The sequence below is a fragment of the Salminus brasiliensis genome, chromosome 5 (genome assembly GCF_030463535.1).
Source record: "Salminus brasiliensis chromosome 5, fSalBra1.hap2, whole genome shotgun sequence".
Taxonomy (NCBI): domain Eukaryota; kingdom Metazoa; phylum Chordata; class Actinopteri; order Characiformes; family Bryconidae; genus Salminus; species Salminus brasiliensis.
The window spans coordinates 24697585-24749966 of record NC_132882.1 but is presented as its reverse complement, the minus strand read 5'-3'; the positions used below and the strand labels follow the sequence as shown (position 1 = coordinate 24749966).

At 42.7% G+C, this 52382-nt stretch overlaps 4 protein-coding genes across 8 annotated transcripts; 2 read left to right on the top strand and 2 right to left on the bottom strand.

The window, feature by feature from the left end:
• Positions 1-6602: 6602 nt before the first annotated feature.
• On the bottom strand, positions 6603-15604 carry cnot3a (CCR4-NOT transcription complex, subunit 3a). Of its 5 annotated transcripts, none has more exons than XM_072679899.1 (18): positions 15481-15604; positions 13821-13888; positions 13642-13702; positions 13454-13521; positions 13268-13342; positions 12932-13021; positions 12402-12725; positions 11906-12125; positions 11621-11748; positions 11358-11414; positions 10325-11252; positions 9851-9965; positions 9606-9747; positions 9324-9423; positions 8916-9114; positions 8606-8738; positions 8145-8270; positions 6603-8045 (listed from the first exon to the last, which is right to left on the bottom strand). In XM_072679899.1, the coding sequence occupies exons 3-18, from the start codon at positions 13664-13666 to the stop codon at positions 7947-7949; spliced, it is 2829 nt and encodes a 942-aa protein (XP_072536000.1). In that variant the 5' UTR covers positions 13667-13702; positions 13821-13888; positions 15481-15604; the 3' UTR covers positions 6603-7946. The 5 variants fall into 5 exon arrangements, with proteins under 5 accessions (XP_072536000.1, XP_072536003.1, XP_072535999.1 ...); XM_072679902.1 differs by lacking the exon at positions 13821-13888 and having other exon boundaries at positions 12402-12497; positions 12597-12725; XM_072679898.1 differs by lacking the exon at positions 13821-13888.
• Positions 15605-16002: 398 nt separating this feature from the next.
• Positions 16003-28664, top strand: sphk2 (sphingosine kinase 2). The gene is made up of 7 exons (XM_072679897.1): positions 16003-16050; positions 17962-19662; positions 21077-21226; positions 21428-21522; positions 22050-22165; positions 23469-25197; positions 26021-28664. The coding sequence occupies exons 2-7, from the start codon at positions 19167-19169 to the stop codon at positions 26081-26083; spliced, it is 2649 nt and encodes an 882-aa protein (XP_072535998.1). The 5' UTR covers positions 16003-16050; positions 17962-19166; the 3' UTR covers positions 26084-28664.
• Positions 28665-29858: 1194 nt separating this feature from the next.
• On the top strand, positions 29859-41658 carry cyth2 (cytohesin 2). The gene is made up of 12 exons (XM_072679896.1): positions 29859-30017; positions 31702-31852; positions 32501-32567; positions 32677-32795; positions 33160-33240; positions 33354-33466; positions 34179-34327; positions 35770-35881; positions 36642-36718; positions 37017-37088; positions 37203-37357; positions 38285-41658. Exons 1-12 carry the CDS (start codon positions 29951-29953, stop codon positions 38370-38372), a joined length of 1251 nt encoding a protein of 416 aa, XP_072535997.1. The 5' UTR covers positions 29859-29950; the 3' UTR covers positions 38373-41658.
• A 2361-nt stretch (positions 41659-44019) lies between these two features.
• On the bottom strand, positions 44020-50150 carry LOC140555594 (neuronal pentraxin-2). Its single transcript, XM_072678870.1, has 5 exons — positions 49446-50150; positions 45677-46136; positions 44697-44947; positions 44431-44610; positions 44020-44229 (listed from the first exon to the last, which is right to left on the bottom strand). The coding sequence occupies exons 1-5, from the start codon at positions 50148-50150 to the stop codon at positions 44020-44022; spliced, it is 1806 nt and encodes a 601-aa protein (XP_072534971.1).
• Positions 50151-52382: the final 2232 nt, after the last annotated feature.

Sequence of the window (52382 nt, the reverse complement as noted above, 5' to 3'; positions counted from 1 at the left end):
AGACTTTAGAGTTTTTGTTGAAACTGACAAATTGAATCACTTCAAGTGTAATTTACACTTCATGCTAGCTTCCAAACTCACTTCTACAGTGTAGGCACGTCTTCTAAAATAGCCCAATCTTGTCTGCCACACCCAAAACGGCACATATATTCACATAGAAAAGACTATCCACAACACAAATTACTTTGGAGAACATAATTTAAGAAACACACACTGATATAACTACAGATACAGTCAGGTGTAGGATCATCATGCCTACCTTGACCTCTGCCTGCAAGACTCCAGAAGGACTCCAGTTGTCAGGTCCTCTCTGCCTCGACTGCAGTGATCCTCAGAGCAGCTCTCCTTGTTCCATTACGTGCTGTGAAATGAAAAGTCCTGAATAGCTAGCGAGCAGTAGGACTGCGGGATGGCTACCAACTTTAGGGGGATGTGTCGGCCTGTTGCAGAGCTCCGACCACTGAAAAAAAAAACGAGCGGCAGACGACACCGCTGACCTCGTAAACACAACACACTCTCTCGTATTGCAGCCATTGGTGCCAATTTCCCCCATTCTCCTCTATGTGTCTGTCAGCTCTGATAGAGGCAGAACAAGCTCGGAGATCTGCCTTTATTCTCAGACACTTCATGAGACACTTCGGACTAGCAGTTTGGGTAGCTGAACATATGAGAGAGGGGCTGAGGTGGAGCAGCAGGGTTTCTCTCATACACACTACCTTTATTAGCCAGATCCCAATACACGAAACAGCGCTGACGCTGGATCCCATTATAGTTTACAATGTGATGGCAAAAACTCAAACCTCTCCCGAAACGCCTAACCAACCACACCAAAACATCCACCAGAACACCACTAAAAGTCCTTTATTATTAACTGAGCACAAAACCCAAACAAACCCGGTGCATCGTGTCTTATTGGCCTCCTTTTGCACCTAAGCCTAATGGTTACCTAAGCCATGTCATGCCGTTCTGCGCCGGTGCTGAGTCGAGTTGTCCCACCTTATCCTACCACATAAGGTGTCCTACCACAGCGCATAGGTACAGATATAGCTGTCCAATAGTCCTACCTCAGCGCACATTTAGCTACAGACAGAGAGGCAGTAAGTATAAAAGGAAATTATACAACGCGTCCTTTGTTACTTTTTCTGCTTACACCAGTGATTTAATAAAAAAAATTGGCATTAACCTTCCTCTAGTGTTAGGGTCGTGAGCGACCCGTTTGTATGTTTAAATGCATAAAAATACTACATAAATGTCTTTATTGCATCAGTTTTTTGTTACTTTGTCTAGAACTTTTATTTAAACAAAACAAATAAATATAAATATATTTTACTAAATTACAAAATGCTCTTGATAAAATTATGACCTTTCTGTTGTTAGGGTCGATTTTGACCCAGGTATAATTTTAGGTTAGAAAACAATAATAAATTCCAAAACTGAAATCATAAACACACTGTAAACCAACAACCCACAGCCAGCTCTACCTCCAAACACTTGAGGTTGAGTTAGGGGCTTCTGTATATGGATGGATATGACTTCTGGACTGCAGGGTCACAACATTACTTGTGACAATGTTTTTACCAGCTATGACCTTGGACAAGAACTTCTCAAAAGGAAACTCACCATGGTGGGCACTGTAAAAAAGAATAAACCTGAGCTGCCCCCTGAAATGTTGCAGGTGAAGGACAGGGCTCCACTTTCCTCAAAGTTTGTTTTTACAGACACCACCACTGCGGTTTCATACTGTCCAAAAAACGACGGAATGTGATTCTGATGTCCACTCTTCACAAAGATGCAGCTGTGTCATCAGGAAGTGACAAAAAGACCATAACTATCCTGGACTACCACAAAAACAAAGGAGGAGTGGACAAGCAGACATGGCGTTAATTTCCATTTCTATGCAGATGACACACAGCTCTATATTTCAGCTAAACCTGATGATAAATTTAGACTACAGAAAATGGAGGACTGTGTAAAGGATATAAAACTCTGGATGTCACATAACTTCCTTCTTCTTAACAGTGACAAAACCGAGGTTCTCCTTTTAGGTCCAAAAGACACTAGAAATAAACTGTCCGACTTAATGTTAGACTTGGCCGATGCTTCCATCATTCCTAGTTTAGCAGCTAAAAATCTTGGTGTCATATTTAATTCAGATTTATCATTTGAGCAACATATAGCCAATATTAGTAGAACAGCCTTTATGCAGCTTAGGAACATCTCCAAACTAAGAAACTCCTTATCACTACAAGACGCAGAAAAGCTAGTACACGCTTTTATTACCTCAAGGCTAGATTACTGTAATGCACTACTGTCAGGTTGTTCCAGCAGGAACCTCAATAAACTTCAGCTGGTGCAAAATGCTGCAGCCAGGGACCTTACTAAAACTAGAAAATTTGACCATATCAGTCCAGTTCTATCAGCACTTCATTGGCTCCCAGTTAAATTTCGTATCGAATACAAAATTCTTCTATTAACATATAAGGCCCTACATGGCCTCGCTCCTGAGTACCTGCGGGATCTTATAGTATATTACGAACCATCAAGACTACTTAGATCTCAGGGTGCTGGCCTCTTACTCGTTCCCAAAATTCAGAAAACCTCAGCAGGGGGAAGAGCCTTTTCTTATAAAGCCCCCCAACTCTGGAATAACCTTCCAGATAATGTTCGGGACTCAGACACAGTCTCAATTTTTAAATCTAAGCTGAAAACTTATATGTTTAGTTTAGCTTTTGGTAATTAATGTTTCTTAGATAAAGGTTGAAGGTCCAGGGGTTCGCGGACCCAGGGAATTGTAGTACACTGAGATGCATACACGCGATCACTCAGGTTTGTTGGCGGTGGAGCAGATATATGCTGGTGTTTTCAGGGTGCACCCGTGTCCGTGTTACCTTCTGGCTCTCTCCTTTTAATTAGGCTGTTATAATCAGACCTGCAGGAGTCGTCAGACATACTCTGATGCTGATGCTCAACATTCTCCGCCCTCTTTCTCTTTTTACCTTCTCCGAGTAAATGGCCACTCAGCCCGACCTGCTGGAAGACTGCCCGCTGAGGTCCCCTCTACCTGCGTCAAACCAGCTGCCACCTACCAGCCCGGTCAGCGGGCCCCCCCACCCGCCACCACCCATGGCGGACCGGCGGCTCTCCCGCCTGCCGCTGCTGCGTGTTTGGTGGCCATGTTGAAACCTAGATGGACTCGTGGCTGTCTGACACTATTAATATCACCACTATTAACTTTCTGTTGTATCTGCTTTGGTAATTTTTATCATTAATGTTTAAATAGTCTGGCCAGAGGAGGATGGGTCCCCCTTGTGAGTCTTGGTTCCTCCCAAGGTTTCTTCCTCGAGCTTCCTGTCGCCGTTTGGCTTGCTCACGGGGGTCCTTCATGTTATTTCTTCTTTCTTCTCTGTCTCTGTCCTTTATTAAGTACTAATAATGTAAAGCTGCTTTGTGACGACAACAGTTGTAAAAAGCACTATACAAATAAATCTGACTTGACTTGACTTGACAACCTGGACAAGCTGACTGCCACCTACACTTGCCAGTGAATGACCAGGAGATGGCCAATGGTTGTATTTTACAACATCCTCGATGTGTCTGCATACAATGCATTCCACATGTTTTGTGGAACCAAATTCACCAAGGGTGGAACTCAAACAAAAAAAACAAGTGAAGGATGTTTCTTGAGGAGCTAGGAAGATCCCTTGTCAAGGCACACATTAGGAACACAAGGGAACGGGTGCCCCGAGACCCAGCCTTGGTCAGACAGCTGCAGAGCTCACCAAGCACTCCATCCACACCCACAACAACACGAAGAGCATCAGCACCAGCATCCTCCTCAACCAGCCCTGCCTCAACATCAACCACAACAGCCACAACCCCAGTGAGACCATCTGATTCTAAAAGAAAGAGGTGTCAGGTCTGCCCTAGTAATAAGTACAGAAAGACAAACACATTGTGCTTCACCTGCAAAAAATATCTCTGCAAAGAACACACAAAGAGTGTCACTTTTTGCCACACATGCATCTAATATTGCACAAGTATACATGCATGTTCTTGCACACAGATTATTTATAAAACTAGTACTTGGTTTTGGAGAGTTTGAATTGCTTGATTGGCTGTTGTTTGTTTGACATTGAAAATCTACTAATAATTATTATTATTATTATTATTTGATACTATTTATTTATTGTTTATTACTGGTGCTTTTCATTTTGTATTCTATTTAAATAAAATATCTCCTGTTTGTTTACTTCTTCTTGAAGTAATTATATATGGGTCAAAATTTATATATATATATATATATATATATATATATATATATATATATATATATATATATATATATATATATATATTTTTTTTTTTTTTTTTTTTTTTTTTTTTTACATTTACAAAATGTGTTCTAATACCCTTTAGTAATACTCAGTTACTATAACAACCTTTTTTATTTATATTAATCTCTTGAGGTTCATTTGACTGTTTTTATATTGAGGGTGAGGGGTATTCTCTCAAAAGAAAGGCCCACAACAAAAAATATTTAAACTAATCATTTCATGGATGAGGAAGCCTAACAAGGTAACTAAGAGGTAAGAAAGAAATTGTAGGATAAATAATTGTTTTTAGGGTATCTGAAGGGTGATTTAAGACACGGGTCAAAACCGACCCGTTAACATAAGAAAGAGTAACAGAAAGTTAACACTAGAGGAAGGTTCATGTAAATTACTCTACAGGTAGGATAATCTGATAGACACATTAACTCATCGGAAAGCGCTTCTAGCAGTAAAACTACAGGTAGGATAATCTGACAGATTACTGTGCACACGTTTGAAACATATTTTTGACGATTCTGAACAAACGTGCACAATTTAAACATGTAGATGGTATTATATCATACAGCTAAATCAACCAAGTAACATTAAAACGCGTATAATAAAGCGTTGTAAATGAATCATGATGCGCGCATGCGCAGTAAGCCTCGGTAGGACAGTTCGATGGGTAGGAGAAATTAGGGCATGCAGGTAGCATTATGCTAACGGACAGCTGTAGCTGTGGTGAGCGGTGAGCCCGCCACTGCACCAGAAGAGCCCCAGTACACTCAGACCTGTCTCCTCAACGGTGACCCCCTCCGACAGATCTTCTCACAGCATGTTTGTTGGATAAAAGCAGTTTTAAGCCACTGAACCTATAATTACTATATACTAATCAACTCAAACATCTGGGAAACGATCACAAATACGGTTGGGTAATATGTGGGACATATTGTCTGGTATATTTACGTACGGTAAGACTCAACTGACTGAGGTAAGAACAACCTGTGGGATTAGAGTGAGCAGTCGGAGATAATTTGATCTTTTGGAGACGTTTAATAAACAACACGAGACGAAACCAAGAAACTCATCATTGCAGCCCCAAACTAACAGTTGACGTTAGCTAGCTAGCTACATCATGTTGGTGACTTCTCAAACCTCCCCAAAACCCATTTTAGAACACGAGAAACACAAAATGAAATTGTCTAATAAAACTACACACATTATTTTTCCTACTTTACTAAATACAAATCCCAAACAAACCCCAGAAGCATCATCGGAGCTCGTCAGCCACCATATCCCCATCTCACAGCGTGTTCCCCAGCTCCAGTCAAACCCGCCACGCTGATCTGCAGCCAGTAACAGCTTCCTCCTGCCATTTGAAAAGCACGCCTGCCACAGCCTATACTGTCTATGAGGGTCTGAGAAGTAAGAGACTGGGAGGAGGACAGGGGTAGGTTGACCTCACCTCTAACTGTGATTAGGGGCGGGGGGGCGACGGAACAGACAGAATGGAGAGAGCCGGGCAGGACGAGCAGTGGCCCACCTAACGAGCCCTAACGATCTCCGTGCCACCCCGACGACCACCACTATTCATCCTGGAGCGCAAACGCACCAGACAGTTCTGGGAGAGCAGTGCAGGGGCATTTTTTGGATTTGTTTCAAACCAACATTTAAAACGATATGTCATGATCGGACCATCCGTGGGGTCAAGCGTTTCTCCAGTCATCGGCTGTCCGCGCCAATTGATGAGAGTCACGTGACTCGCGGCTTCATACGTCATCACGACAGGGGTGACTAACTGTCAGACTAATGAAAGTAGTAGAATCAGTCACATGACCTAACGCTGCCAATTCATTTATAATACAGACACGCTGTTGCAGTTTCAACCAGAGGCAGCTGCCAGTCAGTCAGGGGCATCCATGGCTTTTTCATGAGCACTCCAATTGATCAAGAGTTCTGTCCTCCCAACTCCTCAACTCCTCTTCTCTCTCACACCCCCACATCAGATCTTTTACCTGGATCTAGTTGGTCAAAAGTAGTGCTTGAGAGGTGGCAGTGGCTGAGCTGCCACTCACAGTTCCCACTGGCCAACTGAAAGCTGATTACTGCTATATGCCAGTGATTAAACCTGTCCCTGTTAACTAGACCAGTGGAAGATTTAGGTACTGCTTATAAAACTCTGGTATTCTACTAATGATGTCTTCACTTGCTGGCTAGTTGGTTAAGATCTGTAAATCATGTATCATCAATCAACACACCACAATTTATTTTCGCTAAAACAGGAGACAGAAATCTGGTTCACAAAAGTATTTTATTGAAATTTTACAATCTTTCCCCCCCTCTCAGCCTTACTAAAGGGCATGTGCCATGCTGTCCTGACAATGTCCAAAAGGCAAGGATGAGAAATTAATTTATACATCTTTTTTTTTCCTGGAGAAAAAAAAATTCACAGATCAGCTGCACGCATTCAGAACTTGTGCTGATTTTTTTCTTTTCCAAATTCTGGTCGTAGTTACTTGTAGCTTTACTCGTTTGAACACACTCTTCCCCCTCTTAAAAAAAAAAAAAAAGAAATTAAAAGAATGGAAAATGATCTAATTTAGGATGTTTTTTTTCCCCAGGAGGGATTAAGAAGCAAAACATGGAGGAACTGGGAACAATGATTCTTCAGTGAAACCTGACAAAACTGGGAGCAGGAATCTGTAAAAGGAGGCTTTGAGATGGAAAACAGAGGGTTGGGAAAGGATTTGTTGGAATTCTAGTACTTCCACATGACGAAAATAAAAAATAAAAATCACAAACGACCTAAAAGAAACAAAATATAAAGCTTTGAACTTTACATATTTTTAATATTTCTCTTTTATTAGATATTTTTAAGTGAGTTCTTTCATGCCATATTATTAAACAGACACAAATCACACGCAAATCTCCTGGCCAACAGCTTCGTGCCCTTCTGCTTGCGGATTACACTCGAGATAGATGCTACAAAAACAATACTTTAATATCAACGCCATCTGTTACGGTCTAATAAAACCACATTCAGGCGGTGGTACAAGGAGGGAGGCCGAGAAGAGTTCAATTGCATAGCAATTTAATTGTCGACTCGTTATCTCGCAAGGCAAAAATCACAATGCCTACTCTCCCCGAGGGGCCTAGATCAACTACTAATGGTAAATGCATTAGATAAGAGCTCGAGTAGTGCCTGTTTATCCATCCGAGTCAGGACCTAAAAGATTGAGGCTTTCTAATACTGGCTACTGCAGCACTCCACTGAAGAATCTACATATACGATGTGTTTGTCTGGATTTGTTTACTTCCAATCATTCCTTTCCTTTTTCCTCCTTGGTTAGGCGCTACAGGGGGGTTCAATTAAAACAGAAATAAGGGGAAGGGGGAACTCAACAGAAGATTTCAAATGTTTGCATGTAAACAGGCACTCGACCCCTTTTCTCCATCTCTCTTTCTCTCTCTCACGCTCACTTGCTTGCACTCTCTCTTGTAAAGAAAAAGGCCTACGTTACATCCAACTCTAACCACGACATGGAGTTCAACCTTGGAATGTCAACAGCAGCAGTTGTCGTAGCAATTTCTGTGTCTTTCTTTCTCCCTCTCGCCGCCTGTTCGTCTTCCTGTGCATCACTGCAGGTCTCGGTCCTCCAGGTATCTGTACTCGAACGTGAAACCCTCCTTCTTCCTCTGGCCCCACTTTTCGTAGTCAAAGTATATGTACGTGCCCTGTGGAGAAAGGGAAAATACATAGAACATGAAAATCTCTAGTTACCTATACTTATGACAATGATAAAATACATAGTTATGGGCTTGCTGGGTTTTCACCTGCTCAAACTCATCAGTGATGGTCTTCGGTTCCTCATGCCTCTGGAACCACATCATGTACTTAGTATGGAACCTCCACGACTGCTTCTTCAAGGCTTTAGCAGACAGATACTGTGCCTTTGTGCCCTATTAAACACATACAAACAAAGTATGAACTTAAATCACTGGCACTCCTATGAAGATGTTCTTCACGTTTTGTTTGAGCTTACAGATGCTCAAAGTGCACAAGCTTATCCCCTTATTAAGCTTGGGATGTTTCAGACTGAATCACAAATTAGCCAAATAAGCCAAAGAGTTGGTCAGAGAAGTTTGTACCATACGGAGAAATCTTGCTTTGTGGTCAGACTAGTTTGGATGTGTTTGTGTCATGTGGTGTAGAATTAAGAGTTATTCAGAATTTGAATTTGAGATCATTTGTCTACGTATAGCCTGACATGCAAAGCACACAAACACAAACTCACCTCCAAATAGTAGAAAATGAAGAAGAGTGTTTCAGTGGACAGTCTCTGGTAGAACTCTATGGAGTCTGAATGGTGGGGGGGCATCTGGTGGTGGAACGGCAGAGTAGGACAGGGGTTCCTCATCAAGTACTGCCTGCAGTTGCAAATACAGGAGGAACCAGATTAATAACCCACAATGGTCAGCCGTCAGTCCTAGCAACTCGCTATACTAACTCTGAAAGGCCTTTTGGTTCAAAGACATTATGAAGCACGGTGAAAGTAATACACAACAGTATGTCAAGTTAGACAGAGGGTCTGTGTGGTTACGCACCTGATCCTCTCAGAGTCAGACGGATGAGGCATGTGTGTCCAGGCTGCCTCCTGCATTGCCTGCTGGTAGAGCTGCTCTTTGGAAAGAGGGGTGGGGCCAAGAGGACACGCCCCCAAGGAAGGTGGGAGGTTAACCTCAGTCACAGCGGGTTGGGGTGCTGTTGGGGGCCCAGGAGGGACTGAGGTCCCTGAAAACAAATCTGAAATAAAGAAAGATGAATATTACAACTAGGCTGATGGCTGTTCTGTTGATATTTTGGCGGTCTTTAACATAAACCTTATTTGCGAATCAATCCCTAATGACATAATAATAAACCCATTTATTATGGGCAAAGCCATTTCCTAAAACCTGAGTAGAGTAATTGCAGGGAGCTCATAAAAATGAAGGATGTTTTACTGTTCACTGTACCTCGGTCAGTCAGATGAAGTGATGGGATTTCTCCATCCAGGCCTGATCCTAGAGCTGCCCTCTCGGCCATTGCTTTCAGAGAGCTCAGAGGCTCTGGAGCCTGCAAAAAACGTACAGGGACCAAACAGGAGGACAAGAGTTAGTCATTTGCATACAGCAGAACCTGCTCTTTTTTAAGGATAGTACATGGCCAGTGCAGATACCCACTATGCTGCACTTATTATAGCAGAGGTCATAAGGTTACCCAGTGACAGCTTTATGGTTTAAAAACCAAACCCTAACCTTTATGGCCTCAGTGCTGGGTGTGTAGGAGTGTGGCCCATTAAGCAAACTCCCGCCACCTGGGGTGCTGTCTGAAAAAGGTGGTGACTGGGAAGAGGGGGGCATAGAGATGGAGCTCAGTAGACTAGGGCCGTTATCCAGACTACATGAGAAGACAAGTGGGAAAGAAGGAGAATTATAACACAGTTTTACATAAGCACACCAAATCTGACAGTTTATTTAAGAATGAAGTAAAGCAAGCTCACGCTTGATTTGCTGATGAGCTGGTCGAAGAGGGCTGACTGTTTTGGGATTGGCTGGCACTGCTGAGGGAGGAGTCTGAGTTGCTGTCTGCCACCACTGCGCTGTAAGCTAGATGGTCTTTACGGGAAAAACAACAACAATGGGACAAAAATAAGTTAATAACTTATATTACAGAAACACTTCTGTCATTTCTTAGCTTTTTTTTTAGTATTGCTTTGAGATATTTAAAACAGGTCAATGAAACTAGCAGAAAACTGTGGCTCAAACTTTTAAACAAGATTTCAGAGAGCAATACATATTTATTACAATCTCAAAAAAAACAACAAAAAAAAAAACAAAAACAACCCAAAACAACAACAAAAAAAAACAACTGTAGTTACTTATCTATACATTCTTCTTTTAAGGCAAAACAAATGATGCTGTATATTTTTGACAAGAAAGAGAGAACGAATAAGTCTGGCTCATTAAGCACTTACTTGTTCCTCCATTTTGTTTGACGACACTGGGCGGTCTAGCAGGAGCCATGCTTCCCCCAACACCTCCTCCTGGAGCCACGCTGCCTCCATTTCCTCCTGACACTCCGACCCCTGCTGATCCTCCTGGTACTGTGCCCACAGGGCTCATGGGTACCTGCACAGGCCCCTGAAGAGATGTCTGCCCAGGAACCAGACTTAGAATGCCCCCACTCAGCCCCCCATGCCCAGGACTGGAACCCAGCAGCCCCAACCCCACTCCTGCACCTGTGCCATTGGTGGGTGCGCCAGCGCTTGTCCCAGTCCCTCCTGCTTGTGCTGTTGCACTCCCACTGCTGCTGCCATTGCCCACGGGTCCACCGGGGGCGCTGCTTGTGGTGCCACCTGCTGCCGCCTGGGCATACGGAGCCGGGGTCGAGCCAGATAAAAGGCCTGCCATGGTGTTGTGTGAGCTGGGTATCCCTGCCAAACCAAGCCCAGGGATCTGAGCCACAGTGCTGCTGCTGGTTACAGTCACACCTCCTTTCGTCAGGCCCAGTCCCAAGGCCAAACCCAGGCCTGTCCCACCTGGGGTAGGCACTGTGGAGGCCTGTGACTGGGGACTGGAAGTGGTCAGACCCGGTGTACTGGAGCTAGGCAAAGATGGGGCAGTGGAAGCGGGCAGACTCGGGTGACTAGGCGGGCTGGGGGCGTTGTTGGAAGGCCCAGAAGAGGAAGAGAGCTTGGCCTGTGCCTGCTGCTGCTGAGACTGTGGAGGGTGCTGCTGCACAGCACTGCTGAAGCTCCCCAGGAGGCCGCTGCCCCCAGAGACTGCTGTCGTTCCACCACCGACAACAGTAGCCATGGATATAAGGGAGGAGGAGGACGAAAACCCTGAGGAGGTGGATGACGAGAAAGAGGAGAGAGAGGGATTGCCGTTCTTCACAGGAGACTGGGGGCAGGACATGCGAGAGACAAGGGAAAGGAGGGTAAGTGCATGGTGAAACACTGCATATTGTTTACATGAATCGGTTGGCAAACACTGTCTTGGTCCCACCTGACTCACTTCACTGTCTGTGGATCGCCCCCTCTTCTTCTCTTCCTCAGAGTTCTCCTGACCGAAACACCCAGAGAAAGAGAGAGAGAGAAAAAACAAAATGCATTTCCAAGGTTATATATTAAATGAATACAATGTGACATATCTTTTGCTTCAAATAGCCACACATGCAAATGAGATTATAAAAATTATTTAGACATTTCTGTTAAATAAATTCTGGAAATAGAGCTGGAAGAAAAAAGTAAAGAGGCAAAGAGGCTTACGGTGGTGCCCGTAGCTGGAGAAGGAGGGATAGGCGAAGACGAAGTGGTGGAGGTGGGAGTGCTGCTGGACTGAAGAAACATCTCCTCATCGTTGTGTCCCTGCGGAGAGGTGGCCATCAGAGACGGCGCTAAAGAGAGAAGGGGAAGGTGTAGATGTTTAGTTGAACGCAGCTCTGAAAGTCATTTCCAAATACATGTGAAATCACACAAATACAGCTGTACCTCAGACGCTGAGCTTTCAGCCCAGGTTAAGATACACATTCATACCACTTCTCAAAGACTTACGTATGTCCTCCAAGTCCAGATCATCATAGATGAATTCATTTTCCTCAAAATCTGGGTCCTGCGAAGAGTCGATGTAGTACTCCACATCATCTTTTATTTTATGGATGGCCTCCACTTGCACCGAGTCATTGTCTAGCATCCTCAGAATGGTCTCCAACATGCGAATGTGGTAGCGGTGTCTCTCAATCAACCTCTTAAGCTCCTCAATACGATCCTGCTTCTAAATAACACACAAAGACACACCATATTCTTCAATGTCAAGCCTGAGCCAAGCTCTCTCAAAGCCATATTTAGGTAATAACACAAACTATGCTTAGGTCACAAGCTTTAAACAGTATTACAATGTAGCAACATATTACTAATACAGTTTAACACCACTCGAGCAACTGCCTGATAACAGGGAAAAAGTACAAGTGAAGCGGTGCAGATAAAACCAAAAAAATAAAGCTGAGGAAGTGACATGGTGGGAGAGAGACAGAATGAAAAGGTGACCGACCTCCTTGTCTCCCTTTTTCTTTCTTGTTTGAACAGAAAGTGACTCGACTTCACTCTCAAACTGGTCCACTTGCATGTTTAGTGTGTCTATTGTGTTCTGCAAATAGAACAAAGAGACCAAAAACAACGTATATTTCTCTACCTCACATATATGTCCGTTTTTGGTGGGAGGGGTAAACGGATTGAAGCAAGTTACCGTCAGCCACTGTTCTGTCTCCTCCTTCTCCTTTTGCGCTGGGTCCACTTTCTGAGCCAAGCCGAGCCCTTCTTTAGAGTATGCCTTCGTTTTGGTTTCCCTCTCGACCACCTTGAATCGCTCCATTTGCTGAGAAAAGATAAGACACATAAGACAATGCCTGTGAGAAACACAGCTGTATACCAGCAGGTCATGATGCCTCAATGTTTAATCACATTGCTGATGATGTGCACATCTGCTCACTGGGTTGATGCTTTTGTCACTGACAGATTACAGATAGCTGAGGTTTAAAGTCATGTGGTACCTGTATGCGCTTTATGGAAATATTTTCTTACCGTCTCAATAAGTTTTCGGTTTTCCACTAGCTGCCGTTTGTCTTTGATCTCATTAGATGCCACCCATGTCTTAATCTGGTCTCGTAATCGCTAGAGGAGAAATGTTTAGAGCACTATTAGGACTTCATAGAGAATGCTAGCAGTAACAAATCACTAACAAAGGCATTTGGCCTGTACTGAAGTGTTTAGTCCACAAGAGATCAGCAAGCTTTTCATCTGTTCAGTTTTAAAGAAACTGTCCATGTGTGAAGTGCATAAAAGCATCAAACCTTAAAGTCAATAAAAGGAGCTGATCTCCCTCTCAGGGACAAAGGCCTGGGCTATTTTTATTCTTACCTGAAGCTTTTTAATTTCTTTCTTGAGATCCGCCTCATATTTCTCCTTCTGGTTGGCATTTGCTGCATTGTGAAGCTGCAAATAATGTAAGAGTTAGATCACCTGCAGGCTTTCTGACGGTCATTACGACTTGTATCGCTCTTCCTTATTTCACCTACAGACTCACTTTACATGTAGAAATCTCACCTTTTGCCAAATATCTTCAAACTGCTCCACACCCTCCGCAACTTTTTTCAAACACCGATCTATTTCACCTGTTTTGTATTTATAAAAAGATCACAAGAAAAGATACAATTACAGATGCAGACTGGCCTTAGTACAGCCCATGTATTGTACAGTATTTTGTATTTATTTATTTTATGTTTTTATTTTACCTTGGAGTTTTCTCTTGTCAGCCATGGCTTCGCTATGATACTGTCTTCATACCTTCTGTCACTAGGACAGTAAAAATAACAAGAAGTGTGTAATTTTGTTATTGCAGCTTATGACCATTGATCCCTAGGATCAATACCTAGGATTATTCCTCAATTTTCTATCCAAATGCAAAACCTACTGTCAATTATTTGGTATCTGTTTGGTTTAGCATATCTTGAGGAGACCCACAGGGATCTATTTCAGGGCCTATGAAACCGACGTTAAATATGACATCAGTGTAGTCATAAGTGTGAAGAAATGAAATGTGGGCTTACAAAGAGTCTTGAAGGTTGCAATCAACAACCAACAGTCACAATTTACAAATGCAATCCTCATGAAAGACAAACGTTAACATCCCCAAAACCACGATCCAAATAACGTGCAGTATGTATTCACATCATTAATTAAGATAAATGAATAATTATGTAGCCTACAGCTAGCTACACATTCCCTAGCATGTTCAGTAAACAGAGCTAGCATAGCTCGTCTGATTAGCTAGCTAAGTAATACTGCAAAACAGCAGAGACACCGACACTCCAAATCTTTCTTGTTCTGCACAGATTTTGGTTAAATAACCAAATCTGCGGGTCTGTGCTGTCAGATCGACCAGTTTGGCTAAGCTAACAGCGACGTTAGCTTAGCATGTTTACGTTAGCCACCTAGCTTAGCTCTCTGAATCCCTATGGGCTGAGCTAGCGGGCTAGCAGCTAAAGCAGCATCTCTGGCTTCGTTGTACTTCGATCAGACTCAACACAGGCCGGTTCTGTTCCTTCTGTGAGGGAGTTTTACTTGGTGCATCCAGTAATGTGTCATTATACACCAATAATACAGAACACCAAAGGTACAGCAGGAAAAGGTACCAACGTACAAAAGGTGGCTAATGGTTCTCTCGCTAAACATGAAGCCACGGTCGCGTTCCAATACGCGCGACTGTGTTCTAATAAGCACCTTTAGCTCGCGCGTGAAAAAGGGGGAGCGTGACTGCACATCAGAACTCTGAGCAAGACATCAATCACCAGGTTCTAGTTCTAACACAAGCAGCGCCGCTGGAATTCTAGAATTAGATGCACGAGCTAAAGGTTCTAATTAGTACACAAGTTCTATTGAGCCGGAACACTTTCAAGTTACAGCTGTCAGAATTCTATGCACCCGCTGAACGTTCAGCGTTCCAATTAAAACACGCGAATTCCACACACTACCTAGGCGCCCCGGCAATTCTATGCACGAACTAAGCATTCAAATAAAAACACAGGTCAACTGTTAGAACACTAAGCTATAGAGTTCTACACACGAGCTCAGTGTTACAGTTCATTACAGAACGATCCACAGATTACAGAACATCGAACACTAGAATTCTGCAGCTGCCAAAATTCTATGCATGAGCTAAATAGAACGACCTGATTAGAACACAGGCAGCTAGGGGTTAACGTTAGAACACTAAGGTTAGAGTTCCACACACGAGCTCAGCTTTACAGTCAACAGTTACACTATAATTCCTAAATATAGCAGATAAAAGCACTTCATTAGAGCACCGCTAGATTAAAGCTAGAACACTACGGTTCCACTCGCACACAAACACACACGAGCTCAGTGTCAAACATTCGACAAGCGAGCCCTTAAATTAATAAAGCGCCTAGCAACAACACGAGCCTGCGTATTGGAACGCGCCCCGCTAACGCTACACTGTCTACAGGGTTAGAGTAACACTAATGCTAACCGAGCTAGCCTGCTCACATCAACACACACACACATAGAGACATCAAAACTCCGCTCATATTAAACGCGCGCTTATCCTCTACCTTATTTGTGCAAATATGTGCGATATTCGTTTGAATTTAGCAAGTCGCGACCGAAATCTTCCAAAACTCAATTTGCACTATTTTTTTTTCTTCTCGTCAGTCTCTTCAGTGCTGGACATTAAAGATGGACGCGAGACTCCGCCCACCCACCGGTCCCGCCCACTTAATCCGTTTTCTGCTTCGCGATTGGACAAGATTCCCCGTCAATCTTTTGACACCTTCCATGATGTCCTTATCTCATTGGTGTAGATTTTGGGTGAAAGGTAATATTTACGGAAAGAAAATAAATCTCTCAGCAAAAATCAAGTCCGACTGAAAACTGAAGCTGTGAAAAACATACAGAGTCACCACGAACACAGATTAGTCATTATTTTCATTTTTGGGTGAAATAGTTAAAGGCTACTCCGCTAACACTGCGTCAGGTACGGAATGCTAATGAGGAGGCCTCTTTTCCATTACAATTGGCTGCGGGTTCTGTCAGTCAAAGAACTGCGGCCGCCCACCGGTAGGATACAGACTTCCTGTCTGAACTCGGCGGATAGACAGAAGACCATCGGACACAAATATGAGGTAAGTTAAGCTTTATTCACCCCAGTTTGTCCTCTTTTTAACAGTCATATAAATGTTTATAAGCTCAGCCGACAAGCCTGGAGTGTATTTTAAACATTTCCATTTTGGGTGAACTGAACTTGAGGGTTAAATGTTGAACTAAAACCCAGTAAAGTGTCAGTTTCTGGTGTAGTTGACGGCGGTTCCAACAAGAAACTCAGTTTTCGCTGAATCAGTTAACATCTCTACTGTATTTAATTTCTCCAGCAGTGCCCTCAGTGCAAACACTCCGTAGCAGATTGTTATCTGGGTCTTATCGGGGGTAAATGTTTCCTCAGATTGTGACACTTTGTCGTTTTTGGCCTAATCAGCAGAGCTAACAGGCTAGCCCGGTCACTGCTGTGGACGAGTTTGATCAAATGGTTGTCTAATATCAGATGACCTGTTTTACGGTCATTGTTTTGTCGAGGTGGGAGCGGGTGAGGGTTTCAGGACCTGGTTAATGTTGTTAATGTCGTTGTGTGGAGAGAGAGAGAGGGAGAGAGAGGGAGGGAGGGATAACCTCCTAACGACCCACTCACTGTTTCAGCTCACATGTCAAACCAAGCCAACTTAAACGACCTTAGAGTCTCACCTTCTGGTTTTGGGTGATCAGTGCTTTGATCGCCACCCAATGTTCTGCTGAACTGTCTCTAAACTGGACCTCTAACCAGCTAGTCAGACTGTACTCTTTAATGTAGTTGAGTGCAGGTGTGCTGAAGTTACCCTCTACCTTTCCCTTCCTTGTTACCGCTTTTTGAAGCCTGTTCCTCCTTGCTGTCTTTTATTATCGGCCCAAGAAAGCAACTTTGCCCCAGGACAATGTCTAATCTAGTTGCTGGGAAAACAACGTGTGCTGTCCTGTGAGGTTGTGTGAGTATGTGTGAGGATGTATGTGTGTATGTGTGTGTGTATGTATGTGTATAACAGGAGATTTTGCTGGTCTCGGTTCTGTTCCACTCCCACCTCTACAGATGTAATACGCATTTGACTGAAGGCAGTAAAAAGCATGCATGCTTTCCTGGTGGCGTGTGGGGCATTGTGAGAGAGCTGGGGTCACTTTCCCTTTCCAAGCACCGTCCACACCCTCAGTTTAGGGATACTAAAGGTGCCGCAGTGACCAGTGCTGGCCGAGTGCTGCAAGGCCCGTATATGTGTAGCAGATCTCAGCTCTGGCTGGGTTGCCATGAAAATGTTGACTTTAAGAGGATTGAATATGTCGTGTGTTCGAGCTGCTGCGAGTTTATGCTCCGAATCTGTGCTTTTTCCTCCTTTTTTTTTTTTTTTTTTTTTAATCTTTGCGAGCAGTGGACTACAGAGCACAAATTGTGAAAGAGATTATGTTGAATATCTGGCTGTTGTCCATCCAGCTCTGCCCACAGTACGGGATGTGTGTTTTAACCACAGTTGGGTGGGTAGGTGCCAGACGAGTGAGTTATGACATCAGTCAGGGTTTTTTTTTTTTTACTGCTTCTTCTTCTTCTTTTTCATGAACTTGCCACCGAGAATTGTGACTGAATGTCACGCATGGATTGTCTCACTTTTCACCACAGTCTCCCCTGCTTGCACTTCTGCTTGCATTCATTTAGCACAATGGACGTCTTATTTAGGCTGTAATCTCATCCAATCAACCCCCACCAAACTGTTGCCTCATGCTCTGTCTTGACAAACTGTCGGTTCAGCTCATGCCTGTTATTTTGCTGACCCAAAGCTTTTATGTACGTCACAATGTTTTCTGCAAACTGATAAGTGCCTGCTTTTCAGACGTTCTGAGTAGATCAAGGGTCATTTTGATAGATTCACCTGTGCTAGTCCAGGAGTAAAGACTGTTGACGAGCTTGCTTTCTTCTCAAGAAATAATACTCATATTTTTTCCTCTCTCTCTGTTTCCAGGACTTTGCATGTTTGGGGGCATACCTAAGCCTAAAACAATGAACAAGAAGGATTACAAAACAGGAACGTTGTGACATAATGCTCTCACCGCTGTAATCCCTCTGTACTCTTCTGGATCTACGTTGGTCTGTCGTTTATTGTTTTGTTTTTCTTTTATTTCGGATGACTAGTTCTGCAGAAATTGAGAAACACTGGAACTTCAATGGATTACAAATCTTGGATTTTGTGGCACGTGTCTATCGGATGATTTAAGGACAGAATGTAACCCATAAGTTACATCTAGAGACTGAGACACAACACACCGTCCATCGCTTCCCTGCCTGACGTTTTAAGAGGGCAGATATTTATTTTGAACACAAAAAAACACTTTGGGCATTACAAATAATTCAGAGTGTTTTCACCTTGCACTGGCCGTAGACTACGGTTAGAAAAAGATCCTCTCCGTCCGGCAGTTCCTGACTTGTGCCCGTGGGTTTAGGATTCATGGTTTAATTGAAACCATTAGTGGTGTTTACTTTGACTCTGAGTTTTATGTTTTCTGACCTCAAGACAGTGGGTGCTGTTGAGCAGATGCTGGCTGTCAGTGCTGTTTTAATATCTGCAAGCGACACTAACAAGACTTTGTGAAGGCGATCTAAGGAGAAGCTCTAACATTATTTATAGCTTTGACAACTGATAGTCACTTTTTTGTCACATTTGACAGCAGGTCTCAGATTTTGCTGATCCTAACAGAGCAGCCAGACTGTTTTTAGCATGTGACCTCCATTTGTATTTCTTCCTTTTTTTGGTTTGTACACTATGGTTAGCATTTTTTTTAAGCATTTGCTGTTTCAAGCAAAATGCACTCGGGAAAACATATGAGTGCCATCAGGGATCAGAACACCTGACTTTTAGTGACGTTTTTGGACAAGAAGATACAAATATCTAGATAATCTTGAATGGTTAGAGTTCATTGAAGTTCATTGGATGAACTCAACCAGTAACTCAAACTCCTCACTTCTATTCACTGTTAAGACGGCTTCAGGGAAAAGTGTTCTTTACCTGCTGTTCTGTCCAAACATTGACTTATTTGTCCTCTAGCAAAAAGACTGCTTCCGCGAAAGCCCTTCTGAAACTCTGCAAAAAAAAGCTTTCTGCATGACTCACCCAAATCCCCAGTTCTGGATGCTTTCTCCTGACTCCACGGATCATCTCCAGCTGTGAAAATGCGCTCCCCAGGGCCACGAAGTCCGTCCCCATCCCTGTCCCCCTCACCGTCCCCTGGACTGGCCCAGGAGGCCCTGCTGCATGGACAGTTTGGGGGCTGGAGCACCGGAGGTAGTGGAGGAGGTGGCGGCAGTGGTAGTAACAGTAACAGTTGCCCCAGCAGCCCCGGAGTGTCCCTGCCACCCAGTCCGGCTTCGTCCAGCTACGCCCTGACCCTCACCCCCACAAACATCCATGTCCAGCGACTCTCCCCACGCCCAGGGAAGGACTCACGGCTGCTGCTGCCCCTGGCGGAGTTGGCAGGGTGCAGCTGTCCTCGGGCGCCAGCTCCGCCACTGCTGGTGCTGTACTGGTACCCGGCAGGTCGGCGTAGGAAAGGCGTGTCCCGTCGCCGGCAGGTCCGAGTGTATCTCGCCGAGAGCCGAGCTGACGCAGAGAAATGGAACGCAGCCATACAGTGCCTGCTGAGGGGACTGGATGTCAGTGCCACTACAGGTAAGCAAAAGAGAGAAAGAGTGTCTGTTAGGAGTCTAGCCCAGTGGCTCTTATTGGTATAGTGTGATTTGCAGGTCCTGCTGGGAAACTGAACCCTAAGGAGATGGTGTTGTTACCCACTACGCTGTTATCTGGCTAAACTGAGAAACAGTGCTTTGGGTAATACCCCCTTAGGTCCACAGGTGTGTGTTTGTGTGAACATATGTGTTTACTGAGAGAGATACATATTTGGGGCAGTTGAATACACCCCTTGAGCCGGAAGTGGCCACACAGTATGTGTATTTTTGTTATTATTATTATTATTATTATTTTATTAATAATAACATTAATGTGATTTTCCATAATATTGGTAGAAAACATAAAAATCCAAACTATTATTATTATGAAAACAAAAGAGATAAGGACATTTTCTGAATGTAACACAGTACATTTTGCTTTAGTTATTAAGAGCTTGAGAGCTTTAGTTAAACATATCCACTGTACTGTTGGTCTGGATTGTTTAGCTGTTAAAACACTTTTGCATGTTTGCCTCATTTTCTCCCCCCACGCTTCTATCTTTCTTGGATCAGCAGTACTTCTCGCTCTGCAGTGTTGCAGACCTCTGGTGCCCTACAACAGCGACATTTGGTCTGACCCACCATAAAGCTTCCCTTGACTCTTAATTTGTAGAGACAGAGCTGTCAAACATGGATTTTTCTCTTGTTTTGTGGCTCTCAGCGGGAAGTTATCAGTCTGGCTGTGCATTTCCTTCATTCTGTTTTATCTGCTCTGCACACACACACTCATATACACACACATACACACTCACGTCTGTCATGCTTTCACACAGGGAGGGGTGGGTCTCTGTCTTTCTCTCTTTGTTTGTTTCATTTCTCTTTATTTTTGGGGTTTTTTTTTCCAGTTCCCTCACTGGGCCATATCACTCTGGTTCTTTCTGGTCTGGTTCTGGACCCTATTGCTCTGGGCCCACTTTTGCCTTTTTTGCTGATCCGAAAAAGGTGTGGGAAACGGTACACATCCTTGGTTTAAAATTTTGACAGTCTTCATTGTTAGTTAGCAAATGCATAAAAACCCCTCAAGCTAAATTTAAAAGCTGATAACTACGAGAGATATTTGGCAATTGAGCGATTTTTAATCCGAATAATAGATTTGTAGCTAAATAGTCATCTGTTGCAGCTGCTAGTGCTTCCGTTATCCACATCCAGTACCCGATGCATTGAAATATGGCTGGATTGTCCCTGGTCCTTAGAAGATCCTCAGTACTTATGTTGTGAAAAGCTGCATTGTGGTATCCAAGATAAAACCCAGTGTATTCCAGAGTGTGTTTGAGACGTATTTAAATGATCAGAAGTTTGGTGCCAGTTCTGCGGTCCCTGTTGGGTTTGCCTAATTGTTTCTTTCTCTCGTTTGACAGAATTTAGCAAAAGCATGTTACCCCGCCCTCGTCGTCTGCTGCTATTGGTCAATCCATACAGTGGGCGGGGTCAGGCTATGCAGTGGTGCCAAACGCACATACTGCCCATGATCAGAGAAGCCAACATCAGCTACAACCTCATACAGACAGGTATGACTGACCAGCTCTTGCCATAACATGAGACAATTTTTACTGAAATTCACCGGCATAAAAAACATTTGAAAACACAAGTTGCTCGTCATATGATGTTTTACATATTACTCTTTTTTTTGGGGTATCTCCTGGACACCCTGCTGCAACCTACATGGTTCATAAATGTGTATGTTGTATTTCTGCTGTGTTGTGCATCAGAGCGCCAGAATCATGCTCGTGAGCTGATTAGGGAGATCTCTCTGCCTGAGTGGGATGGCATCATTATCGTCTCTGGAGATGGACTACTACACGAGGTGACTGACTTCTCACCACTTAATGGCTATGACACTAACTGAGGCATTAACGTGACAACTAGTGCACTAAAGCTTCCCTGGTGGGGCTGATAAAAGATCACATTCGAGGTTTGACTTAAGCAAAGTGTCTTGGATTTGTTAGTGTAGTGTTTGCTGAGTAATGCTGGATGTTTTTAGCTGCATTACAAATTTTGTGCATAAAACTCAAGGTATATCATGGTGCATGATTTTGCTTGATCTTAAAATTACATTAATTTACTGTATTATCTGACATAATAAAATGTTGTCAGTTAGGAAAAAAAAGAACGGTGTAAATAATTAGTTCTAACCTTGGGCTGAATTTTGTGGCTGATGAGTTTGTTAGTATTAACATATATGGGACATCATGCTCCCTTATAAACCCTGTCATTAAACATGTCAGGGTGCTTTTTATTCTTTTGTCAGTAAATATGATATAATGATGTAAATTTCAGTGTAGTTAATTATGCAGTTTTACTGACTTCCATGCATGTCTTTCTTTTTAACAGGTGATCAACGGCCTCATGGACAGGCCAGACTGGGAACGAGCAATAAAGACTCCAGTGGGAATCCTACCCTGTGGCTCTGGAAATGCCCTGGCTGGCTCCATCAACCACTACGCAGGGTAGGAGACTCACTTAACCTTGCTTCTTAAATTTGTGTAGCGCTTTTTACAATTGATGTCGCAAGTCATTTTACAAAAATCTGGTGAAAAGACAATATATCAACAAAACTTAATACATAAAACCCCCAGTGAGGAAGAATTCCCTCAAAGAAGGAGGAAGAAACCTTGGAAGGAACCAATGTCAAAACCACTTATAAATTATTAATAAAAAGCCATCACCATACCCCCACATAAGACTGTTGATATGCTCCGGTATACTGATATACTAATACAATACTAGTAGTGATTGTAAGAATAATGAAAGTAATGATGATTGTCAATGGTAATAATAATGATGATAATGAAAATAAAAATAGCAGTTAGAATTTTTTTATAGTTAGAGTCCTTTGAGACAGGCAGCAATAGCTGGAGGGTGAGCAGATGGTCAGTGGCGGGTTGCAGGAGAGCCTGATGGTCTTGTTTACATCAGTGTCATGCCAGACAGGTGGGCAGTCATATTCTTGGAGAACGGTAAAGAGGTGCGATTGGTTTATTCAAATATATACCAGAAATTCTACATTGTAAAATGAAGGGAGGATAATAATAATAAATAAATAAATAAATAAATAATTCTTTGTGGTTTGCTTACTGTTAAGTTTCTTGTTACATGTTTTATTACACAGGAGACTAGATTATTCACATGCTGTCCAGTTTGAATATGTTAACCATACAGATGTCTTTTGTTTAGATTTCCTAGATCAGACTATATTCTTGTCTCATTCAGTTACGAATGAAAGGGGTATTTCCTCTCCAGTGGCAGAACTGTTAGTTTTTCCTTATTGTTTGGAGAGGTCAAATCCTGTCGATGCCACAACCAGAAAAACAGTTTATTGTCATTGTTTTATCAGCGGTACTGTCACTGATCTTGATCCTATTGCCTGGCAGATATCTTTCTTGGGCCCTTGTTCAGGAAAAACAGGTCCTGCCCTGAAAACTGCTCTTACCTTTAGAGTTTGAGCTTTGTGTCAGATTGGTGATTTCTTATCTTTAAACTTTTATCAGTTATCAGTGTTTTGTAGCATTTGTTCCGCCAATAAACATATGTATAACTGTGTGTAAGGGTAAGTGCAAACAGACATATATACATATAAGTACACACAGACACTCTTCAAAATAAAGGTGCTTTAAATGGTATCTTTAAGAAGGTTCGTCCTGTACACACATTTCTATTATATATGTATATATATAATTATAAATGTATTCCACAAATGTACTGAAACATATTTAAACATACACTCTCTCGCTCGCTCTCTCTCTCTCATAGATATGACATGTGCCTTCGGGAGCCCCTCCTCCTCAATTGCTGCTTCCTGCTTTGTCGGGGTGGAATCAGACCCATGGACCTGGTGTCCGTGACAACAAGCCCCTTGCCGCCCTCTTCTTCGTCTAATCAGAACGGCCGCCCGCCAGCTCCCAGAAGGCTGTTCTCTTTTCTGTCAGTGGCATGGGGTTTTGTGTCAGATGTGGATATCGAGAGCGAGCGCTACAGGGGGCTTGGCTCAGCTCGCTTCACTCTGGGCACGCTGGTTCGCCTGGCCTCACTGCGCTCCTATAAAGGTCGCCTGTCCTACCTGCCCCCTGCTGTGGTCAGCCCTTCCCCTGATGTGACCCCACAGCCCCCTCGCCGTCCTCTCTCCAGGAGTATCACGGAGGGCCTAGAGGGCTTTTGCCGGACTCCCATCCACCGCACATGCTCCGACATGGGCATCAGTGAACAGAGAAGCCTCCGCAAAGGGGATGGAGAGAGGGAGCTGGAGAGAGAACGGGAGCGAGAGAGAGAGCGGGAGGAGAGAGAGAGAGAGAGGGAGAGGAGGAGAGAAAGAGCGCGAGGAGTTGGGGTGGTAAGGGCCAGCAGCCTTGCGGAGGACCGGGAAAGGGAGATGGAGGCGGAGGAGAGGATGGAAGGAATGTCCGGGTCAAGCTCGGAGTCAAACGACCGTCAGGATGAGTGCGCGTCTGGAAACGGAGAGGACGAGGTGGAGGAGGATGAAGGGAGAAACAGTGGACCAGAAGGAGCGCTAGATGCGAGGGACGTGAGTGAGGGATATGGTGTGGACGAAGGTAAAGAGGCAGAAGAGTGCGAAGACGAGCCCCCAGTCCCGCGGCAGGTGCTTCGCAAAAATTCTGCCCCCTCCTCTCAGATCGTCAATGCTTTCTTTAGCCAGCCAATTGGTGGCACTGGTTCGGAGCAGGACCTGGACACGGACGAGGATCTGAACGGCACCTACTTCCAGCGAGAGCCGCGTTTCCCACCAGACACGCGTGAGCGTTCGCTGACCATTTCCTCCCCCTTCCGTCACTCTCCGTTCTCCTACAAACCCAAAGCAGTTCTTGACCAGAACCAGAACCCATCAAAACCTCGCCCACTCTCTCTCCTACACCATTCTCACTCCAACTCCCTTCCACCCAAATTCCCTTCCCTCTCTCTTTCCCTCTCTCCCACCCCTCCATCCTCTCCATCCTGCGCATCCCCTCATAGCTCCGCTTACCTTGCCCCTCGGCCCGGCACGCCCGGCTCCTCCTCCCCATCCCCCTCTCTCCGCTCCCCCTCCCAGTCCTTCACTTTTGACCTGGCCGAGCCAGCTGGCCCATTCAAGAACCGCTCCGCGGTCTCCACCCCTAGTACTCCGCCCCATGATGACCTGCTGCCGCCTTTGGACCAACCCTTGCCCACGCGGGACTGGGTGACTATCGAGGGGGACTTTGTTCTCGTGTTAGCTATCTACCAGTCCCACTTGGGCGCTGACTTGTTGGCTGCGCCGCATGCTCGTTTTGATGACGGCCTGATTCATCTGACGTTTGTGCGGGCGGGCATCTCCAGGGCTACGCTGCTACGGCTCTTCCTTGCAATGGAGAGGGGTGCCCACCTGTCCATGAGCTCGCCCTATGTCAGCCACGTTTCTGCCCGAGCATTCCGTCTGCAGCCGCTTTCATCACGTGGGACCCTAACAGTGGATGGGGAGGTGGTGCCCTACGGACCCCTTCAGGCACAGGTAACTGCCAGACAACTTGATGGCTCAAGTTCAAATATTGTGCATCATGTGACTGTAGCTACGTTTCCATCAACTATCTGTGCAAATTGCAAGCAGTTAAAAGGAAATTTTATGCAGATAATAAAAAATGCATTGCATAGTGTCATGTCCTGTCGAAGAGCACTGTCACATGAGTGTTGTCTCCTCCTCAGCCCAACTGCCCTGTGCTGGTTGGTTGTTTTCAGCATCCCAAACTGCACATTTCTACACTTTACTTGCTACACTAACAAAGGCACTTTTAATGTGTTAAATATATATGGTATATAAATATATACTGATGTATTATGTAGTGTGCTTTTGCAGTTTGGGGTGCAGCCTTAGTGTTTTTTGTGAGAAAAATCACTTCATACTATATTTATGCACAAATGCATTACTTTTCCGAAAAGGTCTTTTCAGCACTCGGCTGGCCATTTATCCACTAAAGTTAAGCAAAAAGGTTTCATTGACAGTTATTAAATATTACCTGTAACTTTCATTTCCATAGCCTGCAAGCATTAAGAAGTTTTACTGTATAATCTCTTGGAAACGTAGCTATATTGTGAGGTCACTTTCCCAATAATGCTGAATATTACTCTGTTGGTGCAGATGCTAGGACAATTGTAATTATTACTTGGTAAAGCTTTTCAACTGCAGCATCCTATGCACCAAACTCCCACTACTTACTCAGTACTGATTCACTTACCTAACACTTCTGCGTTGTTGTCATTTGTTGCCACTATAAAGAGCATCTTGGTGTCCCCTTATTACTTTATCTTATTAATTGTGTGTGTGTGTCATATTTCAGATCCATCCGTCCATGGCTCGTCTCATTGTTGGAGACTCTGGGGTGAAGATCACTAGATTCTGAGCAACTGGGATTAAAACTAGAAAGGATCATTTCTACACATTCTGTCTGGATTACGTAACACTACGGCATCCACTTCTGAGAAGAGAGAGATTGGAGAATTGAAATAGCCAGCAATTGCAATAACAGCTTTTACTGGGATTTACTAAAAAGGGATTGCCTAATCGAGCTGCGCACAACCGACCGGATTACCAGCGAGTTTACCGAAGGGATGAAAATTTGCGGCCTATTGCACGACCACAGGATTACACTTATTTAGCTTTACTTAAGGCCGAAGCGTGAAAACAGCAATGTCTGAAAATAAAAAAAGGGGGGGGGGGTGGAAGAGAAGCACTTTGAATGTGTGCATTGAGTCAATGCGTCAGGCGTCTACATTTTAGTATTCGCTTGTTTGCAGGTGCATGAGTGGTCCTGCCTTATTACAGCAAGATTTGTGGGGAGGGGAGTTAAACTGAACACTAAGGACAAATGTGTTATTTTGTTTTTTGTTTGTTTGTTTGTTTGTTTTAAACAGCTGTTGAGGTAGCCATACTCTCACGTGAATATGGCCCATCTGTGTTGCATAATCTCCGTCCTTGGAATGCCTTATCCAGCTCTGAACTTCATGTGCAGTTCCCCGTCTTAGTTAACCCCTGATCTCAATTACCAGATTAGTCCTGGGAGAAATCAAATTTACACAGTCTCGTACTTATCCCAAACATAGCAGATTAGCCAAGACTTGTTTGGTGCCTGAATTGTTTTTTTTTTTTTTGTTTTTTGTTTTTTTTTTTGGACTGGAGATATTAGCCTAATGTAGCTACCGAGTAATTTAACCACATAAACACCACCAAAACAAATGCTTAAATCATCAAACAGTTCCGTCAAACTTAAATTATTAAGTCAAACTATTAAATGATTATCTCAAACTCTGTTACTTATGGGAATTCTGCCACCATATGGCAAAACTCTTGCTTAGTTTGTGATGATTTGGGCATGCAGCTTTTTGCAAGATGCTAAGTGATGGTGTATGGTCTTGCTAGTTAGATTAGCCTGCTTGTTGCTTCAGTGCAAAACTAAAGAAGCAAACGTCAGGATGCCAAACGTTGTGGCTCATTGAGTGTACACTCTTCAACATAAAGGAGCGTCACATGGTTCTTTGAGCACATAGAAGAACCACTTTTGATGCCATAGAGGACCGTGTTTGTAACAGAGAAGTATAAGGATTATTTACACAGTTAAAGGTCTGTCACACTCACACATCCCTGTTACAAACACGGTTCTTAATGGCCCCAAAAAAGCTTCTTCTATGGCACGCTCAAAGAACCATGTAGTAGAACCATTTATTTTTTAGTGTATTTGGGCTAAATGGGAAATTGAGTAACTTTTTTTTTTCACAGAATGTTTCCTTCAACCAGAAGATCTCATTAAGTTAAGATCAGTTCACAATGGCCATAGTCTCCTCCTTTAGAAAGACGTCCTCCATGTACATTTATGAGGACCGTATTGAAGCATAATAAATTCGCTTTGTGTCTCATGTAGCCTACTATCGAGCATATTGGGATTGTAGGAGATATTTGCTAAAATCCAGAGCCGAGCCTTCATCACTATACGATGAAAATATAGAACAACGTCGGGTGGTGACGTCATTTTGTCTTTCGCAGGTAGCCATAGGACACAGTCATCTCATGGATGAGCTGAACAGTTCAACATGGATAATATTCTGGTATATAGTGCATTTGCCTGATTGTCTAAGCAAAAGCATGTGGTGGTGATGTTCACGCAAGTTAACCAAGCTGTGTCTGTTGCAGTTGCACAAGATTCATTTTTAAACAAAAGTTCTTCCAGATATTAGCCTTCAAAACTCAAAACAGATGATCATTTGAAAACTACTCTAAAATGTTCTATTTGATGTTAGGAACGTATGGGACTGTGTTCAGCTACTAATCTATTTGATTTTGTCTGACTTATTCCAAACATTTTCTGTGTGTTTGCAGGAGTGGGTTAAAGAAAAGTCATTCACAAAGGTTTGAATAGACAAACTCTGCAATCTGAACTAAATCTTGTTAAGAGTAAACTCTAAACACTTATGTTTTCCCCAAGGGACCACAAATCAGCCAAGTAAATATCTATGAAAGAACTATTCCTAACTTATACTTAATATATTAAAAGAAAGCAAATGACCTAAAGGCTATTTGAACAATAATGTTGAGATACCCAGCAAATGTTCAGTGTGAGTTTCCCCCTCTATCTGTCAATTGAATGTAGACAGAGCTCATGAATTCCTTCAGCGTTGGTTAATTTGTATTGAAGCTTGGTTCCAGATGTTTTGGGACGCAGGTGGGCAGGTGTTTGCTTTTGGCTGTTTTCTTTTTTGTTTGGTGGACCATGCTTTAGAGCAGTGTTATACACCTAAATAGTACTGAACTGCTGTTCTTGCTGACAATGCCAGTTAAAGATGTCTTGTTGATAGATGATTCTACCATGCTTGTAATAAAATGATAATTATTACTAAGATTCAGTAGTAAATAAAACGCATATAATGTACAGTTCATAGTTCTGTATAGTTTCAAATGTTTTGTTTATCCTTAAGATTAAATTTAACTATGAAAGTTACACTCGAGTCCCAGCTTTCTCTTCCGCATGTTTGGCTTGTCTGAATTTAGAGTGCCTAACGGGGCCAAAGCGCCGGCGAAATGAACTAGGCCTCCAATGCTTAGGCCTGACAGTCTTGGCTCACAAACTCACTCCCTAAGTAAAAACACAAGGTACTGGAAGTTTGGAAAATAGGTGGACCTTTTTTTGGACTCGGGAATGTGGAATAGTTATCGGCAAGAGGAAGTGACATTAACACGGCTGTGATTCAGCAGCCTTCCTGTGAGCTGGAGCAGAAGTATGGGGGTAGGATAACCCCACAAATGTCAGTGCTGTATGCCTCACTGGTTATCACAGTCCCATGGAGGGGTAAACAAGGAAGCCGACGTCTCAGACTCTCTTCCTCCCCTTTGTCTGCCTCCTTATGGCACCTCTAACCCCACACACTAATCGGTAACTGCCACAGTACAGTAGCTCTTATCTTTCTTTCTCTCTGCCTTTCCGCCTTCCTTTCAGGTCTGGTGAACAGTTTGTTCACCCCCCCCCCCTGTATCTGTTTCGAAGGAGGTCAACAACAGAACCCTCAAGCTCATCAGTCTGTCTGGCCCTTCACCATCATACAATTAAATAAAGAAAATCCTAAACCTCTTTAAGACATCTGCAATAGAACTACAAAGGAAATTTGACAATGCCAATTGCAGGCCAAGTCTATGTGTTCAAAAGCGCCTCTGCATCCAGCAGTGTTAAAAATATTTTCACCTCAAACACCTTTCACCCCTGAGAAACAGTGGGTGGGCAGAATGTGGCAGAAAAATGGCAGACAAAGGTAGGCCCACCCTGTTCAGTAACAAAACCTTAATAGCAAGACTATTATTTTCTTCTTCACGTTCTTAACTTTCTTAACCTTTTTAACATTAGACACCCATGACAATCACTGTTATATTTGATATATATGTATATATATATATATATATATATATATATTTTTTTTTATATATATATATATATATATATATGAGCTTTTTTGTTATTAAGATCACTTTTTCCTAGCCCATACCAAATAGCAACCAGAGTATAAAATATAAATATATATAAAATATGGTACCAACTCCAATACTATTTCCAAAATGGCGTCAAGACCTCACCAATATGGCGGACTCCTAGGTCGCTCTTGTCACCGTGACGCGACATCCGCTCTCATCTCCGCTTTGTCTGCGTCGCTGCGCTGCTTATTTATTTATTTACGTTTTATTTTAGGGGTATATTTTATATATATCCATCACCCTTTTCAGCAATTGAATGACATTCGAGTCTGATACATATATGCCTAAAAGCAAAGCCCCCAAAATGGATGATTTGGACTACAGTAAGTATTTAAATGGACCGTTTTGTGTTGTTTTGAGCTAACGGAGCTAGCATGCTAACTCATATTTAACAAGACAGGAAGATTTCTTTACGTATTTGCCGTCCTATTATGGTGCTTTTCCATCTCAGGGTCTTGTTCTCAGTAGAATAAACGCCAGTGTACATTATATTGGCTCACGTTTTGTTCGCTAGCTAGCTCCATTTTCTAGTAGTCAGCTAAATGCCTCTGTTACTGTAAAGGGCTTCATTGTGTGTAGCGTCAATGTTAAGAGTTTATTTTTATGTGTCCCTTAATCCGTTTCTTCTCAGTCTTATTTAAGAGTTCGTTATAAGCTCATATACTGCATCCCAGGTCCAACACGGCTGAAATTGCTACCATTTACCCTCAATACCTACAGCGCAGCTTTAGCCTTTATTCTCGGCAGTTTTGCAGCCGGTTAGGGATAAAGTCTCTGCGCTGGCAAGCTCGTTTGTGAAGACCCGGTTTACACCCCCGTTGCACGTTACTATACTCACGAACATGACACACATGATGAAGGGATAAACGGATATTTCCCCTACAAGCTTAAAACGTGTCTGTTTCTTGCTTGAAGAAACATAGTGGGGCTTAGCTGTATGTTGGGGTAGCAGTAGTTAATGGAGGGCTTCCCAATTCCAATCCTGGGGACCCCACCCTCTGCACATTGTTTGGTGCTTTCTCTCATCCAGCTCACCTGATTAATATCTCATCAACTGCTGAAAAAAGCAGAGTAAGGAAACACATCACATATGGCTCAAATATACAGAAGATATGTATAGATTAGCCAGATGCCCTTATCCTAAATCAGCTTTAAAAATGTGATTATATCTCTCTTAAAACTCTGCATCTTCATAGAACGTAAAAACCTCTGCAGTGTTTTTTGCTTTTTGACATGATGTAAATCTGGCAGTTCTCCTTTACATTGTGTCAAAATGTCACGATTAATAGATAAATAGAAATTGTAGTGTTGGTTTATTCAGGAGTAATAATTCTCATTAAGTGTGTTTGTTTATGTATTTACTCATGTAAGAACTGTCCATCCACTAAGCTCGTAACTACACTATTGGAATTGGCCTTGAGTGTGCTATTTCTCCAAGGGATGTATCAAAATATCATGGTTATAGAGTGAATCACCAGTTATTGTAATGCAGAGTTGTAAATGATTGCTGTTTTGTGGTTTCTCGTAAGCTGCTGTCAGTCATCACTCTGTAGTACCTGCAGGCGTTGTTTCTGTAGATCAGAGTTGACAGGTTCGAACTTGTTACTCTGTAGACATCTCTTACACAGAAATGTACTTCTGTTTAAATGCTGAATTTAGGGCAAAGCAGAACGTAAATACAAAATGTAAACATTTACTTTTATGTCCAGTGTCCTGTCCATGTTTCCCCCTCAGCTCCCGAACACAATGGACATTAGACACGGACCACTGAGTGCTGTGCAAATGGAGAGAAATCCAGTCGTTATAAGAATGAGGTTGTGTTTATATAAGGAAAGCCTGACTTTAGTGTTTAAGTCTGCTTAGGTCCAGTGTGTTTGGTGTTGTGTGTAACTGTGTGTTAGCAACTGTGTGTGCTGATAACGTACACAGAATGGTCTCTTTACTTTTTTTGCGCCCCCACTGCTTTGCTCTTTCTTGGTCTTATTTCTTTCTTCCCTCTTCCTCCAGTCCCGGCGGACCTGAGTCCAGAGGAGCGCTCCGAGCTGGAGGAGATCCGGCGCAGGAAGGGTGCGCTGCTGCTGGAAATCCAGAGGTTGAGAGAGGAGCTGCGGGAGGCTATCATTGAGGTGGAGGGGCTGGAGAGCAGCACAGAGGGCAGGTCAGGTTCACACATTTACATGCTTGTGAACAGCCCTGCACAACATATCATTTGTTCATTTTTATTCTAAAATTGGCCTTAAGAGTAGTGATACGGCTGACAGCAGCAATATGCAAATAAGCCTGTAAAATGTTATTGCATGTTTAATGCATGATGACATACACCAAATAGTGCACCAAGAGGGTAGCACCACTATCCAGTAAGAGGCTGATCACAAAATGGAATTACAGTGTTCTTGCTATGCTATGCAATGCTGTGCTACTTGGCTCCTGTGAGGCAGTTAATAATAATAATCAACCATAAAAGAACTAGAATAATCAACCATAAAAGAAAAATCAGCTTCATTTTTATTCTCATCAGTTTCATTCTGAGGCAAAATAACAAGGCATGTAAAACCTAATCAAAGTCTTTTATTATTTATACTTCTAAGAAGAAGTAAAAAAAAATTAAATTAATTAATTATAATGAGAATGTGTATATATATTTAATATATTAATATTAAATTAAATGTTGTGATTCATGTAAGTATTTGAAAACTGCTTTGCTGTGCATATGTTCTGAACCACACCTCAGAGATGGTTTGGAGAGCAATAGCTGACTTAATCGTTGTTATTATTTATTTTGGATTTGCTTGATTTGTCTTTGCAGTAAAACACTACAGAAGAGTCGGCATGTGGCCATGGGGAGGAAAAAATTCAACATGGATCCAAAAAAGGTGAGAGGTTAAACCAAATAAATGAGAGCCCTCCCTGCATTCTTCCATCTCGCAGTATAATAATAGATAAGCAAGGGTCAGCAGCTGTTAAAAACCTTCTGTTTTTCAGGGCATCGTGTTTTTGGTGGAGAACGAGCTCCTAAGACACACTCCAGAAGACATTGCCCAGTTCCTGTACAAGGGAGAGGGGCTCAACAAAACAGCCATTGGAGACTATCTGGGAGAGAGGTACCTCAGACCCACCTAACTTTTAAATGTCAAACACACTAATGGTCAACAGTGTAGCCTAAACTTTAAACTCTATCAGTGATTGAGCCCTTTCTCTTCAGAGGGTCTTTCTTTTGTGAAACCATTTTCAGTAATTAAAACTAAGCATCCGGGGGAATCTTCAGAGGGAAAGGGGGACATAATTTCTAACCTTAAATCCAGTTTTTTTTACACCTCCAAACCAGGCAGTGTAGCATATCATTACAAATCTGTACAGAGATGTTTACCTTGTTACACTCAATTTGACTTTTTCACTTTGGAATCTTAATATTTCTGTTTGCTTAATGTTTGTGTGATGACCTCTCTCTCTCTCTCTCTCTTTTAGAGATGAGTTCAACATTAGGGTTCTGCAGGCATTTGTTGATCTTCACGAGTTCACGGATCTTAACTTGGTTCAGGCTCTAAGGTAACTGAAGCCTGCGTTGTGCAGTGACCGAAACTGTGTCACAGTGAGCAGGAATTCTGTAGGATGTGGTTGGTGAGATGATGCATTTACTAAGGTGTGTTTGGGTGATACAGGCAGTTTCTGTGGAGTTTCCGCTTGCCTGGTGAAGCCCAGAAGATTGACAGGATGATGGAAGCCTTTGCTCAGAGATACTGCCACTGCAACCCTGGAGTGTTTCAGAGTACAGGTAACTTTACACACATGAGCACAGGTCTCTCTCATTACACACACATTCACCCCTCCACACAAATTTGAGAGTTCTGCAGTGTGAGATCTTCCCCGTGACATGTCTGTGTGCTCTCCAGAAACATGTTTTGTCATGAAAAAACATGATGCCAACTGATGTGATGACATGCTTTTTTTTCCTTCTCTTTTTTCCTTTTTAAACCTTTGAGCGCTGAAGAAAAGAATATTGATGAGCAAATGGATAGACTCCACCTCTGCCTCCTCCTCACCCTGTCTTGCGCTCTCATTGGCTATAGCTAGTCGCTATACACATTTCACACTCCAGGATTTAGAGTCCAGATATTAAAACTGCTAGAAATTTGTCTGAGGCTTACCAGGCATCTGCGGTCACTCGGCAAGCCCTCCGATTATGTCTATCAGCAGTTCACGTGTAGTGACCGAGGCAGAGGCCTCCATTGTTTTCAGGACACTCTCATTATAATACGCTTCTGTTTAGTTACTCTGTTCAGTTAAAAAAAAAAAAAGAGGGATTTCCTATTGTCTTTATTTCGAATTAGGACTACCAGGACTTACCGCAGAACCCTCCATCTAGTCTCTCTCATATATACACTGGCTCATACTTACGTACGCCGATGTTTTTTTTGTGTGTGGTTTTTCCTCTTAATTTTTATTTGATTTCTCCACCTCATTTTTTTATTGTGTGTGTTTTACAGATACCTGTTATGTTCTATCGTTTGCGATCATCATGCTGAACACCAGCCTGCACAACCCCAATGTGCGGGATAAGCCCACAGTGGAGCGCTTCATCAGCATGAACCGAGGCATCAATGAGGGAGGAGACCTACCAGAGGACTTACTTAGAGTGAGTAGAGCAAAGGTGTATCTGTGGGTGTGTCTGTGCATTGTGCTGTTCGCAGGAACGAAATTTACAGCTACAAGTCCTTCAGAAGGCAATAGAAATACTTCACAAAGGCAGGAACACAAGTATGTGTGTGTGTCAGTGTGGGGTTATTTGTGTTTCTCTAGCTATGCAGTCAAACTTGGCGGCAAAACCAATAAAAATCTTATTTCATCCGAGGGCGGGACATTGCACAAACAATGAAACCTGCTTGTGAGAGACTCCATCAGCTTGTTAAACCAGTAAATGATGTCGCTGTCACTGTGCTGAGCTAATGCACTTGGTCACTGTTTACCACAGGGGCTTGACAAAGCTTGTTAAACCTGGTGAATCTCACAGGGTTCAAACACACTGATCATGTTTATGAAAATGAGTTATTGGAACATGTGTCTTTGTTTTTGTTCCGAAAATCTCACAGTACTGTTATTTTTACCTCCTCTAGTTATAGTTGGGTTCACAGATACACAGTGATTAGGGATAGACTTTAGCTTTGCCAAGTTAAAATTTGATTGAATAATTAATAAGTAAAATCAGGGCCCTATAAATGGAAGAGAAATGCTAGTAGTGTTTTATGTGCATGGGTACCTGAATGTTTGGGCTTAAGTGCGTGCGTCTGTGTGTTAGTTGTGCTCTGCATTCTTGTGTGTCGAATCAGTGTTCAGACTGATTAGTCAGGACTATGAGCAGTAAATGGAGAGAAATGCATTCTATTGTTCATCATTGATAGTGTGTGTGTGGGGTGCTCATGCCCTGCATTCTTGTGTGTTTGTTCTCGTCAGTCTGGAATAAGTAAGTGTTGAGTCATTGTTTTGGCTTCTTAATGCTGCAGTCTTGACTGATCAGTCATTAGCCAAGAACATAGAAGTGAAACAGGAAACTACAATGGAAAATTGTCATCAACTCCCTTCTTCTTTCTCGCATTTGGCTCTGTTGCTGTATTCTCCATGAGACTGCATGACCTCTGTACTGTGACAGTTCGGTACAAACACACATACTGTTAAACCCCTAATTTGAAGATCTCTTTTTAGAAATAGATTTGCCTTAAAGGTCTTGAATTTACTAATTAGAAGCTACTGTACACTCTTCATTAAGGTGCTTAGAAGATCTCCTTTTGGTTCCATAAAGAACCATGTTTGTAATAGAGCTGTGTGGTTATTTAGACCCTAAAAGGGTTCTTCACACTGTCTTCTTCATACATCTGTTATTAACATGATTCTTTATTGAACCAAAAGTGGTCTTCTCTGGCATCACTCAGAGAGCCGTTTGAAGCCTCATTTGAACACCTACTTTAAAGACTGTAGATATAGTGGACTTGTAACATCGGTGGAACTCTAAAGGTGCTTACTGAGTGAAAGTGCTAGGTGGCTGGTGAGTGGGTACCAATGCATCTCTCTTTGTCTCTCCAGAATCTGTATGACAGCATTAAAAACGAGCCTTTTAAGATCCCAGAGGACGATGGGAACGACCTGACTCACACCTTTTTCAACCCAGACAGAGAGGGCTGGCTGCTTAAACTGGGTGAGTCCCGAATGGCTCTCTCTGCTGCGTGGATGAAGCCACTGCACAGAGAAGATTTCTGTCTGCCTCATGTCCAGGTCTTCTACATGATGGTTTAGTTCTGAGCTTTAACCTGTGGTGTCAGGTCTCTCGGTCTCTCTTTCTCCTCATCTTTCTTTTAAAAATGGTGGCCAAACTGGCCCTGCATGATAATGAAGCTCTGCTAAGCTTTTGTCCTTTTGGCATGGTGTGTATGTGTGTGTGTGTGTGTGTTTGTCGTGCAGGTTGAAGTCTGCTTTCTCTTTGCATGGTGGGGACTGTGATCTCTCACTAATACCTTCTTACTCAATTCCTTGTGTTCTTTCTATCTTTTGTTTTCCTTGTTTGCCCTCCTCTCTCTCCGTCGCTCTTCCTCCGTCCCTCTGGCTCCTGCTCTGCTTGGCCTGTGATTTCCGCTCTGCTGCTCTGCAGGAGGTAAGTGCTGCCAAACCGGCTCTGTATCAACTTCAGCTTCTGTGAGCTCCCTCCATACCTTTAGTAGTGTACTTACTGAAGCAGATTCCTCAGGTCTGGGTCAGCTGTTTATCTATGGAAGTGTAGTTAACCCTCAGAAGTCACAGTTATTGATGCATGTTCAAAATTTCAAAGCTTTTATTTAGAATCATTTTGGGAGTATTTCTGTTGATTCATTCATTTGTAAAGCTTCAACACAATGTAAAGTACAAATTATGTAAAAATATTTTGTCAGTATGAAAAATCTCTCTGTCTCTGTCTTTCTCAGGAGGTCGAGTGAAGACGTGGAAGAGACGATGGTTTATTCTAACTGATAACTGCCTGTATTACTTTGAGTACACCACAGTAAGTCCACATATCTGTCCCTTCCATTCAGTGTCAGACCTTGCTGTCAGTGGGCCAGTGCCCTGCTTCAGACCAAGACAACTAGCGATTATAGCTGTAATTAATTTAAACAACATTTTGTAGCGTTTTGACATTAAAGTAATGGCTTCAAAATCACTGTAGTGTTCCACTGGCCTGTAATAGGGGGAATGACACTGCTGCTGTTGATGTTGTGACTTTATCAGCCAATCAGTCCTACTCCTGACCACAAATTACTTTAGTTCTCACTGTGTGTGTGTGTGTGTTTGTGTGTGTTTAGGATAAAGAGCCAAGGGGTATTATTCCTCTGGAGAATCTGAGTATTCGGGAGGTAGAGGACCCCAGAAAACCTGTAAGTTTTCAAACAGAGCCATCTGAATGAATGTATTTTAGGAAATTATTATTAGACACCACATTTAATCTCACTATCCCTGTCTTTTCTGTCTCCGTATCTGTCTCTCTCAAGAACTGTTTTGAGCTGTACATCCCAAACAATCGAGGGCAGCTTATTAAAGCCTGCAAGACAGAGGCAGATGGTCGAGTGGTGGAGGGCAATCACATGGTCTACCGAATCTCCGCCCCCACACCAGAGGAAAAGGATGAGTGGATCCACAGCATCAAGTGAGAATGACAAAGACTTTGCACTTAATGCACTGTTGTGCATCATCAGTCATGCTAAAACCTCTTATCTTCAAAATGGCAGCTTGGTCTTTTGGTATTTATAAGGGTAACTTTGACACAATGTGCATAACATGACAATGACAACAATGTTGTTACAGGAGTACAGGGTTCTCACGTAATTGTGACAATATACGTAACCACTCAGTTTATGAATAATATACGCACCACTTTCAGTCTGTACTGTGGAAGTAAGGGAAGTCACTTCACGTCTCATGTGGAAACCAGGTGTCTTGATCTTGAGTCACATGAGAGATTACCCAGGTTATAATGGACTGTGGGACAGTTTGTGTCAGGAGTGTCAAACTCCAGCTCTGGGAGGCCGCTGTCTAGCACAGATTGGAGATCTTCTCTGCCTAAACTCTCAATTAATTACCATTATTAATGTAGTAATTTATAGAACTTGATCATGTGACATTTATCTTAGTTCAGTGCACATTTTGAAAATGCTAGAAATTCTGCATTAAAGAGTTAGGAGTTTGGATCTGCAGATTGTGACTTTGTGCATAATTATCTGTCTACACATGAATAGACGCCAGTCTGTCACTGGTGCAGTCCACTCCAGTTTAATGATCACACATCATAAATTTTCAGGGTTTAGGTACCCTGGGGAAAAGGGGAGGATGGTACAAGAGACAGAAGGTGAAGGGGGAGCTGGCATAACAGGGAGGTGAAAAAGGTTAAGAGGGAAGGAGGAGGGAAAGTGGGGGAAACTATGTTATCATCTCTTCAGATTTTACCATGGAACAGTAGGACAATACAACTGACACAACAGGATGTTGGAGCATAGAACAATGCATGTGGAAGTACACTCCCTTTCTCTTTGCGAGTGAGTGTTCAATAACCTCTACTGTTCTGTCTTTCTATCAGATCGGCTGTGAGTGTGGACCCTTTTTACGAAATGCTGGCAGCAAGGAAGAAGCGCATTTCATTAAAGAAGAAAGAAGAGCAACCTTAGGACCCTTCCTCTCCTCCACCATCACTTTCTTTTCTTCATCTTCCATTCCAACAGAGGACAGAAATCATCTCTCCATCTGCTAAACTCTGAACGATACCTATCCCCTCTTGTCCAGGCACTGGTGGATTGCTGTCCTGCTGAGAGCGCATAAGCTTCTTTTGGGGCTACAAGCTCCTACACTGCTCCATTCCAGTGTTCACTTCTTCACTTGTGCCCTACACCCTCTTCCCACACACCGCTGTATGCTACACAACCAGCTCCCAAACCAGGTCTCCTTTGCCTACAAATCACTAGCAGAGGAAAGCTTGTTTCTCCAGAACCAGCAGCATTCCCTGGGAGGGAACAAAAAGGCAGGTTTGACTCCTCTACACAAACAGTAGTGCCAGTGCTTGGTTCATTTATACGGTTTGGTCTATTTGCGAGCTCTCATACTGGAGGTACCACATTATTGGAATTGCAGCAGCACATTACATTCCAGTTTGTAGTACTCCGCCACATGAAACACTATCACATCCTGCTTATTCAACTGCATATGCTACATAGCATTTGTTTTACTCACTACACACTACTGGCCTTACACTCACTCTTATCACTCGTCACTGTTCCGTTCTTCTGTTTGTTTCTTCTGTTTGCTGGTCTTCCTCTCTCCTGTATCAGACACTGTGAAACCTACTGGAACACTAACTTACTACAGGGTACACAACTTTATACATCTAGCAGTCATAATCAGCGTCATCATCTTCACTGTCCTTGTCTAGACTCTGATTTACAGAAGCCGAAAGCATAGTTGTTGATATCTAAACACATCAAATCACTCATTGGTCACTTTATTGGCTTTGACTAGTTTTTTGACTAGCGCTTAGGGCTTGCGTCAACTAGGCCTTCAGTTTCTGCTCGTCTGGAAGTGTCTCTGTATTCTGACAGTAATTCTGCACACTAACTTTATATTACTCGTCTTGTTGATGAAGGAACCTCAAAAGGTTGTTGCTGTTTACGCCACATATCCGTTTTAGCCTTCGATGGGTAGTCACTTATAATCTCTTCTTCTCTTGAGTGGAAAGTACGGTAGATTTAGCGTCACTTGACCGAGTGTGTTTCGTTCAGTTCACGTCTATAAAAGGCTTGGGGGTTTTGTTTTCGTCCGACTGCCCGAGGAACCGAGAGGCGGCGGTAGGGGTGTGCTGCCAAATATTGTCCCCCCTGGATCACAAGGAATGCCGTGACCTCATTTCCTGCATAAAACAACAGGAAATCAGTGTTGGCGGGCCGTGACATTGTTATGATGACAAGTCTTTGAATAGACTCGCTTTCCAATAAAGCAGTAGGCGCACAGAAGAATAGGCCTCTAAAAGTAGCTATGGACTCCCCCACCGCCACCACCCTGCCCAAAAACAGAGCTTTGTTGCTGAATATTACTTTTCCCAGAAATTGGACAACAAAGATCTGTCACTCGTACTGGTTATTTCGAGCCCGGGTACTGAACAGGAGGGCTGCACTTAGGCTGGAAAAAATGGAGTTTCTGAACATACCTCAACCAGATACAGAAGCCTTCTCTGACACGTTCACCTGCTATAAGCTGTGTGTTGGCCGAATGAATGTGTCATGAGGTTCTCCGCGTTAGGAACGGCATAAGACTATACAGTAACCAGTCAGTGGTTTGGACACACCTACTAGAGCCCTTTTCCCTCTAGTTTCTACATTTTAGAATAATAATGAAGATATCAAAGCTATGATGAGACATGATGATGAGTTATGCAGTGACCAAACAGAAAGTGGCTCAAAGTAGCCCCTATTATGTTGGTGCACAAGACCTCAATTTCCCAGTGTGTGCTTGTCTTAGCAAATGAAATTCTATGGTCATGATGATCTGTCTGGTGGGTCCAAACCTTTGATTGGTTGTGTGTCTTTGTGGATTGTGCCTCTATGGTGCAGCTAAACTCACAGTTTATTCATATCAGAGGGCTTGAAGAAGCTCTATGGCAGCTTAAAGTTTGAAGTGTATTATATGTTGTCATTTTCTTTTGTAAATACATGTTAGTGTATACATTTACAACGTGCATATAGATGTTTAATTTATTGATTTTGATTAGAACATGTCAACTTTTTTGTTTTGTTTTCTCTGTTTTTTGTCTTGTTTGTTTATTATTTTTTTATTATTATTATTAAATAATCGAGGACTAGGGTTGCATGTCGTGCTGAATTGAAGCATATTCTTAAGGGTGAATCAGATATAATAGTATTGGCTTTGTCTAAAGGGTCTATTAGTGTTCCTTATTCATGGTCTGCCATTCACGCTTTCGCCAGGCGATATCATCAGTCTCTAAATTTGCCTTAAATAAGCTGTTAGGACCTCCGTTAGGTACTATGATTCTGACTGAACATTATGATAAATAAGTTAAAACCAATTGACCGTCCTGTTTTACACTAAGTGACGATGAGGAACACTAATAGTTCTCAGGCTTCAGCAACAGCCTCGTATTTAAGCTACTTCTAATTGTAATGGTAATGTTAATGACGAGAATGAAATGTAGCAGCATATTATTATTATTTTTATTTTTTTTTGCTCGATTTTTGAAATGGTTCCCTGCCAATATGAACACTGGTCTTCAGGGCCATGTCCTTTTTCTTGAAACCTCAATATTTAGGGTAGCCGTCTTTGGAGTTAGAGTTCGTTGTCCAGGCACTTTAATACCAGAGGGAGGAGTGCACTGCTGTCCGGAAGCTGACCACAGGGTCAGTGCATCTCTGGCACCCTCTGCTGTGATACAGTAATATCTAACAGTGTTTTAGGCTCTGTCGTAGGTGGACCAGGGACACCTCGCAGCCAACAGAGCACAAGTAACACTCACTGGTAATTGCACACGTCCAATCGTCATAATCATCATCAGCAGCTGATTACAGAAACTTGTACCTGTTACTAAAGTGTTTGTTGACGCTGTGTTTCGGATGCTTTCGTGGTGTTCTTGAGAAGGTGAATGGAATTTTGTGAACTTCTAGAGACTCTTGAGCATTCTTGATGTGATGTGCCATGTTGCCAAATTAACACATCTTGCACAATTGCAATGTGGAAAACAGTATGAGCTCCCCCCCTCCCCCAACACACACACACTCTCTCCTTCCTCCCTTCTCCGGCTCCCTCTGAGGTTGTTTATGATTGAATGATGTAATACACAGTGGCACAGAATGGCAAGAAAACAATGCTTACTGTAGCAAAACAATAAAAAAAGATCACTGTATGTACTGGTGCCAGAAACCTCGTATAAAACAATAAAGAAAAATGCCATTATTTTTGGATGTTTTCTTTTTCTTCCTTCTTCATGTGGCTTTGAGCAGGTGCCTCCTGCTGGAGCTGTATTGTTTTGCCACTATTGGTTCCAGGTTTAGGACTGACTGAGAGCAGAAAGGTCAGCAGAGATGACCACTGTATTTTACTGTTTCAAAATAACAAAAAAGGAAAAGAACCTGAAGCTCTACTTTGTTCCCTGTGTGGTCAGTAATCAGAATCACTTATAAATGGTTTTTATCTGCAGTTGTTGTTTTGGAATTTTCACCCATTCTGCATTCAGTCATTTGTGGATTTTGAGGTGTGTTTATGGTCCTTACCGTGCTTTAAAAGCCATGCTAAAGAATTCACTGGTATTTGCTGGTATTCAGTTGAATTTATTCTTCCCTTTAACCAGTGAAATGCTCTCCATGCCACTGGCTGCAACACACACTACATACTGCCAATTGATCTACACCCCTCCCCCCCTCCCTTCAGCATTAGCAATGCTCTTGACACTTGGAAGGTAAGGCCTCCTCTGATGGGCAGGGCAGTCGATATGCGACTCCAGAATGTTTAATACTTTGGTCCTATAATAATCAGTAATCTGAATATTTCAGTCACTTAATTTCAAATCCCCTTCCATATTCATTTTAGCAATGTTAGTTTTATTTTATCTGCTCAATCGATTTTTTTTTTTTTTTTTTTTTTTTTTTTTTTTTTGGCATTTACTCAAGGTATCCATTATTAATAATTTACTAGAATATCTGTTAAAGGTTATAATGGACAATCGGTTTACATTTCATTAAAACTGTTGTCCAGATGTAACAACCGCAGTTAAATATTGAGTCTTTATTTACATTTTAAGTTTTGTGTTAATTCATCATCATCATCTCCCTGTAGGTTTACAGTGAAGCTAAAAAGCTACTACAGAACCTTCATGTACAAAAACACGGACAATAAAGAAATAAACCATTAAAACTGATGACCTGTATATCTCATAACATTAAAACAAAGCACACAATGTATACACTGAGAGGTTGGAAGATGAATTTACCCATTTAGAGTTCGTAAATACAGACGGGTCCTGTAGATTTGAGGCCAGTGTGAAAATGTGTTAATTACGGGGGCGCAACAAATCTGCATCACTGTACATGTTAAAGAAACAACCATGAAGTAAAACAGTTGTACAAAACTGTAGGTAGGCTGTCTGAGAATGTTTTAGACAGTATTTCCAGCTATGCACTTGCATCATCACGCTTCTATGTTTACAGTAGGTTATTCACAGTAGCTTACAAGTCAGAAAATCTGACAGGACAACCTGTAAAATTCTTTTTTTATACTGAGAAATAACAGTTTACCATAGAAACTCAGCATGTTGAGAGACTACATTTAACATTTACAGAAAAACGCCCCTGAACTACTGCTAAAACTGTCTATCTGTTCTTTGGTATTGCTGTATCTTTCAGTGCTCCCTTTTTCCAGAGACACATTCATTCACTTTTTGCAAAAAAAAGGCTCATGTCACATCTATTTTAGGAAGGCAACATCTACATATCTGAACTTTAGAAGTCTCTCACTCTGCCCAAACACACCTCCTTCCTGCAAGACACTGTAACCAACTCCATTCTCTCATTCAGCATCAGTCAAGCACCATCCAGAATTATACGCCCTCATATGGTTCATTCATAACAAAGAAGAAAACAATAACACAAAATATAAAACCAGTCACATTTGATCCCTTGTATGTTTTTGTCTATGTATGGGTGGCTCCACCATTAGGGTGCAGTTTATGTCTTACTGATATGACGTACAAATATGTGTGTGTGTGTATGTGTGTGAATGTAAAAAATGCTGGTCTGAAGTCTGAGCGGGTGTGTCCAAACTTTTGACTGGTACTGTTCATGTAATGTAAGTCAGGGTTTCTCAGGTTTCTGCTGAAGTGATGATGTGAATGTTGATGGTAGTCTTGAAGGTAGTCTTTCATTGCCATGGATGGAAGAATGCCAGGTTGGGGCTCTGTCCCACACATCTTCTGAAACCCTGGCCTTCCCCCTTAACCACTGCCTTTATGCCCAAGAGGAAGGCACTTAACCATCCTTGTGACCCAGGGAGTGTTTGTGAATGCAGCTGGTGTCAGTTCACGCTCTTTGTTTGGGTGAAGGTTCTGAAGGTTAGCATAGCAGAAGGCCATATACATGAAATGGGAATACCGAGGTTAGTTGTGTTCCAGGCGCTGTCCTTAAAGTATTTTGTTTGTTTTGTCTTCATGGTGCTCAGATATATATCGTAATACGCTGTAAGTTCAGCGGGTTACGTTATGTAACAGTAACTAGTCATTTTTTGTTGTGAATTAATCAGACAAAAAGATCTTTTTCCTTGACTTCAGTGGCAGGGGTCGAAGGGGTACTTGGTCACCCCACCATGAAGCTCAACTACAGACTCTGCCCAGGCGATGATGTCACCGGTCATGTGACCCCCGCAGGATGCCAGGCTGTAGATGTCATGAGGTGTGAGGACGTGAGACCATAGCTGCAAGTCTGAGATCTCGCCAACAAACGCCTGAGTAGCATCAAAACGACCACCCAGGGTGTCCTACAACGGAAGGAGAAAGAGCATACATGGGTGAGACCACAGGTTGTGTTTAGCAGTGTGTGTCTGAGTGTGTGTATACGGTCACTGGGCACTATACTGTGTACCTTCTCATTCATGCAAATATCTCAATTAGCCAATTGTGTGGCAGCAGTGCACTGCATACAATCCTGATATCAGAAATGGGTCATCAGGATCAGCTACCTGTTCTTGTCCCAGTATGAACACTCCTCCAGGTTTGATTGGGTGCCAGGCTGACAGGTTTTCTCCAGAGCCTCTCTTCACTCCGTCCTGATACGCCTCCCACAGTCCGTCTCTTGTCGACCATGTCACACAAACATGATGCCATTTCCCATCACTCAGTGAGAGCGGTAAGGTCACAGCCTACACACACAGTAGCACATTTAATCTTGGTGAACACATACAGTGTACAGAATACACTTTCTCACCACTTTTACTCTTTCTCTTACCCTGTCATTGATCAGCAGCTCCATTGGGTTGTTTCCCCACTCTATCAACACCAGTTCGTTGGCCTGTCCCGGGACAGAGTAGGAGAATGGTGTTCCCAGACCTGGTCCCGCTCCTCCCTTCATCCACAGACACAGCGTCAAGGCGAAGATCTCATGCAGCAGCGTTCTCTTTATGCGTCCATACATGTAGTTGGTGCGCATGGGAAATCCGATCTGGAAACCCGCAGAAGACTTGCCCTTCTTCCTCGAGCCTGGGGGTGAAGAGGGGGCAAGAGGTCAGCATTTGCTAAATGACTCAGAATGACTGACTGTGTTTATTTGTTTATTGTGTTTGTGTATTAGACTTGCTGTCAAATAACAGATTCAGATACCCCTCCACTTTGTGTTGGCAATGAGTATTAAGGGAGACCACAAGCTACTGAAAGCCCTGAATGAATCACAGGGGGCCATCAAACATGCCAGGAACTATAAATGCTATTTGTAAGATTTTACCGTGGTTGTGTACACTATATTCATTCTGTAGGTCTTCCCGAAATCAAAGATATTAATGGGGAGTTGTCTCTATTTGCTACAGTAAGAGCTTCTACTCTTCTAGGAAGGCTTTAGATGTTGAAACATTGCTGTGAGGACCTGACTGCTTTCAGCTACAAGAGTAGTAGTAAGGTCAGGTAATGATGTTGGATGATTAGAGATGAACTACAAGTGCAAACATCTTTCAACTGCATTTACTTAGTCAACCAATGCCTATTCTTACTCTGGTCTAAAATGCGGGAAGTTGGCACTTAAAACATTGACCAGAACCTAGAAGGAATGTTTCCAACATCTTGTGGAATTCATGCCATGAAGGATTGAAGTGGAGGCCCAAACAAGTAGAGTTCCTGATAACATGCTCAGAGAGTGTAAATCTCCAGGGGTCCTAGGATTGGCCCTTTGTGTGGTCTTATATGTGTGTACTTGCATGTGTAAGTGTATTTGTCCACCTGTCTCTGAGAGCCTGTGCGTGAGGTGGTTCAGCACTGCATCCAGCTTGCTCTGTCCGCTGTGGCCTTGTGAGTGATACGACATTCTCGGATAGCTGTGTCCAGCGGCCTCATTGTCATGGTGGCTGTCTTCGTGCTCTCCATTGTCGCGGTGAACATCGTCGTAGCTGCTGTCGTGATGGTCTTGACTGTCGTCATGCCGATCGCCACCATCGTGCTGCCCGTCATGGTGCTCGTGGTCATCGACGTGGTGCTCACTCGACCCATCACTGTGGTTGTCATGACCGATGCTGTCGTGATGGCCGTCAGGGTGATCGTCATCATCATCCTCGTCGCTGTCGTGATGGTTGGTGCCAGTGGGTGAGGTGGTGTGGTGCAGCATCTGCAGCTCCAGGGCGGCAATCTTGCGCTGCAGCAGGTCCTTCAGTGAGCTGGAATAGGTGGTGGAGGAGTTTCGCGTCTGCCAACATGACAACAACACAACTCAGAATCACATAGATGGAACAAATCATACTGAACAGGTTCAGAACCTCCACCGACACCATCCAACACTCCACCCTACTGCACTACGTGGGCCAGAATAGGGCCATGACTCATTTGTTATCTGGGTTTCCATTCCTGTCCTCCCCATAGGGACAATTTCCACTAGTGCCAGCATTACCCACTAAGCCAGTCAGCAGTGCCAACCCTGCCAACTCTGCCCACCCATCCACCACCTACTGTATGTCACGCCCTGTACCCTATTCAGCCTTGGCACTCCCCACATCTAAGCAGTCTGCAGTACAGTGTGTTAACAGTTTGGAAGATACTGTAAAAAGACAAATCTCTCTTTAGCATTACGTAGCATGTTATTATTGTACATGCTCTTTAAGAGTGTGAATAACCAGATGAGGAAATAGATGCTCAAAGAAAATGGTTAACTACTTATCACTTACACATAATGTACCCAGTAATCCCAGTGTTCTCCCCTGTGTTATCCTCTCTCTCACTCTCTGTCTCTCACTCAGTTAATCCACTTATTTGCCCTGATTGCGGGGTCTTCAAAAGAGATCATGCTAAACGACTGTGATCTTCATCAGCTGACCCCCCACTAGCCCCGACATCTGTCAAAAGGGTCTGGATGGTACTTTACAATTACTGCTAATAATTACTCACTGTTCTTAATCAGGTGTGAGTGTTCCTTCAACATTAGGATTCCTGCACAATTATTGTGCTTTACTAAACTTACAGTCCGTTTTAACTTGTTAAAACATAAGTAAAATGCTAATAAATGCGGCAGTAATAACTTGGTGGTTAGAATGCTGGGCTATTGTTCACAGGGTTGGGGGCTTGATACCAGGTTCTCTATGCTGCCACTGTTGGGCCCTTGAGTAAGGCCCTCAACCCTGTTTTAGGGGTGACCCTGCGCCCTGACTCTAGCTTTTTAATCTAGAAAATGTGAAGAGATCATTTTGTTATGTTGTACAAGTATAATGAAAAATAGTTACTAAGTAAAACTACAATTTACTGTCATCAGTTGAGGTACTCTGCAATTATTCATAGTTTCTCTTTTAATACTGGCATTTTAGTATTGGCCCAGTGTTTCAAACTCTTGTGCCTAGAAAAATATACATTCAGTGACAAGACATGTGCACAGACCCCCACTGCTTCACTCCCAAGGGCTATCATTGTGTGTGCCCCTTTCTCCTTCTGTAGCTGGCATGTACATGCACACAAACCCAATAAATAGATCATGTAAAAAACAATTATACAAAAATGCTCCCAGCATTAAACTACGTTTAGTATATTTTAATAGCCTGTTTTGATTTTGATGTTCTCAGCATACAGACATTTTAAATAAATACACCCATTTACAACGTTTATAATTAACATAATTAAAGTAATTAAAGTAAATGTTCGGCACTTTCCTGACAGGAGACACCGGTGAAAGCTAGCAAGCGTATGAAGCTGTGTTTATTTTTTGACTCGTGAACAGTGTCTCATCTGTTCTTTTGGTCTGTAACAAGTGTCGTAATCATAAGATTCAGGGGGGGGGGGGGGGGGGGGAACCTTCAAAAACAAAGTTGAGGGGAAAAAAAACTATTTGTTAAGACACATTACCCAGATAGCAATGGGATGTTGATACATAATTGATGATCAGAATCATTATTTTGGTTGAGGATGCAATTTTGATATCAGTGCTATGTTGGATCAATGGTAAAATATTGATGAAACGTCGGCAGCAATGACACTGAATATACATTATATGTTATAGCTGACCTACTCTCTAGATCTACCCTCTGAGGTAGTGCTAATGAGGAACATACACAAATATGAATATGGATTATTTTAAACTAAACTAAATTACTTTTACATTACTGTGGTAAAATGCCTGGTTGTGACAACTAGTGCTAGCTAGCTATGTCTTTAGCTCTTAATGAAAGTGCATTACTTTTTTTGCTCACATAAAAGCCATTAGCATGGGGAGCTAGCTAATGTTAGGCTAGTAAAATATTACTAGCTAGGTAACTTTATTCTATAATGATTTTAGATTATTGTTATGTTTTCAATAGAAATGTTTGTTACCTTCTTACATTGCTATTTGTTTTGGATAAGCTTTTTTAATACAGTCAATACTATTTTGCCTTGAATGTGCTGTAGGCCGGATTGCTTAGGTGGAACGGGTTGCTAGAGAAATGTACCTACTGCTTTGGAACCTGAACTGAGGGACTATAATGATGTTTCCTGATATTTCTGACAGAAAATTCCTCTTTTCACTTTCTTTCCCTATCTGCTTTTCACAAAATGACCCTTCCTGTACATTAGGTATGCAGTAATAGGGAAGTAGTAATTGAAGTAGTGTTGGCGTTCTGTTGATTTATTTTGTTAAAATTTCAATGTTGTTTTAATATTAATTCAGGGTGCAAAAGTGATGATGAACCAACATCCGATTGGAACCCTGATTCACTGAAGTTAATGTTGACAGTTTAACTCTGATTTAATAACTGATTGTACTTGAGTTTGAATCTACCCAGATAGCACAGACCACATAAAAACAGCCTGTGTGGTTACTGTGTGGAAAACCTCGGCTTATTGCTGCATACAAACATAAGGAGACCCAGATATGGCGCTCCTGACCCCATGGCTGGATATTGGTTTATCTTTTGGTCTTTTTCACTACTCATGTTTCCATGACTTATCATTATTATATTATATTATTATATTTATTTGTTGTTGTTGTTATTATTATTATTATTATTATTATATAACTCCAAATTATGGGTGTCACATTGAGGCATTTGGCATTTGTCCTCTCTCATTGGTAGAGTCTTAAATACAGCTGGGCTAAAGGTGTACTACACTTAATGGAACATATGACTAACTTGTACTTACACAATTGGTGTGTTTGTGTGAGAGATTTGAATGCAGTGACTACTTAGTCTGTCAAATACACTCCCTGTCCACTACTCCCTATCTTTCAGCTTTACCTTACTGGTGTGCCCTTCATCAGTTATCAGTTTCTGACCACGGAAACACTGGATATATTGGTGTGGTGGACCATTCACAGCCTAGTGGTGATACTCATACTAGCCCCACATACACTACCAGAGTCAGAGTCACAGATTGGTCGAGTATGGTCAACCACCAAAAAATACCTGAATAGCATTCCTGTGGTCCGAAACTGACCAATGACAAATTAGATGGTGGCTAACAAAGTGTGCAAAACGGATAGGATAAATCTGAGATACAGTGAGAGTTAGTAGAGTTTGCATCTCTCTCTCTCTCTCACCTGTAGGTTTTCCAGCCTCTCTTTTAGGGTTGTCAGCATTCGACCCATCTGCTCCGGAGTGGACGAGGGTGAAGGGGTCAAATCATTGCTGGAATACTTGTCACCCAACGCTGCCTTCCCCCGGTGATGCCCATAGTGGTTAGGTTCTGTGGTGTGGGTGCCAGGAGCATAGCCATGGTGACTGCCCTCAGGGGTGGGGCCATAGGTATGATGGGCCAGGTGAGGGGGCACGCGGTGGTGGTCACTGTCATGGGATCCCAGAGTGTGCCCGAAACCCTGGCACAGGGTCAGCTTGGCAGTCAATTCACGGATGGTTTCCCTCTGGTCCAGTATGGTTTCCTTCTGCTGCACTAGGCTCTCCCGCAGGTGCAGAATGGTGGCCTTGGCCTCCTCCGACATGCCCCACCAGGCGCTGCTACTTGCACCTGGCCCGCTGTGGTGCCCACTATGGTGCCCGCTCATGCCTGGACCACCAGCTCCCGGGGCGGCCCCAGGGGGGAAGCAAGCGGGGTCAGCGTCAGCAGGAATGGGGGTGCAGATAAAACGAGGGTGGGAGGTATAGTCAGTGTGCTCTGAACCTGGAATACCACTCCCCAAACACCCCGAAAAAAGTAGCAGCACATGGACAACAATAGGGAAAATCCAGTCATCCCTTCTTCTCTGAAGCCCAAAGATGGACATTGAGGGAAGTGAGTTAAGCTTCATTATAACTGTAGAGCGAGTGCTGATGAGAGCTATGGACCCAACAAAGAACAGGAAGGTGTAGGTTATGTCGTAGGCCACATTAGGGCAAGGGTTTGTGCAGGTATGTTAAATACCAAAAAAAAAATCAACACTGTCCAGTGTCTTCTCTCAACAATACGTCAGTACACTGGGAAAATCCACAGGAGAAATGCTATAGATGAACTACCACTCTTCTTTTTCTAGTCTACAGTTTGTTCACTTTCCCACTCTCTGATGTCAGCTGCTGTGTGATGAACCGTTGTTTGTGTGCGCAGGTAGAGCAGCTATTAAACAATACAAAACACCTGCAAAGACAGAAAGTAAAAGCTGTTTTTTTTTAAGGTTTCAAGGTTTTCAAATCCTGCCAAGTTCACATATTAAGTACATACAGTATCTACTCATATAGCAGATGTTCTTATACAGAGTGACATATACTGATATGACATGCCTACAAATCTTTCAGGAAAGACGAAAGCTTTAACATAGCATGACACTGGCCAAAAAGAGAGGATCTGTGTCTCAGGACATTAGGCTAAACGTATGTTACAGCCAGATCTCAGCCTTTAGACAGACAGACAGATAAAGAAGGGCAGACAGTAAGACGTGCTGTAAACTTAAATCCGCTGATGAAGATCCTGCAGTCTGTGGGACTACACTTCCTGTGTTCTATGTCTCTGTCGCTTTCTTTCTCTCAGTGTAAGAACAGAACCAACGGTGCCATCCAATCAGAACCAGTATCAGCATATTAGCCAAGTACACATGCATGTATGTGGTGAAAGTACTGCATTCATAAATTACCAATACAAAATACAAACAGTAAACACATAAAGGTATCACTTTACTTGAATGGTCCATTATGGAGGCCTCATAGATGCTCATCTGACATTCAGCTAACATTCAACTGAATGTCTATTAAATGCAACTAAACACTAAGTTGAATACCCCTAAAAGGGTAGGGTTATGGTAAGGTGTTGGGTTACATTGGAAAGTTAGGTGAGCTTTGAGTGTCTGTGTTTATATACGTCAGGCGCTCGCCTAATAGGCTGTGTCAAGGGTCTCCCATGCGATTAGGGGGTGATTATCTGTGTGTTTTTGTGGGCTTGTAGCCTCTGGCCGCCCTTCAGCTGGCCCAGATAGAAACAGTTTAACTGCCTTGCTGTTGCTCTGCTTCCTGTTCTGAGTCTCTTTCTAGGGTTTTCCTTTGTTATTAAGTAATCTTAAATATCATTTCATTTGTGGTTTCTGATACTGGGTATGACAAAATATGTCTATATGTCCAAATGTTTGTGGACACCCCTCCTAATAAATGCATTCAGCTACTTTAAGTTGCACCCATTGCTGACACAGATGTGCACTATATAATGCCCTCCAGCATTGAGCTATGGTTTTCTGGAATGATAAGGCTCTATCCAATACTTCTGAGATGAGTTGGGGTGAGGTGGGGTGGTGATCATCCAACATTCTGACCTCACTAGCGCTCCTGTTGCTAAATGCAATCAACTCCTCACAGCAATGCTGTAAAATCTAGTGGAAAGCCTTCCCTTTTTAAAAAAGTATCAACTTTTTAATACCCTTAATTGTTTGGGTGTCCAAAAACTTTTGTCCATATAGTGTACTGTTCTCTTTTCAAATGCACACAGTAGAAACAGCAATAGCAGCCGAATGAAACATATACTTTTAGCTTACTTTATTATATTTCCGTTGAACATCAGCTTTGTACCTCAGGTACTGAGTGTGATTTCTGAGCCAAAAGAGACACAAGGTCCTTCTGGCTGCCCGCTACGACTAGGTTTCCTTTATGAGTGCACTTAAGTACCAGCGAGCGCGTGCATGTGGTATATTAATGGGATTTAAAGATTAATTAGCTAAAGGATGAACGGATTGAGTGTTTGAGCAACATCTTCATGGCTTCATGGCACACAAGCGAGACGTTTAAGGGACTACAATCAGAACAATAGCAGCTGCATCAAAACTTCGCTTGATCTCAGTGTGTTGCTGAACACGATTCTGAATGAAATTAGAATGACAAATTAACAACTAAAGGGGAAATTATGTAAATTATTTTTTTCTGCATAACCCTGCCGTCAAATGATGACACATGGAATGGTGAGCCAAATCACAGGATCTTTCTTTTAGCATAGATTAGATGTCGTTAAATAAAAACACTGGATCTTTAGAATCATATTTCTAATAAGCCTAAGAGAAAGAAGTAAA

What these genes read in the sequence shown, in the direction of transcription:
- LOC140555594 (XM_072678870.1), bottom strand. Translation starts at nt 50,150, where the DNA reads ATGAAGCTTAACTCACTTCCCTCAATGTCCATCTTTGGGCTTCAGAGA. An exon ending in AGAGGCTGGAAAACCTACAG is followed by an intron (nt 46,137 to 49,445) that starts GTGAGAGAGAGA and finishes TCATGTTGGCAG; the next exon opens with ACGCGAAACTCCTCCACCAC. An exon ending in AGCTGCTGATCAATGACAGG is followed by an intron (nt 44,611 to 44,696) that starts GTAAGAGAAAGA and finishes CTGTGTGTGTAG; the next exon opens with GCTGTGACCTTACCGCTCTC.
- cnot3a (XM_072679899.1), bottom strand. Translation starts at nt 13,666, where the DNA reads ATGGCTGACAAGAGAAAACTCCAAG. An exon ending in TGACAAGAGAAAACTCCAAG is followed by an intron (nt 13,522 to 13,641) that starts GTAAAATAAAAA and finishes AATACAAAACAG; the next exon opens with GTGAAATAGATCGGTGTTTG. An exon ending in TCATTTTCTACTATTTGGAG is followed by an intron (nt 8,271 to 8,605) that starts GTGAGTTTGTGT and finishes TGTGTTTAATAG; the next exon opens with GGCACAAAGGCACAGTATCT.
- sphk2 (XM_072679897.1), top strand. Translation starts at nt 19,167, where the DNA reads ATGCGCTCCCCAGGGCCACGAAGTCCGTCCCCATCCCTGTCCCCCTCA. An exon ending in GGATGTCAGTGCCACTACAG is followed by an intron (nt 19,663 to 21,076) that starts GTAAGCAAAAGA and finishes CTCGTTTGACAG; the next exon opens with AATTTAGCAAAAGCATGTTA. An exon ending in CTACAACCTCATACAGACAG is followed by an intron (nt 21,227 to 21,427) that starts GTATGACTGACC and finishes GTTGTGCATCAG; the next exon opens with AGCGCCAGAATCATGCTCGT.
- cyth2 (XM_072679896.1), top strand. Translation starts at nt 29,951, where the DNA reads ATGACATTCGAGTCTGATACATATATGCCTAAAAGCAAAGCCCCCAAA. An exon ending in TCAACATGGATCCAAAAAAG is followed by an intron (nt 32,568 to 32,676) that starts GTGAGAGGTTAA and finishes TCTGTTTTTCAG; the next exon opens with GGCATCGTGTTTTTGGTGGA. An exon ending in AACTTGGTTCAGGCTCTAAG is followed by an intron (nt 33,241 to 33,353) that starts GTAACTGAAGCC and finishes TGGGTGATACAG; the next exon opens with GCAGTTTCTGTGGAGTTTCC.